Genomic DNA, 69616 nt, shown 5'->3' on the forward strand with positions numbered 1-69616 from the left:
AATCTTGGTTTCAGAACCTTGCATTCCATTACCTTGAGTGCTACATGCTATTCCCTTCTGGCCTGTAGAGTTTCTGTTGAGAAATCAGCTTACAGCCTTATGGAAGCTCCTTTATAGGTAACTGATTGCTTTTCTCAAGCTTCTTTTAAGAGTCTCTCTTTGTCTTTAATTTTTGGCATTTTAATTATGATGTGTCTGGGCATAGACCTCTTTGCATTTTTTTACGTGGGATTCTCTGTGCCTCCTGAATGTGTGTGACTTTTTCCTTTACCAGGTTAGGGAAATTTTTTCTGCCATTATTTCTTCAAATAGGTTCTTTCGTATTTGTTCACTTTCTTCTCCTTCTGCACACCTATCATGCAAATATTGTTATGTTTCAATTTGTCCCGCAGCTCCTTAAGCTTTCCTCATGTTTATTAATAGTTTTTTTCTTTTTGATTCTCTGATTCAGTGATTTTTTTTCTACCCTATCTTCTAATTCACGGATCTGATCCTCAGTTTCCGCTAATATGATATGTATTCCTTACAATGTCTTCTTTATTAGTGCTATGTCATTCCTTATTTCTGACTGTTACTTTTTCATAGTTACTATATCTTTTCTCATGCTGTTGAGCATATTTACTATCATTATTCTGATCTCTGTATCAGATAAATTTATTATCTCCATTTTATTTATCTCTTTTGCTGGAGAATTCTCTTGATCTTTCTTATGGGAGTTGTTTCTTTGTCTCCTCATTTTTGCTGCCTGTTTGGATTTGTGTCTATGTGTCAGTTATATCTGCTATGCATTCCAAACTCTGTTTCTTACCAGTTACATCAGGCAAAGACTCCAAACTTCTAGAGACCAACCTCTGCTTGCAGACTTATTGGATTCAGTCTTGAGTATTCCTCAGGCAATCATCCACAGGTATGGTGAGAGGTTTTCCAACATGGTGGGACAATTGTTTCTACCTGGGTGCTAATTGTTATTATCAGTCTCTTAATGTGCCTCAGAAACTCCATACCATGGGGCAGAGTGTTTTCCAATAGGATGGGTCAACTGTCTTCCCACCAGGCAAAAACCAACTGGATAGCAAAGGTCTGCCTGAATAATGACCTCCACAGCATGAGGAAAGACTCAGCATAGAAAACTGGGTGTTTGCCTTCTTAGCTCTAACCCCAGATCCCCCAACCCTAGCTTCTGCTCACACAGCTCAAATCCACTCTGCCCTTCCTATTTGGAGCACTAGGTGAGAGGCAGCACACACAATTTTGTGTTGGTGCTTTAAGAGGGGGCCTGCATTTCCAGCCATCTCTCTCTGGCAGTCAGTTATGATGCTGCTTTTTATAGCCAGATGTTATGTGGGCACCTTTTTCAGTTCTGGTGCTTCTCAAAGTTCAAGAAGATTGAAATCATATCAAGTATCTTCCCAGATCACAATGGAATGAAATTAGAAATCAACTACAGTAAGAACACCCCAAAACATTCAAATACATAGAGGCTAAATAGCATATTATTAAACAACGAATAGGTTACTAAAGAGGTCAAGAAAGAAATAAAAAAAATTCCTGGAAACAATTGAAAATAAACACACAATGACCCTAAACCTCTTGGATACAGCAAAAGCCTTCCTAAGAAGGAAGTTCATAGTATTACAGGCTGACTGCAGAAAGAAGAAAAAATAATAAGAAAATATTTAACCCTACAACTTCAAGAATTAGAGAGAGAACAACAAGAGAGCCCAGAGTAAGTAGAAGGAAGGAAATAATAGAAATTAGAGCAGAATAAATGACATAGAGACTAAAAAACCCCCACAAAATATATAAAATATCAAGGAAACCAAGAGCTGGTCCTTTGAAAAAATAAACAAGATTGATGAACCATTTCCCAGACTCATCAAGAAACAAAGAGATAGGACCCAAATAAATAAAATTGGAAATGACACCATGAAGATACAATTATATGCCAACAAGCTGGACAATGAGGATGGAATGAACAAATTCCTACAAAAATACAATCTCCAAAAAGTGAATCATGAAGAATAAAAAAACATGAATAGGCCAATAACAACTGATGAAATAGAAGCAGTGATCAAAATACTCCCAGCAAACAAGGGCCCTGGTCCAGATGGCTTCACAGGGCAGTATTACCAAACAGGCAAAGCAAAACTAACACCTATACCCCTCAAATTATTCCAGAAAGTCCAAGAGGAAGGAGCACTTCCAAGCTCTTTTTATGAGGCCAGCATTATCCTAATTCCAAAACCAGATAAAGACACTATAAGAAGGAGAATTACAGGTCATTATCCCTGATGAACATAGATGTTAAAATCCTCAAAAAAATATTAGCAAATCAGATCCAACAATATACTGAAAAGATAATACACCATGACCAAGTGGGATTTATTCCAGGGATGCAAGGCTGGTACAATATTCACAAATCAATAAATGTAATATACCACATAAACAAATTGAAAGACAAAAATCACATGATCATATCAATAGATGCAGAAAAACATTTGACAAAATCTAACACTCATTTTTGATAAAAACTCTCAATAAAGTGAGAATAAAGGAAGCATATCTCAATGTGTTAAAAGCCATATATGACACACCTACAGCAAACATCATACTCAATGGGCAAAAACTAAAACCATTTCCCCAAAGAACCGGAAGAAGACAGGGTTTTCTGCTTTCACCACTCTTATTAAACATAGTACTGGAAGTCCTAGTCACAGCGATCAGACAAGATGAATAAATAAAAGGCATCCAAACTGGAAAAGAGGAAGTAAAACTGTCATTATTCACAGATGACATAATATTATACATAGAACACCCTAAAGATGCCACCAAAAAATTACAAGATTCATTAAATAAATTTGGGGTGATTAAACATCGCAGCAAAGTAAGTGGATGCTGAATGAACACACTCCCAGAACCAAACTGGAATTACAACTAAAATGCAGAAAAATTTCCTGAATAATCAATGGAAAATTTACTGGAGAGAACCCTAATAACTGAGGACAGAAAGTGAAGACCACATAGAGACTGATGCCTTTGCCCGGGGGGAAGACAGTTGACCCACCCTATGGGAAAACACATAGCCTCACAATGCAGAGTTTCAGAGGTCCAATAAGAGACTGAGAATAGCAATTAGCCTTAACACAGGTGCAATCGTCCCACCCTGTTGAAAAAAAAAACTCTCACCACACCTGAGGGCAATTCAAAGTGGAATCCCATCAGTCTGTAGGCACAGGCAGTGTCTGGAGGCTTTGAGACTTTGCCTGATCTAATTAGACAGAAACAATGTTTGACACTGTCCTGCACTAGATATTGAGAGGTAGAGCAGATCTACCTAAAACAGTCACAAAACCAAACAGGCAGCAAAAATGAGGAGACAAGGAAACAACCCCATATGAAAGAGCAAGAGAATTCTTCAGAAGAGATAAATGAAATGGAGATAAGAAATTTATCTGATATAGAGTTCAGAATAATGATGGTAAAGATGAGAATATTTATTAATGTTCTCAACAGCATGAGAACATTAACAAAGAATGACATTGCACAAATAAAGAACACATTGGAAGGAATACACAGTAGATTAGGGGGAGCTGAGTATCAAATCAGTGAATTAGAAGACAGGGTTGAAAAAATCACCCTGTCAGAGAATTAAAAAGAAAAAACAATTAAGAAACAGGAGACCAGCTTAAAAGAGTGGTGGGACAACATGAAATGTAAAAGTATTCTAATAGCAGGTGTACCAACGAGGCAAAAAGAGATAATGTGTTTGAAGAAATAATGACAGAAAGCTTCCCTAACCTGGTAAAGGAAAAAATTGCACAAGCTCAGAGGCACAGAGAACCCCAAACAAGAAGAACCCAAATAGGCCCACACCCAGACACATCATAATTAAAATACCAAAAATTTAAAAAAAAAAGAGAGAACCTTAAAGGCAGCAAGAGAAAAGAAAACTGTTACCTACAAAGGAACTCCCATAAGGCTGACACCTGATTTCTCACCAGAAAGTCTGCAGGCCAGAAGGAAATGGCATGAAGTACTCAAGGTAATGGAAAGTAAGGATCTGAAACTAAGATTACTATATCCAGCAAGGCTATCATTTCAAATAGATGATCAAGTAATGAGCTTCCCAGATTAAAAGAATATATATATTAATGGAGCACATCACCAACAAGCCAGCATTATAAGAAATGTTAAAGGAAATGCTGTAATGAGAAGAAGAAATAGAGAGAGAACTGAGGCACACAGAATTAAAGTGGCAATAAATAAATACCTATACAAAAATAACTTTAAATATAAATGGATTAAATGCTCCAATCAAAACACATAAGGTAGCTGAATGGATACAAAAACATGACCCAACTATATGTTCTCTATATGTGACACCCCTCAGAGCAAAAGACACACAGGATGAGAGTGAAGGGTTGGAAAAATTTTTTCCATGCAAATAGAAAAGAAAGAAAAACTGGAGTAGCAATACTCATATCTGACAAAATAGACTTCAAAATAAAAGCCCTCACAAGAGATAACAAAGGTCACTACATGATACTAAAGGGATCGATCCAACAAGAGGATATAATGCTGGTAAACATATACACCCAATATAGAAGCACCTAAATATATAAAAATATATCAGAGGACTTTAAGGAAGAGATCAATAGCAATACAGTCATAGTGGGGGACTTTAACACTCCACTGACTTCACTGCATAGATCTTCCAGAAAAAAATTAATAAGGAAACAGTGATTCTAAAGGACACATTGGATCAGATGTATTTAACTGATATTTATAGAACATTTCATGCCAAAGCAGCGGAATTTGCATTCTTCTCAACTGCACATGGATCATTCACAAAGATAGACCACATTTTGGGACACAAAACAAGTCCCTGCATATCAAGCATCTTCTCAGATCACAGTGGAATGAAATTAGAAATCAACTAGAATAAAAACACCCAAAACCATTCAAACACATGGAGACTAAATAGTATGTTATTATACAATGAGTGGGTTACCAATGAGATCAAGAAAGAAATAACTTCCTGGAAACAAATGCAAATGAACATACAACAACCCCAAATCTCTGGGACACAGCAAAACAGTCCTGACATAGAAATTCATAGCACTATAGGCCTACTTCAAAAACAAGAAAAATCAACCATAAAATATTTAACCTTACAACTTACAGATCTAGAAAGAGAACAACAAGAAAAACTTAAAGTACAAGCAAGGAAATAATAAAGATTAGAGCAGAAATAAATGTCATAGAGCAGCCGTGGGCAAACTACGGCCCACGGGCCGGATCTGGCCCGTTTGAAATGAATAAAACTATTGAAAAAAAAAGACCGTACCCTTTTATGTAATGATGTTTACTTTGAATTTATATTAGTTCACACAAACACTCCATCCATGCTTTTGTTCCGGCCCTCCGGTCCAGTTTAAGAACCCATTGTGGCCCTCGAGTCAAAAAGTTTGCCCACCCCTGGTCATAGAGACTAAAAAATACAAAAAAAAAAATCATGAAACCAAGAGCTGTTTTTTTTTTAATTCAAATATTTTATTATTATTTTTTATTGTTTAGAGTATTACAGATAGTAGAACATACGTCTTCTTTTTCCCTGATTGACCTCTCCCTAGCCTCCCCCACCCACCCGCCACATGCCCTCACCCTGCCTAGTGTCTGTGTCCATTGGTTGGTCTCTTACCCCTCTCCCCACCCAAACCCTACCCTTCCTTCCCGCTGAAGTTTGACAGTCTGTTCAATGCTTCTTTGTCTCTATCTATGTTTGCTCATCAGTGGATGATGTTCATTATATTCCACAAATAAGTGAAGTTCTTTGAAAAGATAAACAATATTGATGAACTGCAAGCCAGACTCATCAAGAACCAAAGAGACAGGACCCAAATAAATAAAATCAGAAATGAAAGTGGAGAAGTAACCACTGACACCACAAAAGTACAAAGGATTGCCCTAACCGTTTGGGCTCAGTGGATAGAGCGTCGGCCTGCGGACTGAAGGGTCCCAGGTTCGATTCCGGTCAAGGGCATGTACTTTGGCTGCGGGCACATCCTCAGTAGAGGGTGTGCTGGAGGCAGCTGATTGATTTTTCTCTCTCATAGACGTTTCTGACTCTCTATCCCTCTCCCTTCCTCTCTGTAAAAAATCAATATAATATATATATTTTTAAAAAGTACAAAGGATTATAAGAAAGTACTATGAACAACAAGCTGAACAATGAGAATGAAATGAAGAAATTCCTAGAAAAATAAAATCTCCCAAAACGGAATCAGGAGGAATCAGAAAACCTGAATGGCCAATAACAATTGATGAATTAGCCCTAACCGGTTTGGCTCAGTGGATAGAGCATCGGCCTGCGAACTGAAGGGTCCCAGGTTTGATTCCAGTCAAGGGCATGTACTTTGGTTGCAAGCACATTCCAAGCAGGGGTCATGCAGGAGGCAGCTGATCGATGTTTCTAACTCTCTATTCCTCTCCCTTCCTCTCTGTAAAAAAATCAATAAAATATATTTTAAAAAAAACTGATGAATTGGAAGTAGTAATAAAAAATCTTCCAGCAAACAAATGCCCAGGTCTTGATGACTTCATAGGAGAGTTTTACCAAACATTCAAAGAAGAACTAACACCTATACTCCTCAAACTATTCCAAAAAATCCAAGAGTAAGGAACACTTCCACACTGTTTTTATCAGGCCAGTATTATTCTAATTCCAAAAGCAGATAAAGACCCTACAAAGAAAGAGAACATCACGCCAATATCCCCCGATAAACATAGATGCTAAAATCCTCAACAAAATATTAGCAAATCAGACCCATTAATATATTAAAAAGATCATACACCATGACCAAGAGGGATTTATTCAGGTATGCAAGGCTGGTACAATATTTACCACAGAGAAAAAAAATCAATAAATCAATAAATACATCACATAAACAAATTAAAAGATAAAAACCACATGATCATATCAATAGATGCAGAAAAACATTTGACAAAATCTAACAACCATATCTTAAAAAATATATCCTTATTGATTTCATAGAAGCAGGGAGAGAGAGAGAGAGAGATAGAAACATCAATAATGAGAGAGAACCATTGATCGGCTGTCTCCAGCACGCCCCACACTTGGGATCTAGCCTGCAACCCAGGCATGTGACCTTGACCGGAACTGAACCCAGGACCTTTCAATCCACAGGTGGATGCTCTCCACTGAGCCAAACCAGCCAGGGCTAATAACTATTTTTTATAAAAACTATCAGCAAAGTGAGAATAGAAGGAGCAAACTCAACATAATATAGGCCATATATGACAAACCTACAGTGAACCTCATGCTCAATGAGCAAAAACTAAAACCATTTCCACAAAGATCAGGAACAAGACAGGGTTGTCTACTTTCACCACTCTTATTCAACATAGTACTGGAAGTCCTAGTCACAGTGATCAGACAATAAGAAGAAATAAAAGGCAACCAAATGGGAAAGGAGGAAGTAAAATTCTCATTATATGGAATAAAAAGTTGGAGCCCTAGCTGGTTTGGCTCAGTGGATAGAGCATTGGCCCGCAGACTGAAGGGTCCCGGGTTCGATTCTGATCAGGGGCACATGCCTGGGTTGCGGGGCCCCCAGGGGGAGGGGGGCGTGCAGGAGGCAGCTGATCGATGATTATCTCTCATCATTGATGTTTCTATCTCTCTCTCCCTCTCCCTTCCTCTCTGAAATCAATAAAAAAATATATTTTTAAAGAAGTTGGAGGAATCACAATAGCAGATTTCAAGTTATACTTCGAAGCCATCAAGATCAGAACACCCTGGTGCTGCCACCAGAACAAGCATATTGATCAATGGACAGAACAGAGTAGCCAGAAATAGACACAAGCCTTTATGCTCACTGAATTTTTGACAAAGGAGGCAAGAGCATACAATAGAGTCAAGACAGTCTCTTCAATAAATGGTGTTGGGAAAATTGGACAGATACATCCAAAAAAATAAAACTGGGCCACCAATTTACACCATATACAAGATTAAACTCAAAATGTATAAAATACTTAAATGTAAGTCAAGAAATCATAAAAATCCTAGAAGAAATCATAGGCAGCAAAATCTCAGACAACTCTCGTAGGAATACATTTACAAATACATCTCCTAGGGCAAAGGAAACTAAAGAGAAAATGAACAAATGGGACTACATCAAAATAAAAAGCTTCTGCACAGCAAAAGAAACCAGCAACAAAAGAAAAAGGAAGGCCCCTGTATGGGAGGACATATTTGGCAATGATATATCTGATAAAGGGTTAATATCCAAAACATATTAGGAGCTCATACAACTTAACAGAAGGAAGACAAACAACCCAATTAAAAAATGAGCAAGGAACCTAAATAGACACTTCTCCAAATTGGACATACAGATGGTCAAAAGACTTATGAAAAAATGCTCAATGTTACTGATCATCAACATTGAGATGTAAATTAAGTCAACCAGGAGGTATCACCTCACACCTGTCAGAATGGCTACCATCAACAAATCAACAAATGACAAGTGTTGGCGAGGATGTGGAGAAAAGGGAACCCTAGTACACTGCTGACTGGAATGCAGACTGGTGCAACCATTACGGAAAGCAGTATGGAGTTTTCTCCAAAAATTAAAAATGGAACTCCCATTTGACCCAGTGATCTCACTTCCAGGATTATATCCTAGGAAAACCGAAACATCAAGCAGGAAGAATGCATGCACCCCTATGTTCATAGCAGCACAATTTACAATAGCTAAGATCTGGAAACAGCCCAAGTGCCCATCTGTAGATGAGTGGATAATAAAATATTCCATTTATACATGGAATACTATGCAGCAGTAAAAAAGAAGACTCTACTCTTTGAGACAGCATGGAAGGACCTGAAGAGTATCATGCTAAGTGAAATAAGTCACTCAGAGAAAGACAAGTATCACATTATCTCAGTCATATGTGGAATCTAAGTAAAAACTGATGAATGGAGTGGACCCAGAGATATGGAAATATGGAACACATTGTGAAATCTCACAGGGAAGGCAGTGGAAGGTGGGTGGGTGGGAGGTAATCAACCCAAGACCTTTATGCATATATGCATAACCCATGGACACAGACAATAGAGTGGGAAAGTTCTCAGGTTGGTGTCCAGTTGGGGTGGTGGAAATCAATGGGGAAAATAAGGGGACATATGTAATACATTCAACAATAAAGATTATAAAAGGAAAATAATAAATTCAATATAATTCTTAAAACAAATGATTTGTTTGATTAAATAAATTTCAAATAATTAAGATATCAACAACAAAAATATATAAATAAATGAATTTGGCTATGTAGCAAAATACAAAATCAACACCCAAAAATTGATGGCTTTTTTTATACACTAATAATGATTTCTCAGAAAGAGAAACTAAATTAAGTATCCCATTTACCATTGTAACAAAAATATTAAGATACTTAGGAATAATCTTAACCATGAAGGTAAAATGCTTATATTTGGAAATCCATAGGACATTGAAAAAAAAAGATAGAAAAATATACAAACAAGCGGAAGATTATACTGTGTTCATGCATTGGTAGAATTACCATCATTAAAATGTCCATACTGCCCAGCTGGCATGGCTCAGTTGTTGAGCATTGACCTATGACCTAGGTGGTGATGGTTAGATTCCAGGTCAGGGCACCGGTCTGGTTTCCTGCCTCAATCCCCGTGAGGGGCATGATCAATGATTCTCTCTCATTGATTTTTCTCTCTCTTCCTCTCCCTTCCTTTCTAAGATCAATAAAATAAATTTTAAAAAATTCCATACTAAACAAACTACACATTCAATGCAATCCCTATTAAAATAGCAACAGCATATTTACAGATCTAGAACAAATACTCCTAAAACGTATGCGGAACCAAAAAAGACCTCAAATAGCTATAGCAATCTTGAGAAAGAAAAACAAAGTTGGAGGAATCACAAGACCAGATTTCAAGTTATACTATAAAGCCACCATTATCAAAACAGCCTGGTACTGGCACAAGAACAGGCATATGGATCAATGGAACAGAGTCCCAGAAATCGACCCAAGCCATTACACTCAATTAATATTTGACAAAGGAAGCAAGGACATACAGTGGAGTGAAGACAGTCTCTTCAATAAATGGTGTTGGGAAAATTGGACAGATACATGCAAAAAAAAAAAAAAAGAAAGAAAGAAAGAAACTAGACCACCAACTTACACCATACACAAGAATAAACTCAAAATGGATAAAAAAAACTTAAATGTAAGTTGTGAAACCATAAAAATCCTAGAAGAAACTACAGGCAGCAAAACCTCAGACAACTCCCATAGCAATATGTTTACAGATACATCTCCTAAGGCAACGGAAACTAAAGGGAAAATAAACAAATGGGACTACATCAAAATAAAAAGCTTCTGCACAGCAAAAGAAACCAGCAACAAAATGAAAAGGGAGCCCACTGTATGGGAGAACATGTTTGGCAATGATACTTTTGATAAGGCTTAATATCCAAAATATATAAGGAACTCATACAACTTAACAAAAGACAGACAAACAATCCACTTAAATATGGGCAAAGGACCTAAATAGACATTTCTCCAAAATGAACCTACAGATGGCCAAGAGACATATGAAAAAATGCTTAAAATCACTGATCATCAGAGAAATGCAAATTAAAATGACCATGTGGTATCACCTCACACCTGTCAGAATGGCTACCATCAACAAATGACATGAGCTAGATAGGGTGTGGAGAAAAGGGAATCCTAGTACATTGCTGGTGGGAATGCACTGTTGCAGCCATTGTGGGAAATAGTATGCAGTTTCCTCAAGAAATTAAATATGGCCACTGTGGAGAACAGTATGGAGTTTCCTCAAAAAACTAAAAATGGAACTCCCATTTGACCCAGTGATCCCACTTCTAGGAATATATCCCAAGAAACTAGAAACACCAATTAGAAAGGATATATGCACTCCTGTGTTTATAGCAGCACAATGCACCATAGCTAAGATTTGGAGACAGCCTAAGTACCCATCAGTAGATGAGTGGATTAAAAAACTGTGGTACATCTACACGATGGAATACTACGCTGTGGTAAAAAAAAGAAGGAATTCTTACCATTTGCAACAGCATGGGTGGAACTGGAGAGCATTATGCTAAGTGAAATAAGCCAGTCAGAGAAAGATAAATATCACCTGATCTCACTCATTTATGGAACATAATGAAAAACATAAACTGATAAACAAAAACAGACCCAGATGCCCTAGCCAGCTTGGCTCAGTGGATAGAGTGTCAGCCTGTGGACCGGAGGGTCCCAGGTTCGATTCCGGCCAAGGGCACATGCCTGGGTTACGGACTCAATCTCCAGTGGGCTGCATGCAGGAGGCAGCCGATCAATGATTCTCTCTCATCGTTGATGTTTCTATCTCTCTCTCCTTCTCCCTTCCTCTCTGAAACCAGTAAAGAAATATATTTTAAAAAACAGACCCAGAGGGAGCACTATCTCAATTCGTTGAGGTTCTGCTTCCCTGCATATGTCGACAGTTTGGCTCAAATAAACTCACAAAAATTCTTTACAGGTTTCAATGATTTTTTACGTTCACATTACTCGGCGTAGTTATGGCAGGATTCCAAAGACACTCACCCAGGACCATCCCTTGGACTTGGACTCGGTGCTAGGATCCAGCAAAGGGCCCATTGAGCCCGCCGGTTCCCCGCCCATTGGATGAACGTGGGGGAGTTTCTCTTGGATCCAGGACCTTCCCTTGCTTTGGTAGAGGGTCTGACTTTATTTGAGCTGTTTTAAAATCCTCGAGGTGGAACCAGGGTTGACAGAACCCCAGGTTAAGGGTTGACAGAACCCAGGCTAAAGTGGGACTAGAGGAAAAAATGGGCGGCCGGTTTTGATTTTGGCATTTCAATTGGAATTGCTGAGAGTCTGAGCAAAAATAACCTTTGCCATATAAATGAGCTGAACTCATTCATAAAGGGGCAACATTTTTTTTTTTTTTTTTTTTTTAGAATAGTCCGATTCTGGAGTGTTCTTAGATGACTAAAAATTTTTGTGGAGGTGTCAGAAATGCAGGAGCCCCATAGGGAAGTCCTGACGCAACTGTAATTAACTAAATGGCTCATCTAGGGGCCACCATAAGGCTTGGTCTGCCCGGGCCCTAAACCTTTCTTGTGGATTTAGACAGCCGGGAGAGAAACTGAGGCCACGTTTGATCCACTCCATAACATGTCTAGAAAGTTTGCTCAGACTACAGATATCCAAAATAAAAATAAAAAAATTAACATGGGAAGTTGTGCCTCCAAGTCCAGGAGATGCCCGATCCCAGCCCTCACTAATATTCCTGATAGGAAGCTTTTTCTTACAAGTGCTTTACAGAAATGGGAAGATTTAACTAGAAAATATTAACTGAGAAATGGCCAAAATGCAGTTTGTTTGGGGTACCTATGTTAATATTTTGCATGCAGAAATTAGAAAATGCCGGCTCTGAAATTAAACTGAATGAGTACATGGGAAGCATATCTTGATTTTGAAATTAGAAGCTTCTAAGGAAAAGCATAGAAAAAAATTTCTTTCAATAAGAAAGAAATTAATAAACAATTTTAGAGACTGTCTCAGAGCTATTCTGAAGTTAATAAATGTCTACACCCTGTTTTTCCCCATAGGAATCATGCCTCTGATTTACCTTCAGAGAAGATTCCCCCAGATAAAGGGAGGTAGAGGCAACTAGAAAAGGCCCCAGCCCATTTTTTTTGAAGAGTCCTTTGGGAATGTACTGAAATTCTAGAGAAGGACAAAAGACACTGCTTTGGTAGTTTTTAATGCTGGACATTCTCTGGTGTAAACTTCTAGTGTGTTCTGCGTGCCTGTATAAGAGTGTTGATGTTTTTGTGCCTCTTTGTTGTTGTTCAATTTATATAAAGAAGAGGCAAGTCCCGCTTTGGGGAAGCCTAGTTGTGTGTGGTGGGGTTGAAAGCACGAGAGAGATTGCAAGAATGTCCCAGCAGCTGCTGAGAATTTTAATCTCGAGGCTCTTCTTGCTCTCCCTCTCGGGGTTCGGCCACTAGAAACAGCTGGTGAGATTTCTGTTTGCAATATAATGTTGGCTGTCTATCTTTTAGGAACAGTGTAGACAGCCGCCATGTTGGCCACATGGCTTGCAGCTCCCCTGGGGGCCGCCATCTTGAAACAGAAAAGACCCACCCCTCCCTTTGAATTAGCCAATCGGGAAAGACCGTGCACCTGAGCTCCAATCAACAGCAAGGGACAGGTCACATGCATTGTTAAGGCATCTGCTTCAGAAAGGAACTTGCAAAGATTTACAACCAGGTTCAAACAGTAAACTTTGGGGGGAGGGGGGGGGGACGGCGTAGCATGTGTCCCGTCAGAGACACCGGGCTGCCAAGAGTCAGGATCCCCCATGGGGGCGTCCGCCAGTGATGCGCGGGGTATTTGTGTTTCACAGATTGGGAGTTTATGAATTATTTTCAATGCTGAAAACACTGCTTGCAATAAGCCATGTGCCTCATTTTAAAATCTTACATATTATTTATTCTTTATATGTTGAAATTATAATTGAATCTAAAGGTATACAAATTTTATATTCTCTATGCCATTTTACAGGGATTATTACTTACCAAGAAATTGTTGTCTTGGAATGTTATATTTTATAGGAAAGCTAAGTTTTTATCAGATCTATAACCATGCCACTCTTAAATTTTGTCATTCATGGACAGCTTTATTCTGATGCATTTGTAGGTATATTATATGTATGGAAAAATCCATGAAAAGGACTCTGATTGACTCTAAATTGCAGGCTTGTAAGCAGGTCATATTTTTGAACTGGATGAAGATTTATAGAACTTCAAGAAATAACTGAATTCAAAAACTACTGGCAAATAATCAGGATAATAAAAAATGACTATGGGACTAAATGAATTGAGGATAATTATTTATATGACTGTTTAAAAATATTGTTGACTTTTAAATCTTTTGTTTCCCAAATATAAGGAAAAGTAAAGAGCAGACATTCTGCATTGTAGGAAATAACAAATTGGTAACAGATTCATTTCACAGACTTTTCAAGGACGAGAAGTAGCTGACCACGGAGGCAGACAGCTATCCCAAGACGACGTCAACAAGGCCTGTATGCTCACAAACTGATATTGCTTGAACCTTGTTTTTATATCAACTGATTGTTATTGATTGAATGTACATAAAATGATTTTCATATTATTATCCTCCTTATGGTTTCCTAGTGGAAACAGTATCTGCCTCCCCAGACCTCCTCCCTTATTAGATATAAAAAAATTTAACTTGGATACCTGCTAATCTTTCCCACCTACTGCACAATGTTCTGATTATCAGGTAAGATAGTCAAATTAATGCCTTGCTAGCCACACTTTGGTCTTCTCCTACTATCAATATAAGCTTTGGTATACATTTTTTTTCTGACTATATCTACTATAAAGGACCCACCTTAGGAAAAAAACCTCCCTGTTGGGGTCCAGCCCCAACAGGTCCAGGGGTTCCCAAAGGTGTGGACAGAGTCAGCAAAGAAGGAATGTCATGGAGGCAGCGTTCTGTTGATCATCATAGCCAGGTTCCGTAGCCAGGTTCTCCAGCCAGGTTCTCCAGCCAGGTTCTACAGCCAAGTTCTGTGTTTATTGTTACATCTGTATTTATACCAGTTGATTTTAATCCTATCCATTCTATTCCAAAGGTTAGGGCATTTCTTATCTCCATTCCAAGGTTACTCTATTGTTCTATTAAGCTACAAAGAAGTAACTGAAGGATATTATCGTAAGTAAAGATTATGTAGTTTAAGCATGATTGTTCGTAGTTAAAGTGATTAATTACCTGCCTGGCACTTAGTTAAGGGTTTTTATTCCCTTCCTAACTCCAGGGGAAAATCCCCACCTGGGGAAACACCTTTCTCGGAGAGGTGACCTTGGTTAAAACACATAGCCCTAAGAAGGGGAGCAAACATATTAAGAACAGTATGCCATATACGCCAGGTCCCTTGAAACATATGCTGTGCAGATGTTTCTTCCCTGCAGCGACTGTGTCAAGCAACAAGGATGGACCGGCTTCCGGCACCTCCCTGATAATTCTACTGGTAGAATTGTATATGTATGTAATCTGGATGAATATTGTATAGCTATAGAGATGGATGATGAATAACTAAGAAAAACACCTGGATATGATGGCCAAAGGCTTGCAGCAGCCTGTTCTATCTGTCATAGTATATCTTGTCTTCAGACTCACCAGCCATGCTCTTGTGACTGTATGTCTGTGAAATAAGAAAGAAATCAATGGATCCCCATTTCAGAAATTATTGGCATCACTTGGTGGGTAGATATGTCTAACTACCCCACCATCCTTACATCCTGGATGCTTGTGGGAAGCCCTGTGGAATACTTAAACTCTAGCTCATTTGGGGGTCACCTTCACCCATTTAACTATGGCATGGAAAACTCAAAATTTTTGGGTCCACTCAGTATACCCTAACTGCTCCCAAGCCATAACTACCCAACGGCAACAACATTCTTGGTGGGTCCAACAGCATTGGCCCCCTAAAGGAAGCAAAAGGGAATACTTGGAGGAGTAGGGGCTAGCCTTGGTATCCTGGGACAAGCTGAACTTGCAGCTAATGAAGAACGTCATTCATTAGGAAAAAGTTTTTATCTCAAATAGGTCATATAGAGGGAATGCTGTTTCAGGAAGAAGGAAAAGGGTGGGAAGCAGCATGGAAAGACAATAAAGCCTTAGTTTCATGGATAGAACAGACTCAACAGACTATAAAAACTCATGCACAAACCCAACAATGGGAACGTGATTGTAACCTAACTCAACAGGGCCTATTGTCTATGCCAATCCGTATGGAATACTGAATTCACCCAGTACTGGCCTATTGTATCTACCCCAAAGAAAACAGTATATGGTATATGGGAAAGGAGCATTTTTGCTTGAAAGGGTTAAAAACAAAAACAAAACTCTTCTGTTATACTAAGCGAATATTACTGTAATATCACCAAGTTTACATTAAATAATATTGGAATATGGTTTAATACTGAAATTATAGGCAGAATTTTTAATTTCATAAAACCTATGATAATATTTATACTAAAAAACCAATGTATTGGGAAATTAAACTCCTCGCCATGAAGTCATTTCTATGGAAACTAACTGGCCAGAAGAAAATTAGAGCTTCTAGGTAATAAAATAGTAGAGAGTCTTAATTCATCTGGCCAAATGTATCATACGGTACAAGTGACCGTGGATGAAGGAGGAAAACATATAATTAGCTTAATAAAAAATTATGATAATACATGTAAAGGGTTTTTCGGTTGGCTGGGATGCTTATTCCCTCAGACTTTCCCTCATCTAGTATTAGACATTTTCTGTTCCTAATTTTAGTATTGTTACTTTTGTTCCTGATACGTAAATGTTATACTAGATGCAGAAAAACAAAACTTGACAAACAGCAAAAAGACTCGGATCATGGTGGCTCAAAAAAATTAGAAATGATCCAGAATACTTTGTTAACAAGGACATATAGGATCTTACTGCTTCCCATTTACCTGCCCTTTTTGAATAATAATAATTCAACCTTAAATGCCATCTAAGGTTATGGTCTTGCCTGATCCCCAGAGGTCCACCTGTTCAGCAAGACATGCTGACACTAAGACATCCTAGGAATGAGCCTTCCTAGCACCGTGGGACTCCATTATCCAACCAAAAGGTTGGTCATCAATGCATCCTTTGGATTGATTTATGACCAAAAGGGGGATGTGTGGATGAAAGGGGCCACATGCTGACCTGACAAGCTCAGGGGAGGCCTGCATGGCCATCTTGCAGACTTAGAGACCTAAAGTAACCACAAAGGATGGTCTGAAATTAAACTTTAAAAGCAGTTATGGTGGGCAGTTACGTCCCAGGCCAGTATCTCACTGACAAGGTCAACCTTTACCTTAACTGAGCCTATCTGTCTTTTTGCATCTATGGTAACATTCCCTTGAAATGTCTGGTTAACTTGTAACTTCCCTTTTTCTGGAGCCCCTGGGGCACAACCAAATGGGTGGGGTGCCAGGACAGATACCACAAATTCCTTCATTATCATGTTAATTGTTCCTGCACCCACCTAAGTATGTGTCCATCATTTTACTTTTTATCCAATCCCAGGGGTTTCCCTGCTTCCCTCCTCTTTAATCTATTACCAATGGATTTCATGTAACCCACCTATGTCCCTCCTTTGATTACAATGTATAAATACAGATGTAACCCTGCCGTTCTCCGGAGCAGTATCTCAATTTGTTGAGGTTCTGCTTCCCGGCATATGTCAACAGTTTGGCTCAAATAAACTCACAAAAATAATTTCAAAAAAACAAAACAGACTCTGAGACAGAGTAGCATCGATCAGATCATCAACCTCAGAGGGAAGGGAGGGGAGGGTGGGGGTAAGGAGGAGAGATCAACCAAAGGACTTATATGCAAGCATATAGGCCTAACCAATGGACACAGAGAACAGGGGGTTGAGGGCATGAGTGGAGGGATGGGGGTAATGTGGGGATAAGGACACATATGTAATAACTTAATGAATGAAGAAATTAAAAATAAAAAGAAATTAAATATGGATCTGCCATTTGACCCAGTGATCCCACTTCTAGGAATATATCCTAAGAAACCCAAAACATTAATCAGAAAGAATGTATGCACCCCTATGTTCATAGCAGCACAATTTACAATAGCTAAGATCTGGAAACAGCCAAAGTGTCCATCAGTAGATGAGTGGATAAAAAAGCCATGGTACATTTATACCATGGAATACTATGCAGAGATTTAAAAAAAAAAAAAAAGAAGAAGAAGGATCCCTTGCTAATAATGAGAAAACCTGGTGACCCAGCCAAAGGGTTCCCCTTCCCTGCACCTTGGGGTGGGAGGTGAACAAGGCTGCTACACCAAACCCCGCTCCCCGGAAAAAAAATAGTTGTGTTTGGGGCCAGAAGCGAAGGCCAGAGAGGCAGCCCCACAGGGTCAGTGCGCCGTGATCAGGTTGGTTTGGTTTGTCTTTGTCTTTTTGTTTCGTTTTTTTAAGCATTAGTGATATTTTTCTTCAGCCGCCAGTGTTGGCCTTGAGCAGAGAGAGGGCTGCAGCCCGTGGTGTTTGTACAATAAGTAAGAATACACAGTGTGGTTGTGGGTTTGTTCCTTCTCGGAGAATTTTCTTCTGTAAAAGCAAATTAAATAACTTTTTAAAACAAATTTGTGGATGGATTACAAGCTGGAGCCCTCCTTGGATATTCAGCCTCAGAACCTCATGGGACTATGAATTTACCCCAAATTTTCATTTGCCATCAGGCCAAGCTTTTAACAATTTGTTCTCTAACCAGGAAGGTAACAAAAGTGTAAATACTATTTCAGAAAGTTGATGGTGCAAATATGTATATAACGTACTGTATTTTTACAATGATCATCTCATGCCTCTATTCCACCCCCTTTTTGTACTCTGTATCTGTCTTCCAGAAACGTCACCTGCCCTTTCTCCTGTGGTCTCTTAATCCAATAATTGTATTACTGCCATTAAAGGATGCAGTTATTTAAAAAATAAAAATGAAAATAAAATAAAATCAACTGGTATAAATACAGAGGTAACAGGACAATAAGGAGAACCTGGCTATGCTGATCAACTGAACGCTGTCTCCGTGTCCTTCATTCTTCGCTGACTCCGTCCACACCTTTGGGAACCCCTGGACCAGCTGGGGCTGGACCCCAACAGGTTGTTCATGGCTTTCCATTGCCTGTACCCTCTAGACCAGTGGTTCTCAACCTTCCTAATGCCGCGACCCTTTAATACAGTTCCTCATGTTGTGGTGATCCCCAACCATAAAATTATTTTTGTTGCTACTTCATAACTGTAATGTTGCTACTGTTATGAATCGTCATGCAAATATCTGATATACAGGATGTATTTAGGCGACCCCTGTGAAAGGGTCGTTCAACCCACCAAGGGGTCTCGACCCACAGGTTGAGAACCGCTGCTCTAGACAGAGGCTAATGTCATTAGCATGTAATTCAAAGCATTCCAAGATCTTGCACTACTTTCCAGCTTTTTCTCTCAGGGCCCTTTTCCCTTCCTTGTGAATCAACAGGACGGAGCCATTTCTTATTTCCCAAATGCCCTTTGCTTCTTGTTCCTTTTCCTTAATACGCCCTTTTCTATAATCTCCGCATGCTGAAATCCTGCCTACCTGCTAAGTATTGGCTCAAAAGCCATTTCTTCCGAGAAACAGCCCCTAACCATTTCAGCCAAAAATAAGATCTTCCTTTTCTGAATGCAAGAGAACACCATCAGCACTTCTCTCACAGCATGTCATTGTTATCCATGTATTTCAATGATCTATATGCATGTCATATCTCCCCTGTTGGATCTGCAGCTCTTTGATGGCATGGGTCACATTCACATCAGTCTCCTGGTTCCCCTCTTGGCACCTAACCTTCATGTAGCAGCCCCATAAGTATTTGTCCAGTTTATTTGCCTCATGAAGACACAAATTATAGCAAAAAAAAGGGGGGGGGGGATTTTGCAATCTTTAGTGTTTTTCTTTATGATAAAGTGATTTAGCAAAATGTAAAAAGGCAAGACTTTGTGGATGTTTGGAGAATGGACTGTAACAGAATAAGGATAGATGTGGCCAGTTAGTTTGAGGTTATTGCCGTTGACTCAGTGAGACCCCGTGGAAATCTGGACTAAGAAGGTGACAGTGGAGATGAGAGATATGGAGACTGAAGGTATGCTTTTAAAGCAAAATTGATACAGGAAGTACTTTTGGATTGTATGGGGAACAAAAGTTAATGATGACTTCCAAGTGATTGGTATTGGTAACTGTGGAGCTGGTGGCCCCATTTCCTGCAGAAGGACCACGTTGGGGTACTGACAGAAATGCTGAGATGCCCCTGGGGAAACCCAATCGTGAGGTCAAGGGGCAGTTAGGTCACTTAGATACACAAGTCTGGAGATCAGAGATGACACAAGGGTTGGAGATACAGATTTGAGAGTTCTCAGCATATAGATGATTTTGAAGGGGCAGGAGAGATGAGATCTCCTAGGAAGAGAGTGGAGGTCGAGAAGACTCCAAGCCTGCATCCCGAGGAACTGAAATAGCTAGAGAAATGTATGGGGACAACAGGGGAAGAAGTCTGAGAAGGAACAGCTAAGGCAGTGGGAGGCAAATTAGGCAGGTGCAGTGCTGCCGATACAGGGGAAGGATTGGATTTCAAGAGGGTCAGGGCTATCTGTGCTGATTAGTGTTGGAATATCAATCAGAATGAAGACACAGAAGTGCTCTTTGGATGTGGCAGAAAGGTTGGCAGTGGCAGGTGCTGTTCAGTGGCATGAAGAGTGGGCTGATGCATGATGGAATATGAAGGACTTAAATATTTGTGTGTTTATTATGCACTCACTGGGTGAGACCTTTCAGACCCCCTCTGTCTGGCCTTCTGAGCCTTATACAAATGTGTTCACTTCAGCCTCAAGCCTGCCTTAACTGCAGTTACCAACTGTTGAGTAACACTCCCTCCACGTTCTGCGTGGAGTAGGGTTCGGTATCTGAAAGAGGAGCCGCACAACAAATGAGAAAGAAATGGCACGAGATAATTTTGCAATATTGGGGGACCAGGCAGGCAAGTCCCGAAGGACTTCCACCGATGCTCAGGCCGCTCCAATCTTTTATTGATCTGGAGTAGCCCTTAGGGTAAGGAGGTTTCAATGACACACAGATCAGCAGACAATTTCCAGGAATATACAGAGTATCTGATTAGCTCATCAGTAGATGATTTCCAGGAATGGGCAGAGTATCTGATCAACAATAATCAACAAAGATCTACACAAGTATCTAAGGAATTAAGTGAACTAAGGTGGGGATGATGCTTCAACTATTATTACCTAAATTAACTGGGTGGTTCCTAGATTAACTGGGTGGTGCGCAGTCCTGACCTTTGCTAGGACTTCAAAGGTTACTAGCTTTTGGGGGTCTCTGTCTAAACTCAGCTAGTGAAGACAATGAATGGACTCCGGCAACCAACAGTCTCAACTTGGATGTTGTGTCAACAGCATCCTAACTGGCCTCCCAACCCCTGCTTTGCTCCCTGGCAGCCAGAACAACCTTCTGAAATCCCTACATATGATCATGTCACCCTTGTGTTTAAAGGCTTTCAATGGCTACCTATTCCCATGGGGATAAAGTTCACATCTCTTGCACATTTTTTAGGTCATCCGACTCCTGCCTCTATCTCTCAGGCATTTCTCCCCCCCCCCCCCCCTTTTCTGGTCTGCACTCCAGCCACTTCCTCTCACTGTCATCTTTATTTTCTCTGCTCTGCCCTATTCTCTTAGGATTCCATGTTCAAGCCTGAAGTCTCCACTTCAATATCATTTCCCTAGAGAGATGTTCCTTGACCTCTCCATGAGCTCAAGCCCCTGACCCTCTGCACTTTCCCTATCATAAGAGACAGCGTTTATTTTTTCCGACATCAGCACTAAACTGTGTCGATGGTTTACAACTACATCCCAGCACATGACACCGAGGTGTTCTCCAAATGTTCCTCAAATGGATTAAGTGAAACCAACTCTTCATTTCCATGGAAATTTCCACCAGAATTTTTCTTAAACAGGAAATCATCTTGAAATGTTTTTAGAGTATTTATTTTAAGCAATGAAAGCTAATTTGGACATTTTAGAAAGGCTTTTAAAAAAACAAGTCAATCATATCTCAGGAGGCAAGACCTATAGACCCAATATGCTAAATCATTTCGAGTTACAGACCGAAGATAATGCTTTCATTAGGGGCTGTTTGTTCATCCATTTAATGAGTAACCTTTTGATTGAGGGAGAGGTGAGTTACATAAGCCCTGCTTCTATACGAGCAATTGCTTATACATGGATTAATTTGCCTGCTTTCAATTCAGGCACTATTTTATAAAAGGAAATCCAAGAGGAGAGAAGGTAGGAGTTTAACAGCCATCCATTCTTTGCAGCACTTCAGAAAGCACATGGAAATGAACCCTGCAACAAGCCATCAGCAGGGCATTCATTCATTAACTTAATAGATTTCATTTTGTGACTAGGAGCTAGAGTCACAGACTTCCACCTCCAGCCACCTGCAAGACAACTCCACAGAGGGGTTCCGATGGCACCTCCAATTCTGCGAGTCCCTATCTGAATTCAGGATGGTCCCTTGCAGAAACCTGACTTCCTCCATCCCGGGCACACAGGCTGCAAGTCTCAGCATCTTCCTGGCCCACTCAATAGCCACTCCCCACCCCCCTCCCAAGACTGCTACATTCTCTGGACTGAACCTCAATCTTAGAGCATCTACCCCAGCCCCTTCTTAACCCGTTAACTCCCACTGAGGCCTCCCATCTTGCATTCCCATCTCCAAGTTCCCCAACATAAGGCCTCCCCCCTCAGCTATGGGGACACAGCACCAAAAACCCAGATATGATCTGTCACTCCCTCAAAGCAAGCAAACCAAAAAAAACCCCAAATGTTTCCTCCTCGTCATAGTAACTAATACTTACTGAGCACCTACTGTGTGCAAGCTCCATGCTAAGGGGTCTAAATCCTTCCTAATAGCCCTCAGTTGAAAACCTAACTCCCTACCAGGATCTGGCCCTGCCTGTCTCCTCTGCTTCATCTGGGCTTCTCCCTGGCCTGCCTGGTGCCACTCTCAATGGCCTTTGTGTTCCAAAGACACATGGCAAGCAGCTCTGCTCTCCTACAGTGTTCTCTCCCGGTCATAGCTTGCTTGACTCCTTTTGGCATATGACTCAGAGAAGCTTTCTCTGGTTGGCCGAAGTCATTCCCTTCTATTATCACAGAACACTAGCACTTGTCATCCTCTGTCATTATTTTATTTGTTCTCCTCATTCAGCTCCCTGGGTAGATGTAGCTTCCCTCAGGGTAAGGACCATGTCCAATTTGTTCACCAATGAGCTCCAAAAGTAGCATAGAGTCAGGCACAGGTAAATAAACAGTGCTCAAAGGAATGAAAGAAGGAATGAATGAAAGCACAGTGCCTTCCTGGGGAGCCCTCCAGAAATCATCCTATTATCAGTATCCAGCGCTCTTGTCTCTGATGCCCTTACAGCATCCAGAACAGAGGGTGTTAACATCTTTGTTCAAAACTTTCCATGAAGTCTGGAGGTTCTTGCTTTTGGACCTCCTACTATGTGTTGAGAACCATGCTTTGGGCTTAAAAAGCATCATCTCTGTTATTCTCAGCAGCTACCACAGGAAATAAGCACCTACTGTGTGCAAGCTCCTCTTTTCTAGGGCTCCATTTGTGGGCTCTAAGTACTTTGGCCTTCATGGGCCCTTCTTTCATAAAGAAATATTAAAAATTACATATTATACTGCATTAGTTCTTTATACCAATTATACATATACTAATGTAATCCAGGCTGGATTCATTGTTATAATAGTTATTGTTCTTCCGATTTAAAAGAAATAAAAACATTTTCGTGGGCCCTAGACCCTGTGTCTGATAAGTCAGCCCTGCTATGGGGCCAGTTATCCGACGAGGAAGCAGATGATTTCAGGACTAAAAGTCACAGGTTAGAAGTGGAGGGGACGCGAACCCAGGCCAAGCATGACTCTAGCTCAGCCGTGGGCAAACTACGGCCCGCGGGCCGGATCCTGCCCATTTGAAATGAATAAAACTAAAACAAAAAAAGACCGTACCCTTTTATGTAATGATGTTTACTTTGAATTTATATTAGTTCACACAAACACTCCATCCATGCTTTTGTTCCAGCCCTCCCGTCCAGTTTAAAAGTTTGCCCACCCTGCTCTAGTTCAAAACTTCTAACCGGCTGTGCTCCAGGGTCACTCCAGGACGTTCCCTAGGCCCGCACCCCACCCAGCTTCCAGGCCCTCAGCACCTGGGTCGGGGAGCCTGGGGCAATTCCCGGTGCCCCGCCCCTTCCACTTGGCCCCGCCCCCGCCCCCGGCTTGGGCTGAGGCACACGGCCGCGGGAGGCCGGGCCGCGGGGCCGCGCGTGCGCTCTCCCGCCCGTCGTGCGCATGCGCCGTGGCCGCGCGCTCGCTCCCGGGAGACGATGGCGGGGGCCGCGCCGGGCGCCATCATGGACGAGGAGTACTTCGTGAGCGCGGCCGAGCGGGGCGACGAGGCGGACGGCGGCCAGGTGAGGGGGCACCGGGCGGCCCGCCCCCGCCGCGTCGGCCCCGCGGTTACCTTGTGGTGCAAGCACAGCGCGCCGCCCTGCCCGTCGCCTCCCACCCCGGCCGGCGGGGCCCGCCCCTTACGTCCCGCCCACCCGCCCGCCAGGGCCACGCACGCGGCGTGTGGGCTCCGCGCCTGCCCTGGCGGCCCGCAGGGCGGGGGCAAGGGCGGCACCAGCCGTGACACGGGGTGACCCCAGGTCCCTGCCGCCATTGCCACTGTATCAAACTGCCGGCCCCCCACGTGGCCCGATGGGCCGACGCAGTGGCGGGTGGAGTTGGGAGCGCCCCGTCCTCAAGTTTGCCACGTGGCACCTTCGAGGCCAGAGTCGGGCAGGGCCTCGCCTCGCTGGGCAGGGCCTCGCCTCGCCGGGCGCGGGCGCAGGGGCATGGCGGCCCGGGCTGCGGCCCACTGACCGAGCCTCAGCCACGACCCAGTTCCGCCCCCACTGGGCTCGCGCTGGGGCTGGGCCCGGCGAGCTGGCACTGTCGCTCGCAATGGCGACCTGTACCTGAGCAGACGAGGAGAAGGGCAGGGAAGATGAAGGGGTGGCTGAGCTGAGTTCGGGACGATGCTGCTGGGTTCATTTTTGTGACTCCTGTCCTGTCCCCTGGGGCCGAGCTTGCTGATGGAGGGAAGTGGGGAGATGTGACGTCCACGCGGGGGAAGCATGAGCGAGGGCAGAGCCTGGCCAGGGGCAGCCGGAGGCCGAGGGCACCCCAGAGCGGATGTGTCTTCGGGGCGCGACGCCTGCTTGGCGGCTTAGGAAGGTGGCCGGCCCGGCCCAGTGGCCGGGTTGGTGGAGCATCGCCGGGTACAGAACGGTTTCCGGTCGATTCAGGTCAGGCACATACTTAGGTCAGGCACATACAGGAGGCAACAGATCCGTGTTTCCCTCTCTAAAATCAGCAAAAAAATATTCTCGGGTGAGGGTTAAAAAGTAAAACATTTCTAAAAGATGCCTGTGGCATCGGGTGAGCGGTGAGAGGGGAATGCTGGTCCTGTGACACCCCCAGGATAGAGAGGGAAGATGGCGAGAAGGGCCTCGCAGGACCGACAGGCGGGGGATTGAGGGTGCCTAGGTCTGTGGCCTTGGGGTAGCAGGCAGATGGGGAGCCTTGTACTGAAATATGGGCTGGAGGGGAAAGGTGAGGCCAGTTTTGGATCAAGTGAGTTTGGAATTCTGGTGGGGCATCTGAATGGACATGAGAATAGACGGATGAACACTTGAGTCTGGAGAGAGAGAGAGAGGTATCCATCCATCAATCGATTGATCGAGGCTAAATTCTGGATTCACGGGCAGGGAGGTGGTCTGGTCCGAGAGGAGATGGAGGAGGAGGGAGGGGGGTCCAGGGTCGAGGCCCAAGACTCATACAGGAGGAGGAGCCTCGGGGAGTCCCGCGTCCCTCACAGCCTTGTTCAGGGCTCCCGGGCAGGCACGGTCTCAGCGGGGACCCCCGGTCCGCACAGGGGTGGCCGACTTCTCTGTAACGGCCACGGGGCTTTAGGCTGTGCAGGTCTCTGCAGCCACTCAGCTCTGCTCTTCTAAGGGGAAAGCAGCCATAGGTACCATGTTGTTAAAAAACGGGGTTGGCTGTTGTTCCAATACAGTTTTATTCACAAAAGCAAGAGGAGGACTGGATTGGGCCGCGGCCACGATTGCTGAGTCTGGCCCAGCTCTGGCCCCACGGAGAGTCAGTGACATGGAGGTTGGTCTCTGACTAGTTTGTGAACTTGGGTGGAGAGACACGCCTTGTCTTCCATGTTCCTAGGTCCCTGGGGGTCAGCCAGTGCTCCCAGCGCACAGCAAGTGTTCAGGAGCCCCTGCTTGTTCGTTAGGACAACAGAGGGAAAGCTGGGCAGACCTCGGGGTCACTGGTCCACGGTTATCACATCATCCTGCTGCTTTGTCCTTAGACTCGGGAACGTGCTTAAGTGGTTTCCAGGTAGAAGGGGGCTAGAACCCAGCCAGGGCTGCTTATACGATGCAAGTCTGTGGTCTTTACTAACAGCAGATGGGCGGTGTGTGCCTGCAGGAATCACTATTGCCTTAACTTGGCCAGAAAGCGTGAAATGGCACATACAGAATAATAGTAAAAACAGTAATAGCTAATGTCTGCTGAACTCTTACTAAATGGCAGGCACTGGATTTGGCTCTTCCAAAAATTAGCTGTGCAGTCCTCCCAACAGCCAAGTGGGAGCAGGTGCTTTGATGCCCTTTGTTTAACAGGGAAGGTGCCCAGAGGCGAGGTGGCTTGTGTGACCGCGTGCACAGGTTCTCCAGGGTAGAGGCCAAGACAGACCCCCTTGGTGTGACTCTGGATCCCATTTTCTTGGCCAGCCCACTCCCTGAGAGTCGCACGGAAGTCACATGTAATAATGTGCCGTGTGTGGAATAATTTGAAGGGGACAGTGTGAGAGAGACTTGTGAGGTTACCGGAGCGTGTGTTAATGGAGAAATGGCCCCCCGCAGGAGGAGGAGTATGCCGAGGGGGAGGATGACGCTGAGGTCCAGCAGGAGTGCCTCCACAAGTTTTCCACCCGGGACTACATCATGGAGCCCTCCATCTTCAACACTCTCAAGAGGTACGAACGTGAGAAGGGTTATTTGTTTTGGGACGAGGGTGGCGATAATTTAGGGAAGGTTTTGTAGTGGGCCCAGAAGGTGACCTGTAAAAGTAAGAATGCTGTGATATTGGACAGGAAGGCTTCTAGGGGTCCCCTCCACACTGTAAAAACCTTAATAACCTGTCCCTCCTTACCTGCCTCCCTATTGTCATCCACCCCCTTGCCTGTCTACCGTCACTTTAGGGTGAGAGTTTGTTCCTTTTTCTAGGTACTTCCAGGCAGGAGGGTCTCCAGAGAACGTGATCCAGCTCTTGTCAGAGAACTACACTGCTGTGGCCCAGACTGTCAACCTGCTGGCCGAGTGGCTCATTCAGACAGGTGCTCTGGGCGGCCCGAGTGGCTCATTCAGACAGGTGCTCTGGGCGGCCCGTCCTGGCTGCTCATCACCGTCTCCCGCTTTTTCGAAGACCTTTGGGTCATTATAATGCCGATAAATAGGAAAGCTTCTCTGTCTTCCTGGTTTTTAAGACGTAGTAAGATGGAACTGAACTTTCCTACCCTTATCTTTCATTCGGGAACTGAGGTTTACAGATAGCCCACTACTGTGATTCTCATTGGACTGTTATACGGTGTATGGTCAGTGTGCCATTTCAGAGGCCCATGATAGCAAACAGCAGATGGTGGACAGTTTAGGGCTGAGTATGATTGTGGCTTTCAGCGAATGTGATCAGAGTAGAGCCTCCTGTCAGTCACGAAAGTGGCTGCGACGACACAGTAAGACTTCCTGAAAACGAGTCTGTCATCGCTGTCACAGTGGTTAGACAAGTGTCTCTGCTGGCTGGCATCTGCTCCCTCCTCCTGTGCAGGGGTGTGCCTGTCTGTCCCCCTGCCTGTCTGGTTTGGTCATTTGTCCTTGTCCTTAGCGAGGACTGAAGACATTGTCCTGTCTGTGTAGAAAAGGGTAGAGCATCCTTGTGTTCTGCTCTGTGCTCCTTTGGGCTCTTAGCACTGAGTAGGGTTACTAACTAGGAATTTTTAAAAGAGATCCCAGATCCTCAGTTGTCAGAAGCAGGTCTCTGATATTTGTCTCACGTATAGACTGGAGCTATCTACTTTCTTTAAAGCAACACAACGAGTTGAGAGGTTGTCGTTCTCTCTCAGGCGTTGAACCCGTGCAGGTGCAGGAGACCGTGGAGAATCACTTGAAGAATTTATTGATCAAACACTTTGACCCCCGCAAAGCAGACTCTATTTTTACTGAAGAAGGAGAGGTGAGGGGCCTTTTTTTCTTTTTCTAATACCAGTTCCTAAGGCCTTTTGCTAATTCCATGTGTACAGTGGAGTGTGGCATGTTATATAAGAAATGTAAGAGTTAGGGACTAAAATCGGGGTGTGAGCCAGAAGTTGCATCGAGTCAGAATTGCCCTTTAAATACCACACTTGGTCTAGTGGGGAGAGGCACACAGGTACCAGCTCCAGAGAAAGAACAGCAGATTCCCACCTCCCATTCCGTGCTACTCTAGGCACAGGCTCTGAGGTGGTGTGGTTTGTTCATTTAGGTCCTCCAAAAGCAAGGTGCCAGGGCTGGATTAGTAAGTGGGAGGTTTGGGGGGACACACCTTTGAGGAAGACGGGTAGTGGCTAGAGGAGGCTGAGGAGCTGTGAGGCAGGTCTGACTCCGGAAGACAAGAGGGAGGGCGGGTACGAGGGGTCTCAGACGATAGTGCAGTTGTCAGAAAGTTTCAGCAGTGTCAGAGTCTGCAAGCCACAATCACCTGTCACTGGAGCCCTCAGAGCCCTGCCACCCTCAGTGTCTGGGAGCAGCCTATGGGCAGCTCAACCTTGGCGCGGAAGGCTGGTGGATGCAGAGCACAGCCCTGGCAGCCATGCAGTAGGAGAGCCGAGAGTCACATTCCCATGACTGCTTCACCAGTGATGGCAAAGCCATCTGCGCTATTTCAGTTGCCTGTCCTCTGTGCCCAGGCGCACAGCTGATTTAGCAGGAAGCAGTTGTGCGTGTGATGTACTCCTGTGCGCGTGCTTCTGTGGGACTCTTGGAAGTCTCCAGGAAGTGCCTCGGCGTGTCCTGTGTGGAGTCGGCTCTCCCAGAAGCCGTGAGTGGGTGTTCAACTGTCACTCAGCTGCCCGTGTGGCGTCAGCAGCTCTGGGACTGTGGGGCCACATCCAATGCTCCCAGGGCTCTACTCTGCAGCTGAAAATATCCGTGATTGTTTAGACAGCACAGTCTTCACTAAGCTAATGCTGGGCCTCACCTCTCCCTGTCTGTCTGTCTGTCTGTCTGTTGGCAGACCCCAGCTTGGCTTGAACAAATGATTGCACATACCACATGGAGAGATCTTTTCTACAAACTGGCTGAAGCTCATCCAGACTGTTTGATGCTTAACTTCACTGTTAAGGTAGGAAGAGGGCCAGAGTCAGAGAAAGACAAAAGCATTCATGAGCAATTGTTATTTTTAAGGATGGTTAGTGGGTGGGTGATCTTTCTCCTTTGAAAGACTGCATTTGCTTTTTGGGTAAAGGCCTTCATCTTACTTTAGTAAGCCTTACATGAGAAAGAAAAGCACAGAATTTGTGTGTGTGCTTTTGGGTCAACATATCTGGGGTTTCTAGGATTTGGCAGAAACAGAGAGTCCATTGTGTCCCAAGGGGGCCTTTAGGACTGCCTGGTCTGTCTCCTCCATTTCACAAAGAAACTGAGCCAGGTGGTCGGCTTGGGCACAAACCTAGTTAGAGGCGAAGCAGGGTCAGAGTGAAGGTGTGTGACTGAGACCAGTGCTTGCTTGTCCCATCTCACCACGAACACTGATAACAAGCCAACTTGCTGTGAAATGTGTAGCCGCTACTTGCTGACACTCTGTTTGGCTTCTTATTTTTGGTTGTAGCTTATTTCTGACGCAGGGTACCAAGGGGAGATAACCAGTGTATCCACAGCCTGCCAGCAGCTGGAGGTGTTCTCTAGAGTACTCCGTACCTCTCTGGCTACAATTTTGGATGGAGGAGAAGAAAACCTTGAAAAAAATCTTCCTGAGTTTGCCGTAAGTTTTTAATTGATCTCGGAGTGGAAGGAGGCAGTTGGGTCGAGCATTTCCCGTGTGAAATGCCCCTTCCTTTAGGGGACACCCCGGCCAAAAGCTCCTTCCACAGTGGCAGCTTCCTTCAGGAGGACAGGGTCATCTGCTCTTTGCTCTGCATTTGTCATTGCTGTATCGTGAAACCTCACACTCTCTCCCTGGAAATTTTCAGAAAATGGTGTGCCATGGGGAGCACACATACCTGTTTGCCCAGGCCATGATGTCTGTGCTGGCTCAGGAGGAGCAGGGCGGCTCCGCCGTGCGCAGGATCGCTCAGGAGGTCCAGCGCTTCGCCCAGGAGAAGTGAGTGGTGTCTGTGATCACCGGGTCCCGCTAGGTGCCCCAGTACACCCCCCATTGCCCTGCTTCCACAAGCGAAGATTCTAGGCCCTCTTATCCGGTCACACAGGCAGCCTGCCTCTGACCCCCAAGCTGGAGAAGCCAGGGGAACTTCAGGACGTGGGGAGGCCTTGCTTCCTTAAGTGTTGCTTTGATGAATAATTTGTTAAGTACTTGAAGATTGTTCAACTCACTGGAGTTTTGAACCTGTGTTTTCATATATGGGGATTTATCAGCTGTAAATAAGAATAGTCTGGAAGTGGTTAGTCAGTAGTCTAATTATTGTGGTGGTGTCCATATTGTAGAATAAGATTAGCTCTTTATTTTCTACTGGTGGAGTCTTAACAAGGTATTTAGAAAGTGAGTGGTTCCTTTTAGGAAGTCTGCGAGCTGTGTTGGAGCCCTTCCTTCCCGGTAGCTCCAGGTGTTGTCGCCTGGGTCAGTTAGTGAGTGTACCGTGAAAGCAGGACTAGGAAAAACAGATCCCAGCCGTCAGAGCATTCACGGAGGAAAAGGGAGGCGGGGAGGGGTCACTAATGGTGTATGCTCCCTTACTGACGATGAGATATCTGATTGTTTTCACCAAGAGGCCATGACGCCAGTCAGATCACACTAGCACTAGGCACGGCTGCCTCCTACCCGAGGGCGTGCCAGGCCCTTGGGGCTATGTTGTCCAAAGGAGCCCTGAATCCGGCTGACATCACAGTCCTGTTCAAGATGTTTACGAGCATGGACCCGCCTCCTGTTGAACTCGTAAGTGCCTTTTCATTGTAACAGTAAAGCGGGGCACCCCGTGCCGAGTTGGAAGGGGGACTGCAGAAGTCTGTGTCTCTCTTAATTCTCTCACGCCAGTGAGCACAAACTCCTGTCGAAATGTTTCTGGGCATTGCCTGGTCCTCCCCATCCCACGCCAAGCCCACACACTGAAGCAGCTGCTGGGTGTGCGCCACTCACGGCCCACCACCCACCACATGAGAGCGCGTGGACTCACCTGCCATGTTTCTGCGTCCCTTCCCAACTTGTCATGTGTCCTCCCCAGATCCGGGTGCCAGCCTTCCTGGACCTGTTCATGCAGTCGCTCTTCAAACCCGGTGCCAGGATCAACCAGGACCACAAGCACAAGTACATCCACATCTTGGCGTATGCGGCCAGCGTGGTGGAGACCTGGAAGAAGGTGCTGTTAGGGACACAAGTGACCCCCTCCTCTCGGCGGTTGGGGATTCTGGCTACAAGAAATCATGAGCCCGTATAGTGTCAGAAATGTCTTTTTTAGTGTTTATTCATAAAACAGTCGAAGTGCCAAAAACAGTCTCAAGAAAATGAACACAGCATCTCTACTACTTATTCAAACTATAGTTTGAAGTTTGTTGTGACTAAAGAATGAGATCTTAAAAAAAAAAGAGACCTTTTTCAGTCTCTCTGTAATGTGTGCCTGGGGAGGGTGACAGTTAAATGTAAATGGACCCCTGACTTCAGAGTAGGGAGGGGCCTTTGCAGGGAGAGGTGGCCCATAGCAGATCACCCCACTGGCTAGGCATGTGCTCCGTGGGATTCACCAACGGGGTTGGGGGTGTTTTCAGAACAAGCGAGTGAGCATCAACAAGGATGAGCTGAAGTCGACGTCGAAGGCGGTCGAAACCGTTCACAATCTGTGTTGTAATGAGAACAAGGGAGCCTCTGAACTGGTGGCCGAGCTGAGCACACTCTACCAGTGCATCAGGTAAGCAGACCACTTGGGGCTCACCTTCATCCCTTGGAGTAGTTTGCTCAAAACCCTGCAGAAGCTTCAGAAATGTTTACTCATTTATTTTTTCTTGTTTGAATGTTTATAGAGAACTTTAAACTGAGTTACAAAAACTGATTTGGAGAAAAGGGTCTATTGACAGGAAAAGTTAGACCCAACAATTATGCCAATTATATCAGTAAGAGTTCATAGAAAAGCTTACAAATGGGTGTTCTCTAGGCGCTTGAGTCTTTCCCGTCAGCCTGTGCTATAGGGACAAAGAAGGAGTTTGCTAAATAACACTGAACTTCAGCCTGTCCCCCAGCTCCCGCGGGGCTGCATGGATGCTCTCCTGTCAAGCGGGGAGGAAGTAAAGGAGCCGAGCGCTGAGCAGGGTTCTTCACTGCGTGTTGGCAGGGAGCCGGCTCATCTCACTAATGGGTATCTCCCTTGCAGAGAGTATCAGAAAGGATTGATGGGATAGATTGAGCTTGTTGTCCTTGTTTTTTAAACCTTTGTTTGTTGCTGAAAAAATTTTGAAAGGGAGCATTGTGTCTTGTTACCGGCAGGTTTCCAGTGGTGGCGATGGGTGTGCTGAAGTGGGTGGACTGGACCGTGTCAGAGCCTCGGTACTTCCAACTTCAGACTGACCACACCCCGGTGCACCTGGCGCTGCTGGATGAGGTAGGGGCGGGAGAGCCACACACAGCACACAGTGGTGCGTTGACTAAAGGGAAACGATTTGATCATGGGCTAATGCATAGGAACCAGAGTTAGTGCCCCTAGCATCCCATCAGCGTCGAAACAAAACGACATTGAAGAAAACATTGTACCAGGACCTGCGGCACTGTCCGTCCTTGTGCTATATGTGCTTGTGTTTCTAGCACATCTGTACAGTGAACTCAGGAAATTCTTATCAAAGCACGTTATTTCATTTTTATTTCCAGTTGCCCCTCCCTTTGTCAACTGTCAGTTGCATGTACTCATGCTTCTGTTTAGACTTTATTTCTATCATTATTAAAGCAAATAGAAAAAAGTATTTTTTCTGCCTTTTGTATGAAAAAAGTTAGCATACCTTGCTGTCTATCATCCACTTATATTAATATATTAACTTAGATATCATTTCTTGCTATCAATAACTTTTCTGTTGTCCCTAAATATTATATTTGTCTTATTGTTTGTTTATTTTTTCTAATTTCAGAATTTTTAAAAATAATTCTTTATTGTTGAAAGTATTACATATGTCTCCTTCTCCCTCCCCCCACCTGACCCCGTCCAGCCCATCCCCAGACCCAGGACCTCACTGCCCCATTAACTGTGTCCATGAGCCATGCATATATGCATACAAGGTCCTTGGTTGATTACCTCCCACCCACCTACCCTCCCCGCCTTCCCTCTAAGATTCTGCACTCTGTTCCATGCTTCCAAAGCTCTGGATACATTCTGTTCATTAGTTTATTTTGTTATTTAGATTTCACATAGGAGTGCAATCATGTGATACTTGTCTTTCTCTGACTGACTTATTTCACTTAGCATGATACTCTTCAGGTCCCTCCATGCTGTCTCAAAGGGTAAGAGATCCTTCTTTTTTACTGCTGCATAGCATTCCATGGTGTAAATGTACTACAGCTTGTTTATCCACTCATCTACTGATGGGCACTTGGGCTTTTACCAGATCTTAGCTATTGCAAATTAATGCTGCTATGAACTAGGGGTGCATACATTCTTTCTGATTTTTATTTCATGTATCTCTAGGTTATATTCCTAGAAGTGGGATCACTGGATCAAATGGCAGATCCATATTTAGTTTTTTGAGGAAACTCCATACTGTTTTCAGTAATGGCTACACCAGTCTGCATTGACACCAGCAGTGTACTAGGGTTCCCTTTTCTCGATATCCTCACCAGCTCTTGTCATTTGTTGACTTGTTGGTGGTAGCCATTCTGACAGGTGTGAGGTGATACCTCATTGTCATTTTAATTTGCATCTCTCTGATGATCAGTGATCTTGAGCATTTTTTCATATGTCTCTTAGCCATCTGTATGTCCTCTTTGGAGAAGTGTCTAGTTATATCCTTTGCCCATATTTTAATTGGATTGTTTGTCTTCCTTCTGTTAAGTTGTCTGAGTTCCTTATATATTTTGGATTTTAACCCTTTTTCAGATGTATCATTGCCAAATATGTTCTCCCATTAGGTGGGCTCCCTTTTCATTTTGTTGATGGCTTCTTTTGTTGAGCAGAAGCTTTTTATTTTGATGTGGCCCCAATTTTTTATTTTCTCCTTAGTTTCCTTTGCCCTAGGATATGTATCCGTAAACATATTGCTATGAGAGATGTCTGAGATTTTGCTGCCTATGATTTCTTCCAGGATTTTTATGGTTTCACAACTTACATTTAAGTTTTTTATCCATTTTGAATTTATTCTTGTGTATGGTGTAAGTTGGTGGTCTAGTTTCATTTTTTTGCAGGTATCTGTCCAATTTTCCCAACACCATTTATTGAAGAGACTGTCTTGACTCCTTTGTATGCTCTTGCCTCCTTTGTCAAATATTGAGCATAATGGCTTGGGTCAATTTCTAGGGTCTCTATTCTGTTCAGTTGATCTATATGGCGTTCTTTTACCAGTACCAGGCTGTTTTGATTATGGTGGCTTTATAGTATAACTTGAAATCTGGTATTGTGACTCCTCCAACTTTCTTCTTCTTTCTCAAGATTGCTGCAGCTATTCGGGGTCTTTTTTTTATTCCATATAAATTTTTGGAATATTTGTTCTAGAGATGTGAAATATGCTCTTGGTATTTTAATAGGGATTGCATTGAATTTGTAGATTGCCTTGGGTAGTATGGACATTTGAAAGATGTTAATTCTACCGACCCGTGAACACGGTCTATTCTTCCACTTGTTTTTATGTTCTTATATGTATTTTTTCAATGTCCTGTAGTTTTCTGAGTACGGTTCTTTTGTCTCCTTGGTTAAGTTTATTTCTAAGAATTTTAAAATTTTTGTTGCAGTGGTAAATGGGATTGCTTCTTTAGTTTCTCTTTTTGGGAATTCATTATTGGTGTATAAAAGGGCATCCAGCCCTGACCGATTTGGCTCAGTGGATAGAGCGTCGGCCTGGGTTCGATTCCAGTCAAGGGCATGTACCTTGGTTGCGGGCACATCCCCAGTAGGCAGCTGATCGATGTTTCTCTCTCATCGATGTTTCTAACTCTCTATCCCTCTCCCTTCCTCTCTGTAAAAAAATCAATAAAATATATATTTTTTTAAAAAGGCATCCATTTTTTAGGGTTAATTTTGTATCCTGCTACACTGCCAAATTCATTTATTAATCTAGAAGTTTTTGGTTGAGTCTTTAAGGTTTTCTATGTACAATATCATGTCATCTGCGAATAATGAGAGTTTTACTTCTTCCTTTCCAATTTGGATGCCTTTTATTTCTTCTTGTCTGATTGCTGTGGCTAGGACTCCCAGTACTATATTGAATAAGAGTGGTGAAAGTGGACATCCCTGTCTTGATCCTGTTCTTAGGGGAAATGGTTTTAGCTATTGACCATTGAGTATGATGTTGGCTGTAGGTTTGTCATATATGGGCTTTATCATGTTGAGCTATGCTCCCTCTATTCCCACTTTGCTGAGAGTTTTTATAGAAAATGGGTGTGGGATTTTGTCAAATGCTTTTTCTGTGTCTATTGATATGATCGTGTGATTTTTGTCTTTCAATTTACTAATGTGGTGTATCACATTTATTGATTTGCAGATATTGTACCAGCCTTACATTCCCGGAATAATTCCCGCTTGGTCATGGTGCATTATCTTTGTAATATATTGCTGGATCTGATTTGCTAATATTTTGTTGAGGATTTTAGCATTTATGTTCATCAGGGATATTGGCCTGTAATTATTTTTCTTTGTGGTGTCTTTACCTGGTTTTGGAATTAGGGTAATGCTGGCCTCATAAAAAGAGCTTGGAAGTGTTCCTTCCTCTTGGATGTTGTGGAATAGTGTGAGGAGGATAAGTGATCTTTGAATGTTTGGTAAACTCCCCTGTAAAGCAGTCCCAGGCTTTTGTTTGCTGGGAGTTTTTTGAATACTGCTTCAAACTTCCTAAGTTTTTATTGGCCTACTCAGGCTTTCTGATTTCTTCCTAATTCCGTTTAGGGAGATTGTATTTTTTCTAGGAATTTGTTCATTTCATACACATTGTCCAGCTTGTTGGCATATAGTTGTTCATAGTATTTTCTTGTGATCCTTTGTGTTTCTGTGGTGTCAGTGGTTATTTCTCTGCTTTGGTTTCTGATTTTACTTATTTGGGTCCTCCCTGTTTCTTGATGAGTCTGGCAAAAGGTTCATCAATTCTGTTTATCGTTTCAAAGAACCAGCTCTTGGTTTCATGGATTTTATGTATTGCTTTTTTAGTCTATGTCATTTATTCCTGCTCTAATTTTTATTATTTCCTGCCTTCTGCTTGCTCTGAGCTTCCCTTGTTGTTCTCATTATTTGAGTTGTAGTGTTAAGTAGCTTATTGTTGATTTTTCTTGTTTTTTGAGGTAGGCCTGTAGTTCTATGAACTTCCCTCTCAGGGCTGCTTTGTTTTTTCCTAGAGATTTTTGGGTTGTTTTGTGTTCATATCATTTGTTTTCAGGAAATTTTTTATTTCTTTCTTGATCTCATTGGTAACCCATTTATTGTTTAATAATATGCTATTTAGTCTCCATGAGTTTGAATGTTTTTGGGTGTTTTTACTGTAGTTGATTTCTAATTTCATTCCATTGTGATCTGAGAAGATGCCTGATATGATTTCAATCTTCTTGAACTTGTAGAGACTCATTTTGTGTCCTAACCTGTGGTCTATCTTTGTGTTGTCAGGTGGGTCTCTTGTAGACAGCATATATTTGGATCATGTTTTTATATCCATTCAGCTACCCTAGGTGTTTTGATTGGAGATTGGAACATTTAATCCATTTACATTTAAGGTTGTTATTGATAGGTACTTATTTATTGCCATTTTAATTCTGTATGCTTAGGTTTCTCTCTCTGTTTCTTATTACAGTAGTCCCTTTAGCATTTCTTGTAATGTTGGCTTGGTGTTGATGTACTCCTTTAGCCTTTTTTTTTTTGTCTGGGAAGGTCTTTATTTTGAATGATAGCCTTGGTGGATATAGTAATCTTGGTTTCAGAACCTTGTTTTCTATTACCTTGTGTACTTTGTGCTATTCCCTTCTGGCCTGTAGGGTTTCTGATAAGAAATCAGGTGTTAGCCTTATAGAAGAAGCTCCTTTGTAGGGAACAATTTTCTTTTCTCTTGTTGCCTTTAAGATTTTCTCTTTGTCTATAATTCTTGTTATTTTATGTGTCTGGGCTTGGGTCTGTTTGGGTTCTTCTTGCTTGGGGTTCTCTGTGCCTCCTGGACTTGTGTGACTTTTTCCTTTACCAGGTTGGGGACCTTTCCTGCCATTATTTCTTCAAACACATTTTCTATCCCTTTCTCCCTTTCTGCCACATCTGACATACCTGCTATTCAAATATTGTTATGTTTCACGTTGTCCCATCGCTCTCTTAATCTATCCTCCTCTTTTTAAATTGTCTTTTCTTTTTGGTTCTCTGATTGAGTCATTTTTTCAACCCTGTCTTCTAATTCACTGATTCGATCCTCAGATTCTCCTAATCTGCTGTGTATTCCTTCCAATGTGTTCTTTATTTGTGTAATGTCATTCTTTTTTTCTGTTTTCATAGTTACTATATATTTTTTCATGCTGTTGAGCATCTTTACCATCATTACTCTAACCTCTGTTTCAGATACATTTCTTATCTCTGCTTCATTTATCTCTTCTTCTGGAGAATTCTCTAGTTCTTTCATTTAGGGGTTGTTTCTTTGTCTCCTCATTTTTTCTGCCTGTTTTGGTTTGTGACTACTAGTATGTATGAGATAGATCTGCTGTGCTTCCCAATCTCTAGAGCAGGACAGTGTCAAACCCCATGTCTGACTAATTAGATCAGGCAAAGACTCAAAACCTCCAGACACTGCCTCTGCTTACAGACTGATAGAATGACTACTATACTTGCCCTCAGGCAATGGTTCTCAGGTGTGGTGAGAGTTTTTTTTTGTACTGGGTGGGGCATTTGCTTCTGCCTGGAAGCTAATTGTTATTCTCAGTCTCTTAATGGGCCTGAGCAACTCTGTTCCATGGGACAAGGTGTTTTCCAATATGGTGGGTCAACTATATTTCCCCCAGGCCAGGTTACCTATATAGCAAATGTCTGTGTGGGAAAGATGTCCTCTGCTGCTTGAGAGAGTGACTCAACACAGGAAACCAGGGTTTCTGCCTTCTGAGCTCTAATGTCAGAGCCCCTGATCCCAGCTTCTGCTCGCACAGCTCCAGTCCACTCTGCCCTCCCTCTGCTGGAGCACAAGGTGGGTGGCTCCACAGGGAATTTTGTATGTTGGTGCTTTAAGAGGGTGTTTGCATTTCTAGCCGTCTCTTCCTCGCAGACAGCAATTCCGCTGCTTCTTACAGGCAGATGTTTTGTGGGTACCCTTCTCATTTCTGGTGCTCTCTGATGGGGGGGCCTATCTTGGGAATTAGACCCCAGAGTTCTTAGTCGTAACCCCCACAGCTGAGATACATCTCTGGAACTTTAGTTGCTGTCTGTCTGAGCCCGGCCAGCCCTTCACGCTTTCGCCCCTCCGCCCCTCCTACCGGTCTTTAAGGGGTCTTCACTTTTGGTCCTTGGTTATCAGGGTTCTCTCCAGCAAGTCTTCTGTTGATTATTCAGGAAGTTTTTCTGTATTTTAGTTGTAAATCCAGTTTGGTCCTGGAGCAAGTCCATGCAGCATCCACTTACTCTGCCTCCATTTTTAATCTCCAAAGTGAGTTATTTCTATCGTAAACCAGGGTTTTCCTTTTGAGGACGGTTCATTGTGTAGATGTCTGTGTTTTTATTAAGTGAAGCCAGCTGACTGGCTGGGCTGAGTGATGGGGACCACAGTTGTTAGGATAAGCTGTTTATTGGCTGTGACAGTGACAGTGGCTCTGTGTGCTGATGATGAGCCTTGGGATCAGCCCTCATGCTCAGCAGGGCTTCCTTGGCCTGTTTGCAGATCAGCACCTGCCACCAGCTCCTACACCCCCAGGTCCTGCAGCTGCTGGTGAAACTTTTTGAGACGGAGCACTCCCAGCTGGACGTGATGGAACAGGTGAGAGGGGCGGGGCTGCCAGGTGGCCGAGGAGAGGGCCTTCTCTAACTGATTTCTCTGTTCACTCTTGTAGCTTGAGTTGAAGAAGACCCTGTTGGACAGGATGGTACACCTGCTGAGTCGAGGTTATGTACTTCCTGTTGTCGGTTACATCCGCAAGTGTCTGGAGAAGCTGGACACTGACATTTCTCTCATTCGCTATTTTGTAACCGAGGTCAGCAACACCATTTGTTTCATGTTCCTTACTGTGTATACTAACAGTGCCCTTTCTGGATTAATTAAGTGTGTTTTGTACCTAACCCTGAGAACTGTGCTTCCTGGTAACCATGCCGATTATGGTGACATAGATACCAGTTTCCTCCTACATGCTGGGACTGTACTGTGTTTACCTGCATTGCCCTCTGGGTCCTAGGGTCACTGGGGAGCAAGACGCTGGGTAGGGAGGGTGGTTTACTACAGACCAGCTGGCATTTCATCAGCCTGTGGTTCGAGGCTGCTCGTGGGCGTGTGTGCAGGAACAGTGACCTGTTGTCCTCTCCCTGCAGGTGCTCGACGTCATAGCTCCGCCATACACCTCTGACTTCGTGCAGCTTTTTCTCCCCATCTTGGAAAACGACAGCATCGCAGGCACCATTAAGACTGAAGGTGAACATGACCCTGTGACAGAATTTATAGGTAAGCTGGATGGGAGTGTCCCCGTGCTAGTTTACATGTCATGTTTTACCTCTTGGTTCTGACCCGTGTTCCTCCCGTTTGTAAAGCTCACTGCAAGTCCAACTTCATCCTGGTGAACTGACCCAGTACCCTCCGGAGCCGAAGCGAACATTCCAGACCAGGGGGAAACGCCTTCCAGACCAAAGGGGCTCAGTCAGCACCTCGGAAATGCGTTCTTGGGGTGAATGGCCTTTTTAAAAAGGAAAATGTGAGCAAGATAAGTGGAAAATTGCTGTTATGAGTGGTCCCCTCACCTTGTCAGTTCTGTTCACAGTATTCTCTCCCCCAGTAGGGCCTGTGTTCAGGTTACTTCTCGGGATGGGTGGTGGGAATTCAGAAGCTGAAACATTTAAATCAACTGCTTGCAAAGCTGGCTTATGTTTTCTCACAAGAACCTGATTAGTCATTTCATTGTTTTAATTTCCCAAGGACAAATAAAAACTTTCCTGTTGGGTTGAAAGGTGTAGACCCTGGTGTTCTGTTCCCATGTGTAAATAAGGCACGCTCAGGCTCCATCCTCTTGTGAAATCCCGTATTTTATTCATCACTTGGGCGATTTGAAACTGCTGTCTCCCTCTATTCCCTATTCCTTCCAAGGTGACAAAAGAACTGGTGATAAATGCCACATTATAGACTACAGTTGCCAAAAGGAAAATACCAAACCATCAATCGACAGAAATGCAGTTCACATAATTAATGTGTTGTAATCCCATCTTGGGCAGGTAGATGGTTCACTGCAGTCCTGCAGGGGAGTGGCCTGGGCTGGTTTACGCCATCCCTTCTGAGACTCTCTCGGGGGATGTGCTCCGCCAGGTGCTTAGTGCCCTCGCAGTGTGATTTGAACATCAGCTCCCAATCCTCCAAACCACGGAAGTTCATGATATTTTCTTAAAGATCTGCTCTCTGAGACATCTGCCTTAAACGATGGGGTCCCCAAATGAGCAGCTGTCCTCGATAGCAAGGTTGTATTTCGCGCCCTTCCCGTCTTTGTAGGTGCTGGTCACTATCCGCATCCAGCCTCGCTCGCCCTGTGACAAGTAGGAGCACTTGTTAGCTGGTCGCCCAGCCCGACCTCACTCCTTGCACGCCGAACACCCCTCCCCCTCTGCCTGTCACTCAGCACAGGCTCCACCACCTGCCTCTCCCTTCCCCATGTGGGACCCCTGCTTGCAAATACCTTTTGTGAGTATCTCACTTGGTTAATATGTAACATGAGGGGTGCAGGTACCTGCATGGCAAAGGCCAATTCATGGAACCAAAACATGGATGCTTTGGACCAGATGACTTAACTTCCTCCTGTTTCTCCATGTGTAGTCATTTAATACAAAATATTGACATTGTGCCTGGCCGGCATGGCTCAGTGGTAAGGGTTAACCTATGTACTGATTTGATTCTCAGTCAGGGCACATGCCCGGGTTGCAGGCTCAAGCCCCAGTTTGGGGCGTGCAGGAGGCAGCCAATCAATAAGAATATACATACAAAATATTGACATTGTGGCACTTCAACATTAATCACTTTCCCCCATTTCACAAAAACGAATGTCTGTGTCTTAAACCACTAATGGTTCACACTACTTAGAAATTAAAATTCTGGCAGTCAGTTTCTCTCCCCTGCATTTGTGACCCAAATCAAAGGTATGAAAAGTTATACAGGATCACTGGGAGGAGCCAGAACTGACAGGAAAAAGGACGAGATGGCTGTGAAGGAATATGCTAGCTAACCTGAAACTTCTAGAGCCGAGTCCCACCACCAGGCCGTTCCCCCAGAAGACACCTGGCAATGTCTGGAGACGGTCTTGGTTGTCACAACGGAGGGACAGGGAGAGCAGCTACTGGCATCTGGGGCTAAGGGCCAAGATGCTGCTCAACGCACCGCGATGCCCAGGACAGCAACAGCCCCCACACAAGTCAAGTTTCTGACCCCAAATGTCACTGGCGCTTGCTGAGGGCCCAGCTCCAAGCCACAAAGCCACAGCACCATGGATGTGAGAAATGTCAGCAGGAACATCTTACCCATGGTTCACCCCACGAATTCCGGACAATCCAGTACTCAGTCCCATCGCTGATGCCCCAGCCTGCCACGGAAATGACGTGGTTAATGTAGCTCTGCTCCTGGTACTCTGCGTAGATGCCTCCGCTGTAATTCACCATCTTTTCTGTTGCCATTATCCCGCAGCTGGGAACAAGCAGAGAGGGAGTTAGCACTTTGTGAATCAGAGTAAATCTGACTGAGATAGTGCAGCAAGTGAGTCTGCCTGCTGCCAGCCCGGCCCACAGCCCACAGCCCACAGCCCTCACTGCAACCGGGGCCTTTCCACACGCTGCCCTTCACTAGCAACCACCCGAGGGGCCCACGGCCAGCTTGGCTCCACTCCTGAGAAAACGCCCTTGGCGGCCAGCCGTCTCGAGCCTTGCGAGTAAAGCCCGCCGAAGGAACGGGGTGGCGTGCCTGCAGTGGCACCTCCCAGCCGGGGCTGCTCACCTGATGGGACCGTTGGCGTAGATCTCTGCCATCATCTTCTCCCTGCCGGCCACGGGGCCGTAGTCGCCCACTTTCCAGAGCGTGTAGTTCTGAATGGGCTGACACTCCTTGAACTCCGTGCATGTGCCACACTGGTTGAACTTGTCACACTCTGGGGGCACACACAGTCAGTGAGGGACCACCCTCAGTCACCCACCCGTGAGCACTCCAGGCCCACCCTGCACGCGGCTCCCTGACTGACACTGCCAGTCATCACCACCGCTGTGTGATCCCGCTGCTCCTTAGGCTGCAAAGGAGTCCTGAAAAGCCCGGCCCCGGGCCTTGGTGGGAAGCACAGGACGTAATTAGCGCATAGTAGGCACTCAAGAGACAGCCTTTTTTCTTTTAATGGCCTGGAGAAGGGCCCTTTCACAAACTCCATAGCTGAAAATAGAGTGTGACTGGATGGTTAGCTTGGAAGATGAGTTAGCTCTTAAGATGACTAGTGAATAGGCTGATCGTTTGGCAAAAGGAGCATTTTTGATGATTTTGGTTTGAGGTGGTATCAAGAATTAGGCTTTAACCCTACCAGACCGATTTTTCGGTAATTTCCACACAAAGGTGGAATATTGGCGCTAGATGAAAGGTAGACCTATTTTCTACAATGTCTCCAAGTTCCATCTTATTCTAACCACGTGTTTGCATGTAACTAACATTTTTCTATATCATGTTGGTTTTTTCTTTTTAATGCTCAGGCGCCCAGGTATAGGGGACAGTTAGGTTCAGGGCCTCAGGTCTGGTAGGACTGAAAACTGCAGCCTTTAGTTCTCCACACCACCCACTGCCTCTGTTCCTCAGACCCCACCTGCCTTTCCCTGCCTTTTCACAGCTTTCATGCCACCTACGTTGCTGTTCTAGTTTCTTATCAGCCCAGGTTCCTCCCCTAGGACATTCGACTCCTTGAGGTTAAAATGGCTTGATGTGTCCTTTGGTCACCAAATGCCCAGCACAACCAGCAAGTGGCCACCATTCGATAAATACAAAGACCAGACTATTTATTGCAAACAGCCAGGCTCCCGATGAGCTGCATCTGCCCTTCATCCAGGGTTACAAAGGCCAGCCCTGATGAGACCAGTTCAGGGCTGAGCAGGGCAGAGGGTCAGAGTGAGGCCCCAGGGCCCATCTGATTTCCTGGTTCCCAGCTGTCATTCTCCTCCCTTCATCTGTCCCTCTGGGGTTCTCAGATCCCTGCAGGGTTTACCACTTTAAGACTTGCCCAACCAGTCTGGGGGAATTCCTTGTGGCCGGGCAATATGGCCCTGGAGGCAAGCAGAGGGTGGTCTGTGGGATGGGCCCTGAATCTGCTGTGTGCCTCACAGGCACAGGGGCGAGGCAATCCCTTTTGTAGGAGAGGGTGGGGTGGGAAGGCACCTGGGCTCCCCCTAACCCCCTCCTGCCTGAAACAGCCCTTGAGTTGGCCCCAGCTCTCTGCTCCAGCTGACAAAGGTAGGTGACTTAAAACTGCCAATTGGGGACTTTTTCTTTTCATTTCACAGGGGAGCAGCCTCAGAGGAATGTGCCAACTCCAGGGTTTCCAGGCCCGCCTCAGTCAGCTGGCCCATGCAGGGCCTCTGGACTCCAGGTCCACCTGAATGCACACGGCCAGGGTTGTGCGGTGGGAACCAGGCCAGAGCCCTGTTCCTCCAGCGGGGCCGCCTGCTTCCTCGCAGCAGCCTGCCTGCGCTCAGCACGCTCCCGGGAAACTCACTCTTCTCTGGATAATGGCCACCTGTGCTGTTCTTACAAAGGCCCACGCAGCCACCATGTCACAACCACAACCACGGCCAGCCCGCCACAGGGACACAAGTCTGGAGAGATCCCTGCCCAGGGCTTTTCTGGTGCCCTTAGCAAGGACTATGGGCTCCAGCTCCCTGCTCCCCCAAACCCACAGGTTTGAGCCTCCCCTAGTGCCCCCACCAGGGAGAGAAGCCTAGATTGTCCTGGGAAGAGGGCGGTAGGGTGGGTGGGTGAGCCCTACTCTGGTCCTTGGCCTGGTAGTTGTTGCAGGTCTCGTCTGGAATGCCGTGCCTCTGGGCGTAGGACCACACCTCCAGGTCATTGCCCCCCTCGCAGGAGCCAGCCATCCCGCAGTCGATGACGTGCTGCACAGACAGGAGGGTGGAGGGCCATGCCCCCTTCCTCTTGATGTTGATCCGATCTGCAAGCACACCCATGGGATTCAGCACCCAGCTGCCCAGCCTGTCCATGGCTCCCCTGTGCCTCTCTGGGGGCCCTCTCCAGACTGCCTTGAGGAAGCTGAGGCTCTCCAGAGCCGTCCCCCGGCCCTTCCCTGCACTGATGTTTCTGGCCACACTACTCGAATGGAAGGGCATGTGGACAGGACCGAGCTGTAGGTACCTGGTAAGTGCCCGCTGAGGAACTGAAAGGGCCAGGAGCAAGGACAGGGACACTTGGTGAGCCCCTGGGAGGCTGGGCGGGACCAGTCCCGGGGGCACTGCGCCCACTGCTGGTGGCATCTGCACCACGGGACTGGGGGGCAGAGGCAGGGCTCTGAGCAGCCAGCCAGGATCTGGTCAGTGCTGACTCTGCCTGTGGGCAGGGCCCACACCCCACTGTGGGCAGCCAGGGACACTACAGGTGGTCCCTGCACCTACCCGGGGCCCCTGGATCTGCAGCCAATCCCACGCCAGTCCCCTCTGCTCATGTTCCACCGATTTCACAGCCACACACCCGCCAGGTGCTACCTCAGGGCTTCCTGTCGCTTTCCATCCCCAAGTCAGAGCTCGTTACAATGAGCAGAGCCCTCCACAGCCCCCCAGAGCATCCCGCCCTCCCCTCCTGCAGCCCCCGGACCCTCCCCCTGACAGAAGCTTCTTGTCACAGAGGTCTACATGGTGGGGGACAAAGGACAATGAACACGTGTCAGTGTGGAAGCATGAAGTCCGAGGGGGGAGAACTCGGGGCACATGCAGAGAGGGTGGCTGAGGCCGGAGTGGCATCCCTGTGAGAGGGTCTGCAAGTGCAGGCTCCAGCTCGGGGCAACCACGCTGGGCCCACGAGAAGGGCGCTCTGGCAGACCAAGGAAGGCTTTTGTGTTTTATCTGCAGGAAATCTTAATGGGGTGTAAGAAACATAACCCGTCCTGAGTTTGACCAGGCTCGGGCTAGCTGTTTGCAATTGGACAGCAGGGAGACCAGTTTCAGCTCCAGAACGAAGCCAGGTGTCGGGTGTGGGGGTTCAGGCTGGGTGTGGAGGTGGAGGTGGCAAGATGCAGAGGAGTTCGAAAAATATTTTGAATCGACATTTGTTGCAGGATTGTATGAGGATATGAAACAGAGGAATCGGGTATGGCAACGGCAGGTGATGGTGGGCAGAGAAGCCCCAGGCATATAACTTTTTAGTAAGGATTTCTCTTTGCCTTAAGCCAGGCCTGTCCATTGTTCCTATACATTTGGGTGAACACACCTCTGAAACACCTCTATTCAGACCCCTCCAGGGCAACCATCCAGGAAGGCACTGGATCTGGTTAACAATCCTGCAACCATGCCCCCTGCTTCCTCACCTCCCTATACTTCTGCTCATGTTCCCCCCTTAATTCCAAATGTCACTACCTGGGGCATTTGACATATTGCTTCCCGGTAACTGTCTTCAGTTTTGGCTCAAATAAAGTCTTACAAAAATTCTCTAGAGGTTTGCATATTCCTTGGTCCACAGGGGTGAGGGCAGTAGTGGGAAGGAGGGACTGTTCGGTCTGAACATATGAGGTTTGAGGGGCCAGATGTCCAAGTGAGAGGGAGTGTGGGTGCTGGGTGTAAAGCTGAGAGGAGCCTTCAGGCTGGGTGGAGCCAGGGACCTGGTCCTGGAGAAGCCGAAGTTCATTAGTGAAGCTGGGAGGACAAGGAGCCTGGAAGAGCGGGGAAGGAGGAGGGTGAGTGCTGGAAGCATTCGCTGCAAGGGTAGCCCAGGAGGTGGAGGCCCGGGCTGACCACTGGACCTGCCTGCATGGCTGCCTCTTGCCAGTGACCTTGCGACGAAGTGGGGTAAGGCTGCAGTGGGCTCAAGGATGGGGAAGAGGAAGCAGGGAGCCAGCAGAGAGTGGTGGCTGGAGGTGGGTTGGGGCTCATAGGTTCAGTGACGGCCAAATCTGAGCACAGGGAGGCGTGGCCTGGGCAAGGGACTCGCACACGTGACGCCCAGAGACCAGAGGGAAGGCATAAACTATGACCAGCTGTGTTGGGTGGCGGCTGGGCGGGCTCTGTGGAAGTCCCCTTCTGGAGACTTCTGTTTCCTCAATGAAAGTGGAAGGAGAACCCTGCTGCTGGGGAAAATGATGGAGGTTTGAGTAGAAAGTGGGAGAAGCAGTCCTCTGTCCAGGAAATTCCCTAGAACTGTGGCAGGTTCACCATCCTGAAGGGACAAAGGCAGGCCCCGCTCTCCCGCACCAGCTTCTTCAAGGCTCCCCTAGGGCCCTCCCCGGGGACAGGGCCCAGGGGACTTCTGCCTCCTCCTCTCCCCTCCCCCACTGGGGCCCTTTCACTTCCTCAACCAAGCGCCCCATCCCTGCCCACCTGCCCGGCCTTTGCCCTCGCTCTCCGCCTTAAGGCTGCCCACGCCACTCAGTGGCTCAAGCTCTGGCCCTGTCTGGCTCCTGGCCGCCCCAGCTCCTCCGAGGGTTCCTATACCTCCCAACTGAGCCTCAGCCTACCTGCCCCCTTCCTCCTCCTTCCTGTCCCCCAAAAGAGATGGGGCAAGGCCCCCAGGGAGACCCCAGCAGAGGCCACTCCTCAGCCGGCTGCCCCGAGCTCCTCTGCCGGGAGGAGACCCCTCCTCCAGGGGTGAGGTGGCTCCCCCTCCTCCCTGGCCAGGCCCAGCAGCCTTCTCAGGTGCTCTGACCTGAGCTGCCTTCCTCACAGGCCAGCCGGCCAAGGTCCCCGAGCAAAGGGCCGCGACGCAACTGCCAACTGCTGTCCAAAAGCAGCTCCATCTCCACCCGAGACACCTAGGGAGCCGCTGTGTTCCCACATCTGGATCCATCCCAGGGGCCACGTGTCACGGCTCCGATCGGCGAAGCAGGCCCACCTGCGTGGGGACCCACCAGCCTGGGTCACCGGTCCCTGCGGAGGCGGCATCGGTCTGCGGGTTCCGACACCCCATCCCGCTGGGCCCTGGGCTGGGGGGGAGCCCGCGGCAGGCCTTGGCCACACCTACCCGCCATGGCGCTGGTGCTGCCGTGCGCCCAGCAGGAGCCGCAGTACTGGGGGATGTGCTGGTTGCGGGTGACGCTGGCGTAGTTGACCCCGTCCACGTTGCGCCAGTCCCAGCTCTTGGGCAGATCCGACGGGGACAGGTACTCGTGAGGCCGCGGGTAGGTCCTGGGGAAAGACCGGCTGTCAGGACGCCCGGCCTCGCACCGGCGGGGCCTCCATCACGTGCGCCGCTCCCGCCAGGCCGCCCCAAAGACAGGGCTCCCCGGGTGTGAGAGAGAAGCTAGACCCCCACACTGATTTGACCCTCAAAGGTCAAGGGGGGCAGGGCGCCCCCGGGAGCGGCAGGGTCCCCAGGAGGCGGGCGCGCGCGCAGCCCCAGGCCGCTGACCTGCGCCCCAGGGGGGCCAGCCGGTCCCCGCGCGGCGCCCGGTAGCAGCCCCGGCCCGGGCGGAAGGGGAGCCCGGCCCGCGCGCCCAGCAGCAGCACGAGCAGCAGCAGCAGCGGCCCCACCGGCCCCGACGACGCCATGGCTCCGCGCCCGTCCCGCAACGGTGCCGATTCGAACCCCGCACCGGATCCCGCGCCGGCGCCCCTCCGCCCGCGCCTCCCGGCCCTCGCGCTCCGGCCCGGCCCGGCCCCGCCCGGTCCTTAAGGTGGCGGCGCGGGCGCCCGGACACACCCCCGGGGCGGGGCGGCCGCTCCTGCCCCCGTGACCCCGGCCCCGCCCCGGCCGCGGGCAGAGCCGCCGCGCCGCAGCCCGTGCGGGAGGGGCTGGGATGGGGTCACGCGCTGGGCGGGGAGCCAGACCCCTGACCTGACCCCGCCACTGGCCCCCGGCCACGTGGTTTGGGGGCCTGCCGAGCACATTGGAGCCAGACCTCGAGGGGCCCTGGGGCGGGGTGGGCCGGGGACGACAGGTCCGAATGTCCCAGCAGCCTGGATGCTTGAGACCCTCAGCCCTGGAGAGGTGTCCCTGTCCCGACATCCCACTGGGCCCGGGCCTCCGGGGAAGGGGCAGGGGTCTCCCCAAGTCCTGGAGGAAAGCCACGGTCCCCGCAGAAGCCTGCCCTGGCCTGGCTTTCTGCACCCCCTTGGCGAGGGCCGGGCCCTATGAGGAACTGCTGCCCCTCACAGAGGAGGCAGTGCCAGGTTCCCTTGGCACAGAAATCCTTGCTTCTGCATTCCGGCTTCCAAGATGCTGCGAAGACTTCCTGCTGACGCAGCTCTTCGGGGTCAAATGCGGAACTAAAAGCAGAAGTGGGGAGCCCTGGCCTCGATTTTGTAACGGAACAGTCATCCCTCCCTCCTGCTGCCCGGGCCGCAGAGCCGCTGCCTCGCCCGAAGGAAGGGTCCGCACAGGCCTTGGCCGGGGTCCGCAGGCCCCTTCCTGGGCCTGGGCCCAGCCGACAATCAAAAATCAAAATGACTGCCTCCTGGACTTCCAGCAATTTCCGTGGCTACCTTAGGAGTGCTGAAGTGACCGTGGGACCCCAACGGGGCTGGACACCTGTCCGGCAGTGGCTGTCCGGCAGTGGCTGTCCGGCAGTGGCTGTCCGAGCAGCCGAGGCCTCAGGTGGAGCCCGGACGTTGCATTCTCAGCCCAGAGGTTTCGTCCCTGTTCCTGAAAAGCCACTGGGAGCTCCAGTGTGGTCACGGCCCCACCCTTGGATGTGCTCTTTCTCTCCTGGGAGCGCCCTAAGCTCGTCATTGGCAGGTGACCTGCAGTCTCACAGGCCCCGGGCTCTGAGGGCCAAGCTTGCCGCGTGCTGCCGCCCACAGACCTGCAGCAGGCCGGCCTGATCACATGGCCTCCAGCGGCCGGGGCGGAGGCCAGGGTCCTGGCTGGGAAGGTCACACAGGCCTGTGGAATGCAGCTTAGCTGGAGGCAAGGGTGATGACACCCAGGCTGCTGATGGGAGGACCCCGGGGTTGTCTCGCTGTGGCCCACCAGTGTTACCCTGACACGCAAGCAAGTCAGACTCAGAAAGTGATGGGGAAATCGGGCAGCAGGACGGGGAGGGAGTCCAGACATTTGAAACCACAACTTGCAAGGTGAGAAGTGAGTGAGGTCTGGTGTGACACGCTCTGCCTCTCCAGCCCCCGGGCAGTCAGACCTACAGTCCCAGGGCCCTTCACGTGTGAACTTGGCTGTAATCAGTGGATGCTGAGGCTCTGAGGGGGGATGGCCTTGGACCAATCTGAGCCAAGTGTCAGCCTGCAGACTGTGGTCAGAGCACTGCAGCGTGACTGCTAGGGAAGGGCAGGCAGATCAATATGAAAGGCCGCTGGCCTCAGCAGGAGGATGAGCCTGCGGGGCTGGCCTCCCGGGGCCTGCTCCTCTCTCCGCACAGCAAGTGCACCTGAGCGCAGCTTCGGGCCTTGGCCGACCTGGCAGCCGGTCCAGTGAAGGCATTTGTGATAAAGACTCATCTTCTCCAGCCTGGAGCAGAGGGGGCTGGGCAGGGGCCCCCCAGCTCCAGCCACTCCCTCCTGCACTCTGTGTGCCCTGCTGTCCCACCTGGGGCAAGTATTGCAGGTGCTGAGACATGGAGTCCCCTGAAACCACTACCAAGTCCTCTTTCTGGAAGCCTGCCTGTGCCCTGGCATTTTCCTCCTGGATGTAACTGAGTCATACCTGTTCCTAGTGGTGCTTAAAGGCAGAGGCGATGACTTTCTAGAATAGTCTCCAGACTGGGAATCATCTGTCCTCTTTAGATGCTGGAGGTGGGGCCAGCTGCTATCTCCCCGTTTTATAGGTGTGAGACTGAGGCTCCACAGAGGTCAGGAGACCTGTACTCAGCATAGGCTCCTGGGTGGCAGGTTAGAATCTAGTCCCCCCCCCCCCCTTTTCTTTTCCTCTATAAAGTCTCCTGACACACACATGGTCCAAGGCCACAACACAAAAACCTATTATTTCTAAAAATAAGGTTGATTTCCCTTCGTCCCGATAAAGAGCACACATACTTTCTAGTTGGGCCGGGGCTGGCCAGCTCTCCCCACTTGAAGGGGAGTGTGGACAGGTTGTTTCTGCGTCTGTGGAATTTCCTCGGAACCTTCGCCCCTCCCTTCAGGCCGTTTCGTGGCTCCCACCCCGCAAGCTGCAGACACTTGCCATTACTCCACATTCCTGCGTTTGGCCACATCCTGGATACCCGTTTCGTTTGGAGGGATGCCGACCCTGCTCGCCAGGCAAGCCTGGCTTCACGGGGCACTTCGGCGTTCTTGGCAGCCGCAGGGCTCCCTCCATCCACGTGGCCATGAGGTCAGATGCTCAGTCTGAATCCCAGACGCCTTTGCAGGGGAGGCCTTCCGATTGGGTGGGTCAGGTGTGACCTCGTCCTGCTGCTGTCCCCAAAGGCATCATCGTTAACCCCTCTCTTGGCTGCACACACTTGCCTCCCTGGGACCCCATTCGTGAGGTTGGCCGTCAGCATGACCTTCAGAACACGTTGGCCACGGCCGAGCCAGAATGTCCAGCCCGCCTGGGAGCTGCCCGTGACCTCTGTCTGAGGGGTCTTGGTCATTCGTGGTCAGATCCGGGGGCTCTCTGAAGTCAGGCAGTCACAGGTATTTGCTGAGCTCCTGGCATGTGCCAAACCACTGTACCAGCCCCTGCCTTTGAGGAGCTTACACTCGGGAAAGGGGCGCGTGGAGAAAGGAAGCCCCCGGGAGTCTAAAGGGCTTGGAAATGGGTAGAACGGGGCCGGCTAGAGATGGGCTCTGGGGAGGGTGCTCCAGGGAGCGGAGACTGGTGGCGAGGACACGGGCATGGAAAGTGCTGGACTTGCGAGGCAGACGGGAGAGACTATGCAAAGTCCTCGACACACAAACATGCTTGGTGGGTGCTCACCTGGAAGAAGCCAAGGGGCACGAGGCAGCAGGGGTGGCTGGCCTACACCGGTGAGGTCACGGAGAGCGCACAGCTGCCCTAAACACGCCCCTCAGGTCTCCGGCGGGCACAGCTGCTGTGTCCTGCCTACCGCCCGCGGCCACGCTTCCTGCAGGCGCAGCCCGGGAGGAGTGGACCCTCCGCCCTGCATCGCAGCCTCCGCAAGCCCCTCCCCACCCGTCCCGCATCTTCTTCGAGGGTCTGAGCCGCGTGGGCTGTGGTGAGGGGGGCAGTTCTCCCCGGTGGCAGTTGGCTCCTGAAGGGCAGGGCCTGGCTTATGCGATAAGATCCCTCTGGTGGCCATGGGCGGAGGGGATGGAAGGAGGCAGGGTGGGGCCAGGTGGGGCCGGCTGTGGTCATGGACGGGCAGCTGATGATGCCTCGCAGCAGGGAAGGTGACAGCAGGCCACGGCTGCCTGTCTGGGAGGTAGGGCTGGCAGGACCCAGGTGTGGGCCAGGGGTGAGGAGAAAGATGAGGGAAGCAGTCTGGGCTCCTCAGATGCCTGGTTGGAGGCCAGCAGGCTGACCCCTCCCAACACCTCACATTGTACCCTGGACATAGGGGCCCGAAGGCCTGCAGCCCGGCCCGTCTCTGCTCCTGCCACCATTCTGGGACTCAGTGAGCCGACTTCTTCTCCGAGCCTCAGATTCCCAAATGAGGTGGCGGAGAACGTGGCAAAGGCCAGTGGAAAGGGGACCAGGGCTGTCTGCATCCTTGGAGAGCAGGGCCCCCCTTCCCTACTTCCCTGAGGTCCCTCGAACCCCCAGAGAGCACCTGGCCAGTATTTGTTGGATAAACGAATGGATTTCTGAGAGGCGCACAGCAGAGGTTTCTTGGACAAACACTGGGCTTGAAGAAAGGGTAGGTTTCTGTTTGATTTCAGCTCCAGTTGCGGGCGGTGTTATGCTTATCTCTGTTTCCGCCGCGGAACGTTGCTTATCAGGTCCTGTCCGCCTTGGGACGGGGAGAGGCTTGGTGGAGAAGGCTAAGGTGTCCCTGCAGAATCACGGCAGTTCGGGGAGGTGCATGAGCGTGTTTCCTCCTGCACCTTGGAGACGGCACAGCCCAGCTCTGACCCCTGTTGTGCCCACAGAGCCGCAGTGTCTCAGTGCTGGGCTGGAGGCCGGGGGGTGCAGAGTGGCTCTGAGGCCAGCGTGGTATGGGTGCCATGGGGATTTTCGGCTGGGGGACCAGGTCTAAAACTTCCCCATGAAGCCGGGCAGCCTGGCTTGTGGAAAAACAGCCATGCTCTCCCAGTCCCTCCTCTCTGCGAATTCCTTATTCTTCCTCCAGAACTGTCTCTCACAGCCAGAGACACCCCGAAGCCGAGGACAGGAACGGGGAGTCGGTGCAGCTGATCTGCCCACACCGCTGACTCACGCATAATGGCCCCTCAGATGTCATTTTCTTGCTAAGACATTTGGAAAAATTTCTGCCTCTGAATCACAAGCAAACACTGTAATTCAACAATCTCCTCGGAGTTATTCACGGAACTTGGATGTACCCAGAAGAGGATCAGGGGCGGATGAAATCAATGAATTCTAAGTGTGCTGTGTTTTTCCTGATTATATTTCATTTGTCAAATGGGGGGGCTCCATCTGACCACTGGGGGCAGCTCCTGGAGGAAGTCTGGGAGCAGCCGATCTGGGGTTTCTGGTGACACTTGGTTTTCCTTATCATCGTCGTTCTGTTCCCATAATAGACCCGGGGACATGCAGGAAGGGGCTGGCTGCCACTGCATCTTCTCGCGGCCCAACTAAGGGTCATTTCAGCGTCCGCAGGCAGCGGCTTTCCTGGCATGCAGTGGTGTCACCACCATGCATTCCCTGGGATGCATTTGCTCCTGCCCTCTGCCCTCTGCCCTCTGCAGTGATGCTCGCTGATGCTCTGAGCTCCCGGGCAGTCACTGCTAACCTGCCTTTGCCACAGCCCTTCTCTGGGGGACAAAGGACTGTCCTTCGTCACAGACGGCCACTCTCCATCCCTCGCTGCAGTTCAGGGCCGGCTGGAGGGTCACCTTCCTCCTGGTGGGAGAGCAGAGCAGTGTCCCAGGAGGGGCTGCCACTGCTGGTCTGAGAAGGGCCCTCAGGGGAGAGCTCTTTCCGTGGCACACAGCTGCTGTCACCAGGACAAAGGGGTGCGGAGTGGCCGCTTTCAGACCCAGGCCTTTCTCACCACCCTGTCCCACCCAGACATTTTAAACCCGGACAGCCAGCCTTCTGTGCCCACAACTAGCTCAGCCTGGCACATAGTAGGTTCGCACTATCCAGAAATGAACGGTGCCGTCTATACAGGGAGCCGCAGCCTCTAACACCCTTGGAAGCAGACTTGGGAAACACCACCTGCAAAGGCCCAGTCCGCACAGCGAACCGGCAACCGCTACCCCGTGTCGCGGCTGAGAAAACTCAGGTTCAGGCAGGAGGAAGGCCCACGAGCGGCCGAGCCTCGGCCCCGGACCGTGGGCTCCCTGCCCAGCATCTGCCCTCGCCCCAGCGGTGTCCAAAGCTGAGTGCAGTGCCGAGACTGAGTAAACACTGCCAGCAAACAGCTCAAAGCAAACAGCTCCTCTTCTTTCCTCCTCTTGCCAACTGCCCCATTAACAGAAAAACCTTTTAGGCGCCCATCTGGGAGCTTGGCCTCCCCTCCCTGAGCAAACTGAGATGACCAAGAGGAATGTGCTCCGGGTGGAGGTGGTGGGGGCCCAACAGCGAAGAATGAGCCAGCCCCCGCCTGGCTGTGTCCCTGCAGCCCACACGGCCCTGTGAGCACCTCTAACAGCACCTGCGGTTACCCATCAACAAGCCACTTAGGGGTTGGAGGGGAAAATCCTCCAGCCTTCCCCCCTCCACCCCCCCCGCCCCATGAGGACAGACTCTGAATAAATACATTATTGCCTTTATGAAAACTTGCCATGGCTGCTCAAACTTGCCCAGCTGTCTGTGTGCGCTCGGCAAACATTTGCTAAGGCCCTGTTACCCAAGGGGCAGGTGGGGGACTCGAAGGTGGAAAGATAGCGGCCGTTTCCCGATGGGCGGGAGATAAGGCATGAGGATAAGTGATTAACAAACAGGACCAAGTAAAGTGCTGGGGCCGCAGGCGTGTGCGTGTGTGTGTGTGTGTGTGTGTGTGTGTGTGTGTGTGACCCAGGGGCTGAGGGGAAGGTCCAGGTGCTCCAGGAAGTGACAGGGGAGCTTCCCTGGGACTCTGGGACTTTGTAGGAGTCTGATGAGCCGGGGAAGGTGGGAGGTCCGCAGGGGATGAGGGAAGAGGGCACCCAGGGAAAGGGAGTGGGGTGGCACCTCTGAGAGCTGAGAGCTTTTTTTTTTTAATTTGTGAAAAGTACTGCTAGACACCCGAATTCCTTCGTCTTGAGTTTATACTTCCTTCTCTTTGCCTTTGAGGGCGGCACGGTTTGAACCAGAGGCCTCTGTGACGCCTGCAGTCACTGCGATCTGAGCAGAAGGAAATGCCAAGCTGGAGAAGTGTCACAGGAGCTAGCCCTGCGCCACGCTGGGGGAATGCACCTGCTGTTAACATCTTGCCCCGCTGGGTCACCTCGTTCCACGGATCGCATTTTCATTGTGTTGCCTAAATGTTTGCGACTGAGTTGCTGGCCTGGTGACTCTTGACCCTGAGTGCGTCATAGTCTCTTGAAAACAAGGGTTTCTATTTGCATAAGCCCCAGCCCCGATCACATGCAGGAACTCTAACATGGACACAGTGCTATTGAGCACTGTATGCCGTGTATTCAAATGCCCACAGCTGTCCCAGGAGCGCCCTTCACAGCGCCTTTGCCCGGTCCAGGCCCAGCCCAGCGTCACGGGCCTCTTCCGGACAGTGGCAGACTAGAGCGGCTCTCGTGCCGGCCCCCGGGGGCCAAGTCCTCCTCCCCCACCCCTCGGTGTTGCTTTCAATGGACAGCTCAGGGCCTTCCTGTGGGTGAATGCCTGTGGGAGTGAGTAGAGGCTATGGACCACCCCTTCCCCCCAAGTCCATTGTTAGCAACTGTTCTTCGCCATCCCCTGCACCCCCATCTCAGGCTGCCCAGGCCGGAGGGACACAGGGTTTAGGAGTCAAGGGTCTGGAAAGGCTTGGGAGGCAGGGCTGACCCCTCGACCGACATCACCTATCAGGTCAGGGGCAGGGAGGACAGGGACCAAGGCCTCTGGGGCTGAGTCCAGTTCAGTCCTGCTTTTGAATCCACATCCTGGGGACTTGCCTTCCTAAGTCAGTCACCCCCTCAGAGAGCTCCGGGACGCAGAGGCTGCCTGCACCAGTCTCCTCCATTCCCCAACCCCCAGCTCCCAAAGGTGTGCTCGGGATAGGGCAGGTGCCGGTTGGTAGTTGTTCAATGACCAGGGCCCGCCTCGGGGTCCCTGGCAAAGGCTGAAGAGGCCTCGGGAAGCAGGTGCACACGTGCCAGGGCTCAGACTGAGATGTGGCCCTGCCTGCACCCCCAGGGCTCTGTGCTGCTGGGCAGGGCTGGCTGTGGGTAGGAGGAGGGGGGGCCTGGGCCTGGTTTTGCAAGTTGTTTGCTGGGAGCTCAGGGAAGCACACTGAGGACCTGGAAGAGCGGGTCCATCCTCTGCACCCCCCAGTCTGGCTGCCCTCGGCTGGGCCTTAGCGAAATGGAAGCGTGGGTGGGCGTCCCTCTGGCCCCCGGCGCACTCTTGGTCTGCTCAAGGAAACCACTGGCAGGCAATGAGCCCCAGCCAGCAGGACAAGAGCAAAGGGGACAACAGAACGCAGGGCTAGAAAGGGTGATGAGGGGCCAGGCTCAGCTGTCACACCACATGCCGAGAGTCCATCTCGCAAGCCCACACCTGGTGCTGGACCGCCAGGGACCGTGCGCAAAGGCAGCCTTTGGTCTTGAACTCTAGGAAATGACCAGGCAACATTCTGCGCTGGGAGAGGAAAAGAAAACCCCCTTCACTAGGATGATAGGCAGAGCACAGGAGGGCTGGGGCTGGGGCTGGGCCTGGGCTGGACACACCCTTGGGTCACACTGGGGGGAGCTGGGTCAGCTGGTCCCATCACTGTGATGACCAGTCGTGTTGGGCTCACACTGGTGAAGGGCATCTCTCCCAGGGTCTGAGGATTCCGTGAAGATCTTGCCCTTGGGCACAAAGCAAGGATGCGTGAAATTGTGCACATTCAGATCGGCCAGTGTGGTAACCAGATCGGAGCCAAGGTAAGGCGCCTGCATTCCTAGCAATAGCTTCACCATGGTCCATGGCGCCACGGTCCATGGTGCAGCCAACCAAGAAACTGCCCTCCGTCAGCTGAACAGACAGCATGCACTTGCTGGGCGTTTGATTATTAAACAGGCTTTAATTAGAGACTCAGGAATTAGCAAAGGTTTAAAGGGTTAATTTAATTCATGTTAATTTTGTGGAGTCTCTTGTGTACGATACACATCAACTATTTTTACTTTTATCATCTTTAAGCAATGAACTTTTTATATCTGAAAACAGTAATTTGTCTCCAAACATTTTCCAGAGTTTGTTGGGAAACGTTCAACACCATATCATGAAGCTATCCTTCCCTCCTCTTTAGGTTATAAAGTTAAAAAGGATCAACTGCTGTTCCATTTAATATGCAACAGAAAAGTAAAAGGTAAACCTACAAGGTTTGTGCCCAGTAGCAATAAGAATTAAAATAGACCCTCTGGAATATAAATGAGTTTTTCTCTTCCCCTCTTAAAATGTCTCAAAGGACCTGGCTCAGCTGGTAATGCTAAGAAAACAATGAGGGCGCCCAATGCCTCCAGCCCTAATCTGAAGATGACCAATTCTATAGTATCTGATTGTTCTCATTGCTGTTTTTAAATTGCTTTTACAAGTATGAACTGTATTAAAACTGTCTTTAAAATTTAAAAAAAAAACTGGTGAAAGACAGCATAAAATTTACCACCTAACTATCCCTCTCCCCTCCTCCGCTCTTATTAAATTCAGGCTATTGTATTTAACTATTTAAAAGAGTATCACTCAGTGCCTCTTGCAAACCTGGAACTCTGTCCCTGCTAAATAGTAACCCCGCATTCCTCTCCCCAGCCCTGGCCCCACCAGCCTACTCCGTCTCAGTTTGACTTCTCTAGGTCCCTTATGTAAGTTGAGTCATCAGGATTTGTCCTTTTGTGTCACTGAGCACAATGTCCTCAGGTTCATCCAGGCTATAGCAGGTGACTCGATTTCCTTCCTTTCTTTTTAAAAAATCCTCATCTGAGGACGTTCTCATTGATTTCAGAGAGGAAGGGAGAAACATTGATGTGATAAATACCAATCGATTGTCTCCCAGAAGCCCCAGACTGGGGATCGAACCTGCAACCTAGGTATAATGTCCTGACTGGGAGTGAACCCACAACCTTTTGGTGCACCAGACGATGCTCCAACCAGCTGAGCCACCCAGCCAGGCTCCTTCCTTTCCTAAGGCTGAATATCGCTTGTGTGGGTGGACTGCATTTTGTTACCATTCATCCCCGATGGACACTGGGCTGGTTCCCACTTTCTGCTGCTGTGGATGCTGCTGCTATGCAGAAACCAGTCTTTGAACGCAGGGGTTTAAACCCTGGGACAAAGACGACGACTGCTTGAAGGGAAGCAGCAGCCTTCCACACGACAGTGATAAGATGTTCAAACTACAGCCCACAGAGGGGGCCCAAGCCCCCACGGCCCTGACGCTGCAAGATAATGTGCACGGAGGCCCTTGAGAGGGAGAGCAGTCCAGATAGGGCCCTCGCTCTCACTCCAGAGCTCTGTGGCCTCCAGGCCAGAACCACAGCGACTATTTATTATTTGGGTCCATAAGAACTTGAAGTTACGCTTAACTTGTGGTATCACAGAGCTTAACTTCATTGACTCTTCCACACCCTGAACAGTGTTGGGCACTTACTGCCAGTAAGACCGTGGTCGGAGCAGAGCCCGCATTCACAAGAGGTGGCTGGTGACGTGAGCATAGATGCTTTCATTGCACGGGACGATGGGCTTCTCCAGGGCAATGAAAAGAAGGCGTCCGGTAACTGTTTCCATACTGAGAGCTTGGCATGTATGTACATTAATAAGTACTGTCTGTGTGATTGAAGGTGCAATGTGTTTCAAACAGTCACAAGAGGGTAAGCTATGCGTGATTTTAACTGTGTGCACACCTGATCATCAAAATGCACATTGCTTGCATCGGGCATAGATGTCCCAGTTATGGGCTTTTGAGTAAACTGCATGAAAATAAACCTCCAACCCGGGCTGGGAAGGAGCCTGCAACCAAGGTATGTGCCCTTGACTGGAATCAAACCTGGGACCGTTTAGTCTGCAGGCCGACACCCTATCCACTGAGCCAAACCGGCTAGGCCTGGAGTCTATACTGTATATGCTTGGAGCACTACAGGTGAAATTAGAGCTACACTGTGATGTGAAATGCTAAACAACAGCTTTAAGGTATACAACAGCCTGAATTTAGTAAGAGCAAAATCCAACTTCATGTATGTTGCCAGTTCATTTGGGGAATGCAGGTGGGTATGGAATACAGTCTTCAGATGCCTGTGTAGGAGAGGCACAAAGGAATGATGCCACGGAGAGGATTTATGAAAAGGACCAAAAGCACGTCTTGGGAAGGGACAGGCCGGGAGACCCAGGGAGGCAGGCCCAGGGCCACCTCCCGTCTTCCTGTCCCACCTGCAGCCAACACAGCCTTTTTCGAGTCCCTCTGCGCACTGACCACCCCTCCTCTGCTTTCAGTTCTGGGAGGTGATTGGTGAGGAGCATGGCATCGACTCGGTTGGGAGCTATGGCGGGGACTGCGCCCTGCAGCTGGAGAGGATCAGCGTGTATTACAACGAGGCCCACGGTAGGGTGCTGTGCTCGGGGCGGCCAGTGCTCACAGGAGACCACGAGATGTCCATGGGTAGACGTCTGGGCACCTCCGCAGGACACTGAGTGACGGGTTCCCCAAGCCCTGTTCAAAGAAGTCACTAAGGGGAGGGGTGGGGGGGGGGGGGACATGTCTTAACACGTGCCGTTTAAGCACCAGCCTTCCCATTTGGTTTTTAAGTAAAAACCAGCAGCACTTCCAATAGGAACAGAATCTCTGTCATTGGCAACATAACAAACAAAACAATAATGGAAACATAATGTTTAAGGCATTTGTAAATTTGTGTGTTGTCAGGGTCCGGGTATGATTGCGAATCTCTGTCTACCGAAGACACCATTTTTTTCTTGGGGTGGGGGGGGACAGTATCACAAGGTTCCATTTTGATGAAACATTAATTTTTATTTTATTTTATAAATATTTTTCTTGATTTCAGAGAAGAAGGGAGAGGGAGAAAGAGAAACATCAATGATGAGAATCACTGATCAGCTGCCTCCTGCACATTCCCTACTGAGGGTGGAGCCCACAACCCAGGCATGTGTCCTTGACCAGAGTCGAACTGGGGACCTTTCAGTCCCCAGGCCGACGCTCTATCCACTGAGCAAACTGGTCAGGGCGAAACATTAACTTTTAGAAAAAACAATAGTTTGCTGACTTCTTCCTATCTTTCTGCACAGATAAGAAATATGTGCCCCGAGCCGTCTTGGTGGACCTGGAACCTGGGACGATGGACAGCATCCGATCTAGCAAATTGGGAAGCCTCTTTCAACCAGACAGTTTTGTCCATGGTAGGTTTTTCCCGAAGGTTCCATTGGGATGAGAGAAGGATGCCTGCTGATGGCGTCCTCCTCTCTCCACCCTGCCTCCTCTGCCTCTGGGTAGATAACCACGTGTCCTCTGCCACAGGTAACTCTGGGGCTGGCAACAACTGGGCCAAGGGCCACTACACGGAGGGAGCGGAGCTGCTGGACAGTGTCCTGGACGTGGTGCGGGGCGAGAGCGAGGCCTGCGACTGCCTGCAGGGCTTCCAGATCGTGCACTCGCTGGGCGGGGGCACCGGCTCAGGGATGGGCACGCTGCTCATGAACAAGATCCGGGAGGAGTACCCCGACCGCATCCTCAACTCCTTCAGCGTCATGCCCTCGCCCAAGGTGTCGGACACGGTGGTGGAGCCCTACAACGCCGTGCTGTCCATCCACCAGCTGATTGAGAACGCCGACGCCTGCTTCTGCATCGACAATGAGGCCCTCTACGACATCTGCTTCCGCACCCTGAAGCTGACCACGCCCACCTACGGAGACCTCAACCACCTGGTGTCCTTGACCATGAGTGGCATCACCACCTCCCTCCGGTTCCCGGGCCAGCTCAATGCCGACCTGCGCAAGCTGGCCGTGAACATGGTCCCCTTCCCCCGCCTGCACTTCTTCATTCCCGGCTTCGCCCCGCTCACGGCGCAGGGCAGCCAGCAGTACCGGGCCCTCTCGGTGGCCGAGCTCACCCAGCAGATGTTTGATGCCCGCAACACCATGGCTGCCTGTGACCCCCGGCACGGCCGCTACTTGACGGTGGCCTGCATCTTCCGAGGGAAGATGTCCACCAAGGAGGTGGACGAGCAGATGCTCACCGTGCAGACCCGGAGCAGCAGCTGCTTCGTGGACTGGATCCCCAACAACGTCAAGGTGGCCGTCTGCGACATCCCGCCCCCAGGGCTGAGCATGGCCGCCACCTTTATCGGCAACAGCACGGCCATCCAGGAGCTGTTCACCAGGATGTCCGAGCACTTCGCGGCCATGTTCCGGAGGAAGGCTTTCGTGCACTGGTACACTGGCGAGGGCATGGACATCGACGAGTTTGTGGAGGCCGAGAGCAACATCCATGACCTGGTGTCCGAGTACCAGCAGATTCAAGACGCCAAAGCAGGTCTGGAGGAAGATGACGAGGTGTTGGGGGAGGCAGAAATGGAAGCAGAGGATAAGGAGGGTTAACCAAGAGAGGCGGGCATGGGAGCGGCTCTCCACACGAGTGCTCTGGGCAGCAATCCCAAGGCTGCTCTGCTGGGCAGCACCGAGGACACTGCACACAGCCACTCAGCGCGAGCTCGGACACAGACACAGGCAGGGGCGGTGGGCGGGAGGGATGGGGGGGGACATCACTGATGGCTTCAGGCTCTTCCCTGGTGCTGTATTCCATGCACATTGTCTGCACTCCTTTGAATAGTAAAGTGAATTTCTCACAAAGGGTTCTCTTTGTCTACAACTTTGTTTACTGTATGAACAGCACGCGCAGGCAGCAGGACAGCACATGGTATGTGGGGAGGATGGTACCTTGTAACTGTCAGTGCATCTGGACTCCTGACTCGGTGTCCCGGGCTGCTAGGACTCTGCCCAGCACCCCACCTCTCACACTTGCTGGCTTCCAGGAAAGCCAGGTGACCAAGTGGTATTGGGGAGTCACACAGCTGAGGCAAGTGAGTCAACACCCACCAGGAAATTGTGTAGTCCTTGTGCACAACGCAGCCACCGACTGGACTGGAAAGGGGGAAAGGAAGGGGAGAAAAGTGCAGGCCAAAACCCAAACCAGAAACGACAGGCAAAACTCAGGAACAAAACTCAGGAATACCCACCAACCCATGCCTGTTACCAGCTTTCAACACACACATGTACTATTTACGTTTCTTACTAGTGTTAGACTCTGGGACCTCACTGACCACTCTCTTTGGTGGTCAACCAAAGACCTGCAGCGGTTCTCAACCTGTGGGTCGCGACCATCGGAAAAACACATATAGCATATCAGATACTTACATTACGATTCATAACAGTAGCAAAATGACAGTTATGAAGTAGCCACGAAAATAATTTTATGGTTGGGGGTCACCACAACATGAGGAACTGTATTAAAGGGTCGTGGCATTAGGAAGGTTGAGAATCACTAAGGCTGCTTTGGAATGGCCTGCCCACCCCCATCCGGTCACCACCTTCTGAGCACGATGCCAGCCCCTGCTCACTCAGAAGGGCACAGCGTGGGCTCGGCAACGTCCCTCCTGGTTACAGAGGACATCATCTCATTAGGGAACTTTTACAGTTCAGATTAATTTGCAGAAGTTGTCATGATGTTTGCAGGATGACACAGCTTTAACCATCACATGGTTTTCATCTGCTCTCATTGCAACAGGACCAAACACACAAGAGCATAATCAAATCGCCTGTAACTTAATTACAGCTTACCTATTTCCAACACGCTGCCGGCCCTGAGGGCCATAAGGGTTTAATGGCCTGCAATTACCACTGAGCTCTACCTTGTTTGCTCCGCGGACAGCAGGGATTCACTTGCGGACACTGGGTCCTCGCCTCCCGATTTGCTTCCATAATCTGCAATAATAATGAGGCAGCAAGTGCAGGCAGGTTTGGGGGGCTTGGGGGAAAGACATAGCTCATTCTGGGAAACATTACTTTTCATAAATGCATCAAAGGAAATGACTGAAATTGCCAAGAGAAAATTAAAATCTTGCGGTCGGCAGTATAGCAAGCCTTCTATTTACAAAATGAAAAGTTTTAAACACTTTCTACTTGAGGTTCAAGAATCACTAAAAACACAATCAGATTGAATAAGAAGTTGCACCTGTAAGCTCTTACTTTGAAGCTGTGAACTTCCTTAGATGCTAAAAAGTCCTACAACCTGTGATTACCTAAGAATTCATACTCATGCTTCCTCAAGCACTTTCCTCCTCAAATCTAAAAAGGCAATTAAGTGGATGGGAGGAAGGATATAAATCTAAATTAAAAAGAAAAAGACTTCTGCTGACTTATATTACTATAAAGATTTTTGTTTGCTCAATATTAATCATTAAAGTATAAAGAAATTCAATTTTAAATGGCTCAATTGCTTTATTTCAAACTAAATAAATTGCTTTTCTTGGAGTCTAACCACCCAGATTGGTTAATTTTAGTTAAAAATATTTCAAAATGCATCGCATCAGCCTACTCTTTTGTATGGTAGAAATAGATTAAAAACAAAACAAAACAAAAATTAAAAATCCAGAAACCAAAAGAAATCTGTCCCCTCTGATTTTGAAGAGCCGATTTATTTAGTAGTATGGTCGTTACAGTGACATTGGTCTCTCAGAGACCAACATAGTAGAATCGAATTTTAGAGTTTGTCCGATGCCTTCACCTCCCAGCCCAGAGCACTGCAAGAGATTAACGACAGCCTCAACCATCCCAACCAGTGACTAAAATATCCACAACAAGATCTGATTGGGGCCGCTCGTAACCTGGACAGTTCTGCCAGCTACCCAGCAGGGCTGGATGCAGAGTTTATTTAATCAGTTATCAGTTCAGGGTATTTTTCAATCACAGAGAAAGAGCCTTAGAGAATCTTTGCTGGCAATAAATTTATCTTTTATTCAGTTCCTTTATAATCCTTGCCATGTCACAAGCCCTGTCCCTAAGTCTCACCTCCAATAATCACATTTGCTTCCCTAATAAATGACTCATTTCTAATTACTTGGCTGGAAATTAGCTCTTTGCCTGCCCCTTATTTTGTCTGGTTATCAAAAAGGCCTAAAGGCCTCATGAGTCACTGACTCCTGTTTGTATGAATGATGCTTCCTAGTCCCTCATCACCTAACAACCCAGGTGCCCAGACTTCAAAACAGCAGGACAACAGCCCAGGGCAAAGGACCACAGGAGCTTTAAGTGGCTTTTAGCCCCGCTCTCCCTCTGCTCTGCTGCTCCCGGCATGCCCTGTGCTGAGAATTAAATAAAACCTACAGGTCAAGTGTCCTGGGGAAGGGAGTCTTCAAAGACATTTTCTGGGCTCCTTCTTGGCCCTGCTAAAATTATTATTAGCTTAAGTGCCGTGGTGAGAACTGGTCCCAGGGCATGAACTGAACCGTGTTTCAAAATTTCCTGTTCAAACTTAGTTCTCTATTCTCCAAAAACAGCTAAAATTAAGCAGTTAATGCTGCAACTAAGTTTTACTCTGCCAAGTGCTTCCAAGTTTCAAAGAGAGATAAAAACAAGACACTTACAATAATACTTCATCCATAAATATTTAATGACTAAATGAGTCACCTCGCAAACACCATCTAGCTGTTGTAATCATCACCCCGAGACTGCAGTTAGGAGCCTGGATTTTAATATTCAGCTCGGCCATTAGTTCGATAAGCTGGTGACTGAGCTGTGCCTCATTTCCTATGAGCAATACTCCCAGAATGTAAAGATTCATTCATCAGACAAGGTTTTAAGTGCACAAGAAAAACATAAATACTACAATTTAGTATTTTCCTTCTAATCGAGGACTTGAGTTATTATTTTCATTTAAGCTACTGGCCAAGCAGCACACTACCCAGAGAGACGGCGGCCTGCACCAAGCAGGACGCTCTGACACGGCCTCCATGATTCAAAGACAAGGGGCAGCCAGGGCGTTAATGACACAGTCTGTCAGCTAATGTCATGAAAAAGAGTACTTTCTATTTTGAGACACTGTCAAACTGTTTCCTGTATCTCTTTGGTCCCTGGATATTAAATCTGCTTCCCCTACTTGAGACACCCCGGTTCCCAGGGTCACGGCCCAGCAGCTGTGCAGACAGTTCCCATGAAGAAAAAGAACAAGTCCGACAGAAACCAACACAACAGCCGGAGGGGAGCATGTTTCAGTTTATTGGCAATGTCAATCCATCAACAAGACAGGCGTTACTTTCCCCATGAAGTGCGATCGTTTTCAATCTGCCATAACCTGTGCCCACACATCTTCACCTTGAAAATGTAGCAGTCAAGCTTTAGTCAGGGTCTAGGAGAAAAAAGAAAATGCAGACGTTGCCAGTCCTCTGTGTTTTCTTGAAACCCCAACACGAATGGGGAAATAACCTCCTTACAGTGAATTACGTAACGTAACGGTGGCTTCAGTGCCCTCGGCTGAGGAGGAGCCTTGGCTCTTGGCAGGGCCTTAGCTCAACAGGCACTTACTTCCCTAAGTAAAAGCAAAGCCTTGCCCAGCAATCAAGAAACTGCCTTTAAAAGACACTGAAACCCCCTGTGCTGAGGGGGTGGGGGCCCAATCCCCTGCAGGACATACAGAGAATGGCCAACGTTTTTTTTCCGGATCCGGACGCTGCTTCCTGACCCAAGGATATCACAAGGTCATGGGGGTGAGACCCGGGGTTTGGCTAGAGTCTAGGCTAGCCTACGCTGCAGAGCAGGGCTGTGACTCTGTAAGTTAGCTCACTGTTAAAGACAAAACAACCCCACATAAACCTGCTATCATCACTCAGAATTATGAGATCATACAGAGAGCCCCCAGAAAAAGGACTAAATTCAAAACACTGTATCTCTAGACTGCTAATAAAATATTTACTAATTCAAAATGAAAATGAGAAGCGCTTAGGGGAGACAGTTCCAATAAGTAAAATTGCTCATAACCACAAGCTGCCAAAGGATTAATATTTATCACATTTCCCTGCTACTGCGGGTCGGAAGCTTTTTGAAAAGCAAAACAAGAAAACGAAATCTGGGAAACATCTCTCTGGTAATTTACTTCACTTATCTTTGAAATAAGAATGTTCAAAAAAGTGGTTTTTAGAGCAAATCACTTTAGAAGTTCAGAGCACAAAGGTCTGACTGATCCGATGTACAGAACTGTCTTGTGCTGTGCAGAAGGGAACTTATCACTGCCATCATCTTTGGAGAAGTGCAGTGGCCAGACCCCCAGAGAGCACAGCACATTCGGCAAAGCAGGCTCACTGCAGGGCCTTGCAGATTCTCCTGCCTGATACATGGCAGGACCCTTGCACTTGCAGCCCTTCATTAGGCAGTGCTATGTGAGAACATTAGCAGGTGTGGGGGAAAGAAAAACACAAAGAACTATAATTTTTCAAGCTCCTGAACTCTTATGTAACGCCAACAGCAATTACAAAAATGGGCAGTTTATCCACCAGATTATTTGACTTTGTGCAAATGAAACAAGTTTAATTAAAATGAGATGGATCTCTACCTAAGCACGCCTAAATGAGCTGAAAATCAATGTGCCAATTGCTTCTGCTTGTCAGGGCCCCAGACGACATTCTTTGATTTGCCAAGGGACTTGTATAACCCGTATGCTTTACATTATTATCCCACCAACTCCTACATGGACTAATTGGCCAAAAATGGGACAAGTTCAAAAGTAAAATTACTTTTTTTTAAAGTACTCTCAAAATTTAAGATGCACCTCTTCTAACTCAATCAGAACTTACACATTATTCCTTCTTCACTTTCACAATTTTGACGCTGCTGCTGGAAGTCTTCTCGGCGCTTGCTTTGAATTCAGCCTTCAGTGCATCCCGCACTGCTTTGGCACAGATCTGGGAGTAGCGGATGTAGCTGGGAGAAAATGAGAGACGATCCAGAGTTAATTATCAAGGAACCAGCCAGATTGGTTGTGTAACTGGTTTTCTTTTTCTTCCTATATTTTTAACTTTGGTTTGAGGGTCCATTATTACAGAACTAGATTTAGAAATGACAATGCCAACAGGAATCCATACAAAGAAAAAGAAGACCAGGAAGAAATATACCAGAGTCTTCACTGGTGATAGGATGGGTGGGCTTTTGTTTTTGTACTTTATGTTGTTTTCCCCTCTTTAATACATATTAACTTAAAATAAAAGATGCACAGCTTGGCTGGCGTGGCTCGGTGGCTGAGCTTGGCCTATGAACCAGGAGGTCATGGTTCCATTCCTGGCCAGGGCACATGCCTGGGTTGTGGGCTCGATCCCCAGTGTGGAGCGTGCAAGAGACAGCTGATCAATGAGTATCTCTCATCACTGATGTTTCTATCTCCCTCTCCCTTAAATCAATAAAAATATATTAAAAAATAAAATATGCATATATATATATATATATATATATATTTTTTTTTTAAATCCCATAGCACAAGAAGCAGTCCAAAATGTTAATGGAGTCTATAACATGAGGGATTCCCTCCAATTTCTCTACTTGAAACTTTTTATATTATTCCGACAAGGTAAAGTATGTATAATTAAAAGAGAAAAAAACTATTTTGAATTAAAAGTTCTCCCTGTGATTAATTATTTAAAGGTTTTCCTGAGAATACTGGATCCTGTTTCACAATTCTGCCATTAAACATACTTCCCAATCAAGGTTTCCAAATTAAACTGCACCAGTCCTTTGAGAATATCATCAATTCTAGCAAAATGTCTAACAGCCTGCTTCCTGTTTGGTAGATGGACGCCCATCAACATCTTATTTTCAAGATGTCAGCTCACGTGTACACTTTTTGAAAACAGGAAGGGGGGTGAGGGGGGAGCGATGCTGTCTATTTTCTCATGTTTTCAGATTAGGGTTTTTTTTTTGGCCAAGAGGTAGGCGTTCCAATGCCTGCTTCCACTCTTACTAATTGGGTGACCTTCAGGCTGTTCAATCTTTCAGCTCGTTTATTCACCCAGAGAAACAATAGAATAAGACAGACGGGTAATTACACTCGCCCCACCTGTGGGTGGGCGGAGGCGAGACAAAGTGTGAAAAGCATGAGTCACCCCTTCCCGCACACAGTAGGTGCTTCACACGGAAAGTGTGGTGTCAGTCACAGGGACTGACATGGGGCTTAACGTGTTAATAAACGGTGCCCATTCCTGGGACTACCCTCCTCCCAGTTCTGCAGTCAGGCGGTCTGGGGCTGCTGGGGCGTCTCCCAGCCTCCACCCACGGGCGCCACTAGGAGGTGCTACTTTATCCGGACAGGTGAACAGGTGTGTCCCTCGGGCCAGAGGAACGAGGAGGAACCGGGCACCCAGCACCCAGAGGGGTCCTCCCCGGGACACTAGCTGCTATGTCCTCAAACGGGTTCCGCATGGAGCGTCCAGGAGCCACCGCCACCTGTGCGCAGGGCTCTCTGCAGGTAAGAGCAACGTAGTTAATGTACCATAAACATACAAAGTGTGCACCATCGTCAAGGGCCCCAATTGGATGCTGGAAGGCAAACCCAGAAACGACTGGCAGTGGCCACATCCAGAGGGCTGTCCCCCAATCTTCCAGCTCCCACGTTGTTTGTCACCTGCTACTTTGACAACCGATGTCGTGAGAAGGGCAAAGGACCTGCGCTGAGAGCCGCCGTCTCTGGGGGGCGTCGCGCCGGGGGCGGGGCTGCACCCCACGTAGGCGCGCAGGTGCTCGCGCGCGCGGCCCCCACGAGGCTGCGCCCGCTCCCAGCAGCAGCCGGCCGGCCCTAAGCCCCGGAATGCCGCCATCTTGGGCGCGCTCGCCTCCCGACCCCCAGGCGCCCGCGTGACCTCTGACCCGGCCGCCCCGAGCTCCCCTCCCGAGGCCCGGGCCCACCTGAGTCCAGCCTGTCGCCAGTAGGCCACCATGATGCCGCGAAAGGGGGGGACGGTCGGACCGAATCGTGAGGACGCCTCAATGTCGGCTCCGCGCGCGACCCAGCGGCCGGAAGGTCAGGCCTGAGAAGCGGAAGGGGCGGGGCCCCGGCCTGCCAATCCAGCCGCTCGGCCCCGCCCGGCATTTTCGAAGAGCCTCCGCTGTCCCGCCGTAGATCCCGGCACCGAGAGCCAATGGGAGCGTGCGGCACGGGCCACGAATGCCAATCGCCTGGCAGGCTGGCCGGCTACGCCTCGTGATTGGCTCGGCGAGTGATGAGCTTGTGCCCCGCGGGCTTCCGTAGTTCCCGGCTTTGGCAAGCGGAGCTGGAGGGAACGCTCGGCCGCGTGGTTTGGGGACGGGAGATGCGAAGCGGTGGCGGGTGGGGGGTGCACCCCACGGGGGCCGGGGGGAACCCTCGAATTTCAGGAACAAGTGACCAGCCGTACATCTCCCTGAGTCTTAGGGAAACCTGTGCTGTCTGCAAAAGGGGGGAGATCCCCAGACACGTGGAAAACCCATCTCAGCAGAGCTGGGATACAGCCCTGACAAGTGTATTCTTAGGAGGAAAAAAAATTTACTCTGCTATTTACATTTAAGAAATTATAACCAGGCCGGCCGGTGTGACTCAATGATTGAGCACAGACCTATGAGCCGGGATCACAGTTTAAACTGTCAGGGCACATGCAGGGGTTGTGGGGGCCTGCAGGAGGTAGCTGATCAATGCTTCTCATCATTGATGTTTCTATCTCTTCCTCTCCCTTCATCTGAAATCAGTAAAAATATAAAAAGAATTATAATCAGGAAAAACCATAAAGTTTTTATTAAGAAAGGTTCTTAGTGTAAAATCCACTTTTAATATTAAATAGGATAAGATGCTCCTAATCCAAGAGTCTATTTG

General features: G+C 48.0%; 4 protein-coding genes across 6 annotated transcripts; 2 read left to right on the forward strand and 2 right to left on the reverse strand.

Annotated features, from left to right (window-relative positions):
* The first annotated feature begins 24099 nt into the window (after positions 1 to 24099).
* On the forward strand, positions 24100 to 40369 carry NELFCD (negative elongation factor complex member C/D). Of its 3 annotated transcripts, XM_036322204.1 has the most exons (15): positions 24100 to 24237; positions 26749 to 26861; positions 27112 to 27221; positions 28005 to 28114; positions 29153 to 29260; positions 29747 to 29899; positions 30108 to 30238; positions 30862 to 31027; positions 31314 to 31448; positions 31855 to 31994; positions 32567 to 32681; positions 39100 to 39195; positions 39269 to 39409; positions 39741 to 39870; positions 39957 to 40369. In XM_036322204.1, exons 1-15 carry the CDS (start codon positions 24151 to 24153, stop codon positions 39989 to 39991), a joined length of 1770 nt encoding a protein of 589 aa, XP_036178097.1. In that variant the 5' UTR covers positions 24100 to 24150; the 3' UTR covers positions 39992 to 40369. The 3 variants fall into 3 exon arrangements, with proteins under 3 accessions (XP_036178097.1, XP_036178098.1, XP_036178100.1); XM_036322205.1 differs by lacking the exons at positions 39741 to 39870; positions 39957 to 40369 and adding an exon at positions 33531 to 33568; XM_036322207.1 differs by lacking the exons at positions 39100 to 39195; positions 39269 to 39409; positions 39741 to 39870; positions 39957 to 40369 and adding exons at positions 33531 to 33568; positions 35758 to 36586.
* Positions 40370 to 40427: 58 nt separating this feature from the next.
* CTSZ (cathepsin Z) lies at positions 40428 to 48245 on the reverse strand. Its single transcript, XM_036322208.1, has 6 exons — positions 47986 to 48245; positions 47599 to 47762; positions 44408 to 44587; positions 42391 to 42541; positions 41922 to 42084; positions 40428 to 40937 (listed from the first exon to the last, which is right to left on the reverse strand). The coding sequence occupies exons 1-6, from the start codon at positions 48123 to 48125 to the stop codon at positions 40827 to 40829; spliced, it is 909 nt and encodes a 302-aa protein (XP_036178101.1). The 5' UTR covers positions 48126 to 48245; the 3' UTR covers positions 40428 to 40826.
* Positions 48246 to 56479: 8234 nt separating this feature from the next.
* On the forward strand, positions 56480 to 61584 carry TUBB1 (tubulin beta 1 class VI). The gene is made up of 4 exons (XM_036322117.1): positions 56480 to 56678; positions 59218 to 59326; positions 60025 to 60135; positions 60254 to 61584. Exons 1-4 carry the CDS (start codon positions 56622 to 56624, stop codon positions 61330 to 61332), a joined length of 1356 nt encoding a protein of 451 aa, XP_036178010.1. The 5' UTR covers positions 56480 to 56621; the 3' UTR covers positions 61333 to 61584.
* Positions 61585 to 64986: 3402 nt separating this feature from the next.
* ATP5F1E (ATP synthase F1 subunit epsilon) lies at positions 64987 to 68835 on the reverse strand. The gene is made up of 3 exons (XM_036322118.1): positions 68677 to 68835; positions 66579 to 66705; positions 64987 to 65137 (listed from the first exon to the last, which is right to left on the reverse strand). Exons 1-2 carry the CDS (start codon positions 68706 to 68708, stop codon positions 66582 to 66584), a joined length of 156 nt encoding a protein of 51 aa, XP_036178011.1. The 5' UTR covers positions 68709 to 68835; the 3' UTR covers positions 64987 to 65137; positions 66579 to 66581.
* Positions 68836 to 69616: the final 781 nt, after the last annotated feature.

Source organism: Myotis myotis, unplaced genomic scaffold (genome assembly GCF_014108235.1).
Source record: "Myotis myotis isolate mMyoMyo1 unplaced genomic scaffold, mMyoMyo1.p scaffold_m19_p_9, whole genome shotgun sequence".
Taxonomy (NCBI): Eukaryota; Metazoa; Chordata; class Mammalia; order Chiroptera; family Vespertilionidae; genus Myotis; species Myotis myotis.

Excerpts from the sequence above, each read along its gene's own strand:
- NELFCD (XM_036322204.1), top strand. The coding sequence starts at position 24,151 with ATGGCGGGGGCCGCGCCGGGCGCCATCATGGACGAGGAGTACTTCGTG. Across the intron at positions 31,028-31,313 it reads ACCCGCCTCCTGTTGAACTC|ATCCGGGTGCCAGCCTTCCT; the intron begins GTAAGTGCCTTT and ends TGTCCTCCCCAG. Across the intron at positions 31,995-32,566 it reads ACACTCTACCAGTGCATCAG|GTTTCCAGTGGTGGCGATGG; the intron begins GTAAGCAGACCA and ends TGTTACCGGCAG.
- CTSZ (XM_036322208.1), bottom strand. The coding sequence starts at position 48,125 with ATGGCGTCGTCGGGGCCGGTGGGGCCGCTGCTGCTGCTGCTCGTGCTG. Across the intron at positions 47,763-47,985 it reads CTGGCCCCCCTGGGGCGCAG|GACCTACCCGCGGCCTCACG; the intron begins GTCAGCGGCCTG and ends GTCTTTCCCCAG. Across the intron at positions 42,542-44,407 it reads CTACCAGGCCAAGGACCAGA|AGTGTGACAAGTTCAACCAG; the intron begins GTAGGGCTCACC and ends GTGTGCCCCCAG.
- TUBB1 (XM_036322117.1), top strand. The coding sequence starts at position 56,622 with ATGCGTGAAATTGTGCACATTCAGATCGGCCAGTGTGGTAACCAGATC. Across the intron at positions 56,679-59,217 it reads GTAACCAGATCGGAGCCAAG|TTCTGGGAGGTGATTGGTGA; the intron begins GTAAGGCGCCTG and ends CTCTGCTTTCAG. Across the intron at positions 60,136-60,253 it reads ACCAGACAGTTTTGTCCATG|GTAACTCTGGGGCTGGCAAC; the intron begins GTAGGTTTTTCC and ends CCTCTGCCACAG.
- ATP5F1E (XM_036322118.1), bottom strand. The coding sequence starts at position 68,708 with ATGGTGGCCTACTGGCGACAGGCTGGACTCAG. Across the intron at positions 66,706-68,676 it reads TGGCGACAGGCTGGACTCAG|CTACATCCGCTACTCCCAGA; the intron begins GTGGGCCCGGGC and ends ATTTTCTCCCAG.